Source organism: Castanea sativa, chromosome 4 (genome assembly GCF_040712315.1).
Source record: "Castanea sativa cultivar Marrone di Chiusa Pesio chromosome 4, ASM4071231v1".
In the NCBI taxonomy this organism is placed as follows: domain Eukaryota; kingdom Viridiplantae; phylum Streptophyta; class Magnoliopsida; order Fagales; family Fagaceae; genus Castanea; species Castanea sativa.
Window position 1 is genome coordinate 26079976 of NC_134016.1, and position 72089 is coordinate 26152064.

The following is a 72089-nucleotide window of genomic DNA, read 5'->3' on the forward strand; positions in this document are numbered from 1 at the left end:
TACAGCAAGAGATGCAACATTGATCAATTTGCCTTAAGCCAATCAAACTTGAACTTCCAAGATTTAAAAGTGAAGACCCTTCTTTGTTGGGTGTATAGGGCATATCAGTTCCCTAATTTCTACAATATACCAACCCATTATAGAATGCTTACTGCATCCCATCATAACAGTAAAGAAGCCTTGTTCTGGTTTCAAGATGCTGAGGAGGCAAGCTTGTTCACAATTAGGAAGGCTATAAGGAACACACTTAGGGTTAGTGTTTCTTGATGAGTGATTCCGGTTCTTGATGATTGGTTGCTAGAATTTTGTGTTTAGTTTGGAATTTCATGCATGACCTTAGGATTAGAGTTTCGAGGTGTTTGATGATGCTTCTTGATGAGAGATGAAACTAGAGTTGATGGTAGTTTGGATTAATTAATGAAGGTGTAATTAAGGGATTTGAGGTGAGAACATGACTGAAAGAAAGCCAAGACAATGTTGATGATGTCATATTTGACAATGCTCAAATATTCTTGATAGAAGAAGCCAGGAACATTGTCTAGCACAGGAGCTCTGTTGGCCCCAAGCTAAAACACAGTAGATTCAAACTCTTCCCTATTGACCTCTCTCTCAGGAGTATTCTTTGGTGATGGTCCAATTTAGGGATAGGGAGAAAATGGAGCTCTTTGGGGATGTCCTAGAATTTATTAGGTTGGTTCGCTTCATATAGTTACTTGAAATATCTTCCAAACTCAGCCTCAATTTCTTCCAGTTTATCGGTAGTATTTCCTTCAGTTTTTTTTGTTGTAGTTTGTTTCTGGCTCTACTTTACTTTACAACAGTCTGAATATGCTTAAAAGTGTTTCTATCACCATAAATGACCCAATCACTTCTAGCCTTTTGAGCCCAAAGTATTTCCCTTCTGTAGTAAAGAGTCTAACTTCTTTTCTAACCCTCCTCCAATGACAAATATCCTCCGTTGTTTTGATGGAGTCTTGAATATACTGAAGTTCATGGTGTTTCACACTCCACTTTGCCAAAGACCGTTCTGTTCCATAATCTAAATTCTTTTTTTCTTTTTCTTTTTTTTTACATTGATAAGCTTGCATTTAAGCCTATAGGCTCTGGATCCACTAGAATTAAGACTCCAAGCATGCTGGGCAACTTCTATGCAATTGGGGTGGAGTAACCACATTTTTTCAAACCTGAACGCTCTTCTAAATGCTTGTTGCATTTCCCAATCAAGAACAACGGGTCCATGATACGATCTCAGAACTGGTAGATTCTTTAGAGCATAAAGCGAATATGAATTGACCCAATTTACATTAGCAAAAGCTCTATCCAAGCTTTCCATGACGAAATCCTCTCCATCTCTCTTGTTCATCCATGTATATCTCTAACCCTTGGTTGGGAGGTTCTAACTCTGAGATAAGATCTTATAATTTCTCAACCCCAATAATTCTCCCCTTGTTGAAAGAAAATTTTCCATTGTCTAAAGTGATTTGGTTGAAATCTCCAATGCATAGTCCATTAGGATGGGAGGTAGACAATTGTCTTAGCATGTTCCAAACATCATTCCTCTTTGAATGATCTGGCTGTCCATATACAAAGGTAATAGTAAGTGTTACCCTTATTGTCCACCAGATCAGTATCCACTATGTGTTTGGAGTTGTACTTGATTTGCATTCTTTGTCTTGGATTTCATCTAAGTAAAAGACCGTCCCTAAGCCTCTCCCTGGGAAATTCCCAACCTTCTATAAATCCACACTAATCCAAAATTCCATCATTTATCCTTTGCTAATCGAGTCTCCATAAAAAAGATTAGATCGAGTTTGGACTTGAGGACTTTTTTTTAACATTGACGAATTACAGAGGGTTTGCCCAACCCTATACAGTTCTAGCAAAAAATCCTTATGGCCCTTGTGGAAGTTGTTGAGGGCTAACTTCTAGGTGCCCATACACGGTATCCACGTGTTTTGCCCAGTTGTTGCTGGGTTGTTTCTCCAGTTGAAGCACTCCTGAACAATCTCTTCACTAACTTGATCTTCTCATGTAGATTCTTTGGTGAAAATATCACAGAAGAGTCTTTGTCTAATGTGCCTGCCCAATTTTCCTCACCTTTTGAATCAGTTTCCTTGTATTTGACTTTTTGGCAAGCATTGGAAAACATCTCTTCACCCTTTTTAAGTAGTGTAATTCTACAAAGCAGGTGCAGTTATTAAGTAAAGGGGACAATAAAAATTAAAGTGATGCTGGTGATTCCATCCATGGAAGACTTTTATGGTGGGTTGTAATGCTTTGTCAATGTAGACAATTTTAAGTGAGATAAAGGAGGAAGATTGTAATCATGGAGTGATCCTACCAGATTATTGACTCGTTTACTCTCCGTTTAAATAGCTTCAATCTAATTCAGGCTACTCATATGAAGCCATTTCACTATCATTGGCCAGAATGAAATTTTTGGCAGGGACAACTTTTGCCACTTCTAAAGTAGCCGATTGTGAGTGTAAAAAAAATGATGGGTTTATATGAAAATGATTGTCCACCACTCACATTTGATTACTTAAGCATAATATGGCAAAAGTTGTGGCTATAGAAAAATTGCTTCTGACGATTGTCATGAGAGTTGAGACAGCCTACAACTTGGATTATCGTTGTGTACTGCAATAAAATTCCCTCCCTTACCATCTTGCCTCTCTCTCTCTCTCTCTCTCTCTCTCTCTCTCCTTTTATATATATACATATATATATATATATATATATATATATATATATATATATATATATATATATATATAGTTAGGAGAGTGGGATTTGAACTTTGGAGTCTCCATTGGAAACATCAAGAAATAGTACTGTAGACGACTAAATTCTTAGTTCGAAATAAATCAAACAGGTAAAATAGTTTCACAAATGCGAATTTGTATTGATGAATATGTGGTACAATTCTCTATAATTACAAAAGAGTGATCATCGGATTCGATCTCCTTGAAAGATTTGTTAATTAAAATTGTGGTAATATAATTTTGATTTGAACACAAGATATCCTTCAATTTGGCTGAGGAATGGACTGAAGATCTTTAAAACGGAATTACAATGAATCTCTGGCTATGAGCTTGTTAGAAATTCTTTGTTCTTCTCGTTCTTCATGCTCTTTGTGTTCTTCGTGTGTTCTTCTTTTCTGAAGATTTGTGATGAAAGTTCTTCAGGGCTTTAGAGGCTAGAATCCTTAGAGCTTCACTGATTTGTAATTTGTTGAGGTTTCTAGAGGCTTTTGAGCTTGATTCTAGTGACCTTTGAGATCTAGACAAGTAGTTTAGATGATTTTACTTCGAATGTTGTTTGTATTCAAGGTTGAAGTTTTTGAAGTTCCTAGAGGCTTCGGGGTTTGATTCCGGCAGAGTTTCTGGAATTCTGAACTCACGATATCTTTTCCTGTGTATCTCTCAAATGTCTTAGGAAGGCTTCTATTTATAGGAGTTTGGGAGTGGGTGAGCGACACGTGACGAAGTCTAATTGGTGACACATGTCATAGCCTAATTGGTCCGCTTGTGTCATCGCTTACACATGCAGGGCTGCTTGTGGCATCGCTTACGCATGCTGATGCGTTTTATGCCTCTATTTCAATGACACTTGGCAAATTTCTATTGATTTCTGAATAATGATAGCAAAACCTAGCAGCAATACGTGGCGCTTTGTGATTTGTTGTATTTTGTAGACTTGGTATTATGATGTGTCAGCTTATGATAGATCGGGAATTTTCCCTCTCTACAAGTATATCACCCATAGTTCTAGCACACTAACATATCATGTTGAATTGTTAATAATGTCAAAATGCACATGATTTCTGCACAAAAACGCAGAGATAGTATATCCTGGACTAAAGAAACAATTAGTAGTTCCAGGCTTCCAGCTTTAAGACATAACCATATAAATGACGAAAACACCTTTAACAAGGGAAATCTAGATAATCAGCAAACATTTACAGCCACCCATCTACATTGAGTCTCTGGCACGAAACATATGTTCCCTAATTTATTTACAGACATAAACAGGATAATACAGCATATACAAAAATGCTAGGCAGCTGCTGTTACAAGTAAGATGCAAGGATTTAATAATAATAATAATAATAAAAAGATGTAGCAACAAACAATATCTGGCAATGGTTGTCAAACTCCTTACTCAACCACCTTGGTGTCAAAGATTCTGTAGTGTCTACTTCCCCAAACTTCAGTTTTAGAGAGGCAATAAGATTTTAGGCAAAACTGCACCCATGGTGGATTTCTTGAAGCATTGTTTATTTGCTTGCCATTATCACTTACAGTTAGTCCAAGTAATTTGTTTAGCTTCCGTGTCAATGCATCCACGGAGGGATAACCACCAAAAAATTTCTCCTATTATAAATGAAGATTACAAAATCAACAAGAATACAAAGATGTAAAAAGGAGCATAGATGAAGGATAGCAGTATATAAAACTGGTTGGTTTCAATGCATTGATGAGATCTAAACAAATTCAGCAACCATATGAACAAGGAGTCCCAGGAGAAGATTTTGGATATATGACTTTTATCACCCAAAATTGTGAAATTTCAGTCTTGTTAACTGTCACTATTTCTATCTATGGGCTTTACAAGGGAAGAAACTAACGACTGAACCTCAATGTATATAGGAAAGATAGTTTTCAGTAAACACAGTTCTGTTGGTACAAAGACATTTTAAGGTGCAATCTAGGTTCCAATATATCTAAGTTACATTAAAAGTCGATTTGAAACTCACCCTTCTAAAAAGGTAGAAATTAGTTGGTATGTTAGAGAGAGACATCAACCTCATGTAAAAGCAAAAAAGCAAGGAAGTCGGAAGTTCAATTGTTATGAAAACATTTCTTTTCACTTGAATCACAAGAAAATATTACAAAGTTCCTCAAATTTACTACTTTGCAATTCAAATGAACATCTATGTATTCTTTCAATCACATGACCTATTTAATAGTAATGCGACTTATTTAGATAACTCAATTGGTCATTCTATTAAAATATGTATGGATAGTCATTCGCAACATCATGAGTTAGAAGAGATCCCTAAATCGGTTTGCAGTAAAACATTGTCCCACAAAATATATGATTAGAAAGGTCTCTTGGAACTCTTTAGTATCAATCACTTAATTTGCATTCATTATTTTTTGGAATCTCTTCCTTTTGAGCTTTCCCTTTTATTAATAAAGTTATTTATTACTTATAAACTTGTGAATACATACATGTTAAAAACAATAGGGACATCTTATAAGGAAATTTTTTATCAATATGAAAAGATTTGAGATGCATTCTTACCCCATCTTCGCCATACAAAAGAGCATGGATTCTGGCAGTTGGATCCTCTAGGGTCAACCTGATCCTGTAAGTCCCAAGTGGAGTGCGGAAGTCCTCAGCCTGCCATGGAAGTGCTGCTACAACTCGGGCTACACACTTGAATTTCACTGTTACCTGAGAGATGCAAAATTCATCAAGCACTAAGATAAAGCTTGTATGGCCCCTGCATAATTTATAACCTCTACTTTATGTGGAAATTAGCCTCCTCCAAACATCCATTTTGAGAGAGAGAGAGAGAGAGAGAGACAGCGGCCCGGGGGGGGGGGGGGGGGGGGGGGGTGGTTGGAGAGAAAGAAGACACATTGTTTTATTTCTTCCCCAGACAATTTCCAGGTCAAAGCATCACAATTGCCTCTTACCTTCCCTCCCAAACCCTAGTTATTTCCCTACCCAAAGAACACAGACAGTTACCAAATTTATCCTACATTACTTTCCCACTTTCCCTCAGAATTTTAGATTTTAACCATCAAGATCAGTTTGAGACTTGGTGACCACACAAAATGAATTGATCAATAAGTTCTACAATTTTTGTTTGGAGGAGATGGGGGAAAGGGAGAGGAACATACCCCTCTATTGATCTATTACTTCCTCTTTAGTGACAGTTATGGCCAATTATGTTAATTAGTACATTCTAGCCACCTTACTCTCTCCTCTACCCCCATCTCCCTCTATTCCAAAAATACCCTCTCTTTGATATTTTATGGCTTCTCTATTGGCACTTTTTTTTTTTTTTTTTGATGATGCGGAACCTAGGACACTAGAACCTATCCCACCCTCTAGGGAAACTCCTAGTGGGAATCAAATCTAAGATGTCTAGGTCTACAACTCATCCCAAGCCTCCAACCACTAGGCTGCAACCTGACGGGAAGCTTATCTATGGGCACTTATATAGGAAACAATGTATATCTTTGTAGGGCTTTAGGATTCAAATTCAAAACAGCAAAGCATTAATCCAATAAATTTGGGGCCAGCTATTGATCCTCAACAGATTAGATTGGGTTGGCCACATGAATTCTTTTACTCCATTTTATTTTATTTGAAGTCATGTTACTTACCTAATTGACACGTCTTTTTTATTACTTCTAATATTATTTTTGGCCTTCCTCTACGTTTGTTCGTTCCCTCAACTTGGATCAACTTACTCTTTCTTACCAGTATATTACTCACTATCCTCTGAACATGACCAAACCATCTCAAACTACTCTCATCATCAATAGGGCTACCACTGTATTTAGACGGATTTCCTCATTTCCATTTAACAAAATAAATGAGAATTGATACAAGGTCTTGACTCTCAAGGCTATGTAATGTAGACTATTTAAATAAAAAATAAATAAAACCCATTTCTCAGCATTTCCATTTAACAAAAGCATCAATAAGAAGCAACACCTCTAGATTTCATGGTTCTGATTCAATTGAATTTTAAGCAAATGCTAAAAAAATGTATAATTGGATCTTAAATAGATGTCCTTGAATATGAAAAGAATGTCAATGTAAAAAGAATTTCACCCAGGATCATGTCAAGCCATCAATAAATAAATAAAAAAGGTTCAAAGTACACTTTGTGTAACTTTTAATTAATGTTACACAATCCAATATCTTTTTTATCGTCCAAGTATTTCAGAAAACCTGCCTTAGATAATATTTTTTCCTCATACCCATACTTGTCCAATATCAAGATGATCGAAAATTAGAACTATCTCATCTATAAATTGTTTGAGATTTTAGTTTTTGTACTTTTTAAAATAGAATAAATACATACATTTATGATTTGAATAGTAAAATGACATTTGATTGATTAAAGTTTGACGTACATGGTAAGCATAGAGATAAGAAGTGTAGTTACCAGAGGAAAATAAAAAATATTAATTCAATTTACTAAGTGGTGTCACTTTACCAAGGTGTAACTTAAAATCTATATATATGTAGGACTGATACTAATTCATAAGATTATGTTTACGATAACATGTAGAACAAATAGAGTTAGTAGAATTCCCATGTGATGCCCAAACAACCGTTAAAAAATGGACAATTCTAGAACAGTTACGACTTCCTAGAATTTTTATATTACAACCTTCCCAACTAATGCACAAATTCTTCTTACATGAGAATTACTTGCCCATAAGAAGTGCTTATAAAAAAACTACATGCGAATCCGTAGATGATAAGTGATTGAAAGTCCCAGAATTGCAGGGAAGCATAGGTGTGGTTCTTTGTTGATATGAACAAAATTTGATGCTCCAGAATTAAAAAGTTGGGAAGAAGACATTATCATTATAATGATCATGCACATCAAAATAAAAAGAATTTACATGTTACATTTAGATGCATCAAAAGCAAAAGAGTTATCCAGGGAACAGATATGGTACCTCTGAATAGGTGAGAACATCCCTTAATGTAACAAATGGCACATTGTCATAATCTACCTCTGCACGTTTGTTGGGGAGAGGGGGTGGGGAGAAGATATCATTATAAAACTTCCACAACATGAAATCAATATTATTTATGACCTTTAATCAGAGAATTAATGAATGCGAAACCTGTAATATTTGAAGGCCACGGAAAGCTCGAGTATGGGATCCGTCCCCATTTCAGTGATAACCGCTCATTATATAACCTAACAAAAACAATTATATTGCTACATTTTCTTAGCAAAATATTGATGCCATATCCACTCTTTCATTTTATGATAAATAAATACACTTAAAATTTTAAAAAATAGAGAAAATAGATGTTATATTATTATTAATCTACTGAAGTGTCAATCAAAGATTCAAAAGCAACAATAACCTTTGCCATGCTGATACAAGATGGTCCTCATTTGGCGTATATTGAAGCTTTGTGAAAGGCGTCAAGACACCACGCCATAATCCTGAATGCACTTCGCAAAGTATGTTCAAAAATTTTACCCATTTTCCAGTATGTAGAAAGTGGAGGAGATGCTTCTGCATGCCTTGGTCAAAGATCACCCTTAAGACGGTTCCAACGGTAGGAAACGTACATAATACATCTCTTGGCAGGGGCACAGGTTCCAATTGTAAAGGAACAGGATTATTCAGTTCATCATCTAGCCTGTCATTCATAGTAAAAAATTTGAGATCTTATATACAACCAGAAATTTAAAACCACATATCCAAACATATATATATATAGTTCACGCCTAAAATATGTTGTCAAATAACCAAATTTTGCTTTCTAGAGCTTCAAGATCACTTGTAAATCAAATATCTGAAGAATAAATCTTCTTCTGGCCAGATTGGTCAAGCTTATCACCTTTTTTTTTAATTTTAAAATTTGATAGTTACAATGTGAGAGAGAGAGAGAATTTAAACCTTAGATGTCTCCATTGGAAACACCAAAAGGTGCCAATTGAGCTATACAAGGCTCTTGGTGTCAAGTTGATCACCTTAAATATGAGATAAATGAGTAAATTCAACAAAAATTTCAAGCTAGAATTACTCCACTAGGCAATCAAGAATGGACATGACAATTCTTAAAAAACTTAGACATGACACAGTAGAGACATGCAAATAAATTAAGTAACTAGTCGGTAACCCATGCAATGCATGAAAAAGTTTTAATATAATATAATAGACAGGATGACTGCTAATGGGCCAAGACCATAGCCAATGGGCCAAGATGAGTGCTGAAACCAGCGGTGATGAGATTTGCCAGAGTGCAGATGGAGGAAAATAGCAACCAAATTAAGAGAGAGCGACGATGGGTTGAAACCACCATCGACCAGGTTGAAAACCCTTTTGTTTTTTTCATCACTGTGTCACGACCATGTCCTACTAGCCTTGTCTTGGTCAAGTCCAAAATAATGAACAATTTTTTTTTCTCCTGCAGGACACCACATTAACACACTGAGCTTTTTGTTGTCTGTGCTTCCTGGCCATGAAGCATGAAAAGGTAAGGTGATGCTTCTACATCACACTTTTTCACATATAGATTATATTTAACAGGTCAGGCAAAATTAAACCCATTCAACTGTTGTGGGTAAAGATATATTAAACACTATATGTATTGCAATTACCATTCTGTTTTGTCTTTAAACTGTGAAAAGTTACAGTACCATATACACTTATAGTGAATAAGAAGTTCAATTGCAATTCATCTGCCTTACAATTAGAAAAATCGAGTATAACTCGAGATGAAATACTAATCAACTCACTTTGTAGGAAGACTAATTGGTGGAGCATCAGTTCCATCCCAAAGAAATGCCATCCACTCATCTTTAGCAACCTCACAGATATGAACTATCTTAAGGCACAATACATTGAAAATATGAAAACTGATCAGTACTATAGGATACAGAAAAAGGATAATAACTTGATCAGGTCAGCCACTATATAATCTTCAAGCACAACCAAGAAAAAAAGAAGAAAAATTACATTTTTAAATTACCATTAACCCATATAAAACTGCAAACACAACACCATTCCACTTAAATGGGCTGGGGTTTAATTTGTTTCTTTTTAAAACCTCAACATTTAATTTTTTTACTTTGAAACTATTACACTTAAAATGTAATTCCCCCCCCCCCCCCCAAAAAAAAAAAAAAAGAATATACTGCATTAGTCTTTATGGTTAACTAATGTACAAAAAATTTGTTGAATTACCTTGCATATCAAATTAACGCGTTCTTCTTGTTTGATTTCTCTCAAAAACAAGAACTTAGTCAGCCCTACAAAGCAAATGCATAGTTCCAAGCGCATCAAGATGAAATGCACAGTTCAATTCCAGCATTGTAACAGGAAGGAAATGAAAAAGTTGCGAGACATGTTAAGAGTGTTTCAGGAAGACAAAATTAACCAGGACTGTAAGAAGATAGTATAAATATGAAAGAGTTGAAATCGCTGTTTAGTGACATCAACGTATTCTTAAAGAGTACCTTCATCAAGCTGAAAATCAACCAACCATTTACGCAGGCCTTTTATAAAAGTCTTGTCAAGGTCTCTTGGGCGAAATTTTGAAGAAACTTGATAAGGAAAACAGTCTTCAACATCGTTCCCTTCATATAAAGCAAAAGAAGAAAACCTCTTATTGAAAACAGCATTCACTTCCCCACAATGAGTTTTCATCTGCAGAAGAAGAACATGCCCCAACTTTTAGCATGCATAAGACAATATAGTTGCATTAAAAATAAGTAAAATGACTCCCACAAAAAAGCATAAGGTGGAATAGAGGACAAAGCCAGTTTTAAAATTAAATCAGCTGATACCTGTACCATCTGCCTCCATTCCTTTCAGAGGGAAGTTTTTCAACTGAACTATTATAGGTGTAAGATTATATTATCCAAAGCTAATTTGAAGACACATTAAAAAATCTACATCATGCTTCATAATAAGATATCCATTAACAAATTTAAAGGCCTTAACTCCTTAAAAATTTTCACACATCAACCATATGGTACAACCCCAACGGGTAGCACAATCAGCTGAGGACCACACCTTATGAAGCAAGGGTCACTGCTTCAAATCTCACATTCCCTCTCCCCCTTGGGGCAAACATTTACTTATAAAATTTAAAATATATATATATATATATATATATGGAATAAGCAAAACATTTTGAAGACTAGTGCAGGCCAAAATTCATTTATTACCTTAGACAAAATGATGTAAGCTAGATATATTGAGCTCTCCACTTTTTCTAATTACTCATTTCCTTCTTCCTCTCCTTTTCAATATGTTGTTTATCCATTAAAAGAATATATGACCTAGTTGGAGATTGCTGGTGTTTCCTTTTTTTCTTTTCTTTTTTTCTTTTTTTTAAAAAGTAAAATTTACACAGTTCGTATTCCAATGTTTCCCGAGCCATCATACACATACAACACCAACCAATAATAATGACACCTCTTTCTGAGATTATCAATTGTGAGAATTTACCCTAAAACCGCTGTCCAAAGAAAGAAAGCTGCCTTGGTTTGGACCTTAATTTTCCATATGCTCCTCCAGAGAAAATATGAGCAAGTTGGAGGGTTGGTTCAACACAGATTATAATAGGATTTAACAGCCAAGGCTTCTAAGAAGATGATATCCAACACCTTAAATCTTCCCTATTTTGCCTATGCTCGGAATATAGGATATTTATGAATATTAGTACTGTTTCTAGTTCCTAATCTTTGTCTGATCTCACAAAGTAATGCCCCAATGGTAATTTTTCCCAAGTGATCGACCTGCCATTGAAACTTCCTTATCACAAGCAACAGTAGAGTTCAAGGAAACACTCCGTCAGTTGTTACCCTCCACACCAAGAATCATGCCACTGTACGCGAGGACCATCATCCACCTTACAGCTAGTGAAACAAAGAAAGCTATCCCAGCCTTTCCTTATATTCTTCCATAAACTCACCTCATACGAGCCTGTGACCCTATTAAGCACCACCCACCCACATGCTACCATATTTATCGTCCACGACCCTTCTCCACAAAGCCCCCTCTCAATTGCATTCCTCCATTTACCTACTAAAGCTTGATTGAACACAACTAGGTTCTTCATGGCTAACCCTCCACTTTGAGTTGATTCACAAATTTTCATACTTTTTTTTCTCCTTTTCGATAGGTAAAAATAATATTATTGAAACAAGACTACTTGAAAATAATCATGAAGTAGCCTAAAGAATTACAATTGGAGAAATATCTACATATGACTCTAAGAAGGAGTGAATATAGTTACTATCAGTAAGACCCAATACAAAAAACCACTCATAAAGAGAACTAATGAAGGAAGCTTGCAATTGAGAAGACGTGCACTCCACATTTTCAAAAGTATCAAAAGTGCACCGATTTCATTCCCTCCATATCAGTGGCAGAGCCATGTTGAGACCAAGGGGGCCTACGGCCCCTCCAAATTTTTCCAAATTTTCCAGATATATAACAGTTCAAAAAAATTTCAAAGTAATGCTACCACAACATTTTCATAATAAATTTCATAATAAAATTTAGGTGATAATTTGTTATTAGCTCTTATTTGAGCCCACCGGTGACATCGCTTTCTACCTACCACTAACAGTTTACACCTACGCTCAAAATTTTTTATAAAATTATTATGAAAATGTTGTGATCCTAACATTTTTTTTAATAACTTTATGTCTGGTAAACAGTGACACTTCTTGGAACTCTAAAACATTTATTGCTTGAATTGAATTTCTTACTTTTTAATATTGACTATTTTATAATTAAAAAAAAAAACTAGTATTAAAGTTTAAGTTCAATTGCAAGACTCCAAGTATTTGTATACAGAATAAACTAAATTACAAAATAAATAAATAAGGCTAAAATGCAAAACTGACCCTCTAAGTTCCTTCAAATTTCATTTCAGTCCTCTAACTTTACTTTTATTCATTTCAATCCTCTAAGTTTTAGATTTATTCAATTAAGGCATTTCCGTTAACTTTTATTAAAATTTTTTGAAAAAAAAATCTGGAATATATTTTTCAATCAATCATTAATTGAATTTTTTTTAATTAAAAAAATTTGAAGAAAATTTTTTAAAATTGAAATATTAACCATAATATATAACAAAAGTTGATGAAAAAGCCTTAATTGAATAAACTTGAAAGTTAGAGGACTGAAATGAACAAAAGCAAAGTTAGAGGACTGAAATGAAATCTGAATAAACTTAGAGGGTCAGTTTTGCATTTTACCCAATAAATAATAAAACCCTTTAAATATGGATGATAATTGACATGATAAAAATGGATAATTAACATAATTTTTAACTATTAAAGTTTCAAGTTTGCAAGTTTTTAGATTTAAAATACAATCTCCTAACACTACACACTTTGACGTTGATCAATTTACAGTAAGACCAATTTTTAAAAACCAATGAGTATCTAGCTAAAAATTTGATAAATTAGAGTTATATCTTACCATTTCTTTGGGTACTTTCAAAACCAAATCGCATCTATAAATAATGCAAAAAAATATTAAACATATTTACATTTTCATTTTCATGGAATCTAATTTGATGGACATAATGTATCATATAAAAATAACATGGTTATAAGTATTGTGTATTAAATTGCATTGATACTTGATAGTACTATTTGGCCCCCCAATGACAAATTGCTGGCTTTGCCATTGCTCCATATGGTCCGCATCAAAGATAATGGAATAAGATTCTAGGGGCACATTTGGTAGAGGAGTTTGAGTAATATCGTTTGGGTGTTTTTAATATACGTGTGGGTGAAAAAATGTGCAGAAATGTGTGTAATGTTGTTTAAAATATGAAAATGTGTGTTAGAACTTACTTGCCAAACAGGGCCTAGATATCTGAATATGGTCCTCGACATAGCCACCCACATAATATATCAAGAACCTTCTCTAGTAAAACCCATTGAACCCCAAACATCCTAAATATAAAGCTCCACAACTTGAAAGCCACACTACAGTGAATCAAGAGATAATCCACAGTCTCCCTGCTACAACGACACATACAACACCAACTCACCATTGAATAACCTCTCTTGATGAGATTCTCACAAGTGAGAATTTCCCTCAAGCAACTGTCCACAAAGAAAGAAACTCTCCAAGGGGCCTTGGCCCTCCATATGGCCTTCCAAGGAAAAGGCATAGGGGGTGAGCCCCGCAATGTCTCACAAAAAGATTGTATAGTGAACTCCCACCCTATTACTTTTTGACTTTCATCTCATCCTATCATTCCCCTCATTAAGGGGATTGTGAGAGTTCAACAAATGGAAAAATAAAGTAACCTCATCAATCTCTCGCTTATGAATTCCAAACACCAATTCCTACTTTGCCCCTCCACCAATCTCTCCAATAATGATTCCACATAAGCATTCTTATACACGGAAATTTCAAATAATACAGAAAACGTCAGTTTTAAAGACTAATCCCCACATCAAATATCATGCTAGGATCAAACTCAACTACCAAAACCTACATCAAAACAAATGCACTGTAAGAAATGATCTCCTGTCATTCTAATGCTCCTCCAAAACCCACAGCCACGAATGCCTCAAATAGGTTTCGATAACCATCCACCCCATTCCTCGATCTCCCGTCATTCTAATGCTTCTCCAAAACCCACAGCCATGAATGCCTCAAATAGGTTTCGATAACCATCCACCCCATTCCTCCCCATATTTCACAGTAACTAATTGTCTCCACAATTTGTTTTTCTCCAACCCAAACCTCCATATCCACTTTCCTGACTAAGATTGATTGAAAGTGGTAAGTTTTCAAATCCTCAACCCCCCCCCCTCCCCCACATTAGCCAAACGTGTGCACACCTTATCACACCAAGTGGTGCTTGTACTCCTCTGTAACCTCTCTATTCTATTCACCACATTGGAGGGAATGGTGAATAAAGATAAATAATAGTTAGGCAAGCCTAAAAGCGTGCTCTTCAATAACGTTAACCTTCCCCCTTTAGATAAGTACGTCCTCTTCCAACCAGCTAAACGACATTGAAATTTCTCCAAAATGGGATTCCAAATTCCTGTTGATTTAAAAGAGGCCCCTAATGGCATTCCAAAATAAGTCATAAGAAAAGACCTCACCTTACAATACAAAAGATTAACCAGTTCATACAAATTCTCCACCTCACCCACCTACACCATCTCACTTTTTCCCAAATTAACTCACAACCGAGTCACTGCCTCAAAACAAGTTAGTAACAATCAAATGTACAAAAGCTCTTCCGTGCTTGCATCAAAAAATATAATAGTCTCATCAACAAATAGAAGATGTGAGATAGACATCCACCAACATTTCCCACCTCAAAACCTTTAATAAGTCTTTCCTCCTCCATCTTCTATAGCATTCTATTGACAACTTCCATGACAAGGATGAAATGCAAAGGAGATAAAGGATCCCCCTGCCACAGCCACCTAGATGAGCAAAAAAAAAACCACGAGACCAATTAACCAAAACAAAAAACTGTACCGTGGTGATACATGTACGAATCCACCCTCTCCACTTTTCACCAAACCCCATCCTCTCCAATAAATAAAGAAGAAGCTCCCAATAAACACGGTCAAAAGCCTTTTCTATATCCAGCTTATAGATAATGCCAGGAATGTGACTTTTGATTTTGCTATCCATACACTCATTGGCAATGACTAGTGAAACCAAAAATTTTCTTTCACCTACACATGCATTTTGTGATGCAAAAATAAGTTTATCCAGCACTGCTTTCAATCTATTTACCAACACCTTAGCCACAATTTTAAAACGCCTCCAGTCAAACTGATAGGTCTAAAATCCCTAACATTAATAGCATTGGGTTTTAGGATTAATGCTATAAATGAGGAATTAAGTGATTTTTCAAACTTACAGTATTTATGAAATTCCTCAAAAACAGCAAACACATCTGCTGCAACCACCCTCCAACACTGCTGGAAAAAACCCATGGTGAAAACTTAAACTCATCACCAATTCCACCCCACAAGAAATCCTTTTGCAACTTTTCGATAGAAAGAGCAACCCCCATAGGATTAGGGAATAAAAATAGGTAGCATTGGTTGGTTGGATAATGTGCTATTAATTAAATTGACTCGGCCTCCCTTACAAAAATACATCCTTTTCCATCCAGGTAGTTGTTTCTCCATTCTTTCCACAACAAAGTTCCAAAATACCTTCTGGTTAAAAGTTGCCCCTAAAAGAAGGCCCAAGTATTTCAATGGGAGCATCGCCACTTTACATCCCAATTGTCAGCTAGATCTACAACATTCTGCACATGTCCTACCAATACCAATTCTGAATTCCCTAAATATATCTTTAAACTTGACACAGCATGGAACCACACAATTACACATTTCAAATACCATATTTGCTCTGGGTCAACCCCACAGAAAATTAATGTATCATCTGCAAATAGTAGATTTGAAACCATTAAAGTTGAATCAGTTGAACCCCCTACCCTGAAGCATAAAAAACATCTCCCTTCAACAGCCTTCTCCATTAACCTACTCAAAGCCTCCATAACAATTATAAATAATAAAGGAGATAATGGATTGGCCTGTCTCAACCCTCAAGAGCTTTGGAAGAAACCACACAAGCTACCATTCACTAAAACACAAAAGCGGACGGTGGAGATGCAAGAAACAATCAAGTAATCCAACTTCACATTTCACCAAAACCATAGCCTTGCAACAAATAAATGAGGAAATTCCAGTTAACATGAACATATATGTTTTCCAAATCTGGCTGCACAACACCCCTGGCATGCCCGTCTTCAGTTTGTTGTCTTAACATTCATTGGCAATAAAAACAAGCAATCTCCCTCTAACAAAAGCATTCCAGGACTCAAACACCACCACCAGCACCGTCTTCAACCTATTAGCATTGGCCCATTTCACTTCCCACCAGCCATCTAGGCCATGCTCCACTTCCAATTTTAAAATTAGTCCAATACATGTGTTGATGATCCAACCCAATCCCCTCACTCAAATCACACCCACGCAAAGCCACTTGGCTCCCTCTCCCCCAAGTACAACATTGCTAATGTGATTCTTCTTTCATTAGATTATACGTAATCCATTAATCAAAAATAAAATAAAAATTTATCCACATTTTTATGATGACTTCAAATGTTTTCTATTATACATAAAAGAAACGTCGTCCTTCCCATCCTTCTTTGCTGAATCTTATTACTTTGGCCGCGGTTGTCGTTTAAGGTAGTCAGTGGTTTATGGGGTGATTAGTGGCCTTTTTTTTTATGGCTTTTTGTTATCTCATTTCTGATAATGAAATATGAACTGATCAAAAATATAAATATTTAAAATAAAAACCCTGGGAAGATCCAATAATTTACTAAACCAGAGAACTTGAAAGAAAAAGAAATTGACAAATTGCCTGTATCTTAAAAATTTATCACCTAGAAAAGCATAGGGAAAATCATATTTTGGAGGAATTTACAATTAGGATATACCACAACATGAGAGAGCTGAATTATATCCCCAGCTGACGCAACATGGGGTAGCATTTCCATACTTTCAGCAAAAAAATTAACTGAAATCCCAGGTTTCGGGCGTGATTCATCAATTATCTTTAGTGTGCAAAAGCAATCTGCAAACAAATCATAATACTTGCTAAGAGTACTAAAAGTGCAAGAATATTCATAGTAACAACTTGAAGGCTGAAGTTCACTTATCAAAAATGGTTTTAAAAAAGGTTTTGCATAAGGAATTAGGAAATTACGATTATAAAAGCACACGAGGAAAACTAAAATCATTGGATCTCAACTAAAGTAGAAATAGAAAGTTAAATTTTCAGATAACTATTTAGTATTTACCATGTGACTTTTATATACTATTTACCGAGTGGCTTGATTATGAAAATTAACATATGTTATATGTGCAAACTTTGACTTTAGAATTTACTAGGAAATGTTCAGAACCACCCAAGATTCCCAAGATTATCTAATGCAATGTTCAAGAATGCATTTTTTTTCTCCCAAAATAATAATTTTCATCTAACTTCAAAAGCTGGAGAAGATTTCTTTGTTTCAAGATTTGCATAGAGATCTAAAGCAAAATATGCCATCCACAACAATGAGATGATTCTAAGATACTCATGGTCAATCCACAACTCTCACTAGTCCTTTTGTAATATTGAGAAGAAATTGATTCAGCCATGGAAGAAAAGTCAAGTTGCTGCCTTTAGAGTAATTTTCAGCTTTTGGCAACTTACAAGCTTTTCATGTATATAGCCATCATGCAACATCTGACCCAACTTAGGGTTGTTTTCAGAATCATATTTGGTATTATTTTAGGATTTCCAATAGCATCCAATAGCATTAGTAGCTGTATTGGGTTTTCTTAGTCCTTCAGTTTACGAGTCAAATTATAAGTCTTAATTCAAATGTGATTAGGAAGAATCAACGAGTGTGTGTATATGAGACCTCAGTGGCAGATTACTAGAAATTTTCTAATGGCAACATCCACTGGGGACATTGGGTTATGCCAAAGTCAGTTGTGGGACGCGTAGCTTGTTGGCAAGGGCAGTTGGATTGCCATCGGAATAGTCATATATGGATAATTGTTCCCCATTGTCTAATGTGGTGTTTTGAAGATAACGAGAGATCCATATCAAACCTCAAGTTATTTTTCTTTAGAACCTTGGTAGATTGACTGTTAGGTTTGCGAAACCAATCATTCTCTTCCTTTTTGAATTTCTTGATTTATGTAATTTTTGTACTTGATTTGTTTGACCCCTAGTACACAGAAGGATCCCTTTTTTTTAAATCAATAAATCTTATTACTCTATCATCGTCTTCGCATGGTTTTAGGAGAGATCATCTCAGCTCCTCAGAATGCCTTTGTTCTTAATAGGCAGATCCTTGATTCTGTTCTTATTGCCAATGAAAGTCTTGATAGTAGATTAAAGTCTGGTCAGCCAGGGTTGTTATGTAAACTGGACATAGAAAAAGCCTTCGATCATGTGAATTGGAGATTCCTTTATTACTTGCTTGAGCGTTGCGGTTTTTCAGATAAGTGGAGACGTTGGATTTCCTTCTGTGTATCAACGGTTCGTTTCTCTATCCTCATTAATGGTACTCCTCATGGGTTTTTTGGAAGCTCAAGGGGGTTGCGGCAAGGTGATCCTTTGTCCCCCTTGTTATTTGTTTTGGTTATGGAAGCCATTAGTAGAATGTTGGATAAGGCTGCCCTTGAAGGCCGTTTATCTGGCTTTAGAGTTGGTGTTTCTGATGGTAGACCTTTGATGGTTTCCCATCTCCTTTTCGCTGATGATACTCTTATTTTTTGTGATGCTAACATTGATCAGCTGCTGACTCTCCGTATGGTGCTCATTTGGTTTGAAGCTGTGTCGGGTCTAAAGGTTAATTTGGGTAAGTCTGAGCTGGTGGCTGTGGGGTCAGTGCAAGATATGGATCTTTTAGTGGCTGTCTTAGGTTGCAATCATGGGTCCCTCCCTATGAAATACTTGGGTCTTCCTTTGGGGGCAAAATTTAAGGACAAGTCTATTTGGATTCCTATTCTTGAAAGGATGGAAAGAAAATTAGCAGGTTGGAAAAAATTATATTTATCCAAGGGAGGTAGAGTCACTTTAATTAAAAGCACTCTCTCCAATCTTCCTACTTATTTCCTTTCCTTATTCCCTATTCCTGCTTCTGTGGCCAACCGAATTGCTAGACTTCAACGTGACTTTCTTTGGGGTGGTCTAGGAGATGAGCCCAAATTTCATCTAGTTGATTGGTCTTCGGTGTGTTCTCCCCTCTCTTCAGGTGGGCTGGGGATTAGGAATCTGAGAACCTTCAATATTGCCTTATTAGGGAAGTGGTTATGGAGATTTGGGCAAGAAAGGGATGCTCTTTGGCGTCAAGTGATTGCGGTGAAGTATGGTTGTGATTGGGGTGGCTGGTGTTCTACCTCTTTCTGCGGTCCTTATGGTGTCGCCTTTGTGGAAAAACATTAGACGGGGGTGGCACTCCTTATCTCGTTTAATTATGTTTGATATTGGAGATGGATCAAAGGTCTTTGTTCGGCTAGATCATTGGTGTGGTACTTCTTCTCTTTGCCGTTCGCTATCCGGAATTCCTTAGGATTTGTTGTAGCAAAGCGGCTACTGTGGCGTATGTTTTGAGGTACACCAATGGAGTCCTCCATTGGGAGTTTCGGCTTTGTAGAGATGTGCATAATCGTGAATTGGAAGCTTTCGGGAGCTTCATCAATTCCATTTATAGCACTCCGTAAGGGGGATTGGGGAGGACAAGTCCTGTTGGCTGCCCCGTGGAAGAGTAAGGGGTTCACGGTTAGTTCTTACTACCATCTTCTTGTTGGCCATAAGGAGCAAATTTTCCCTTGGAAAAGCATTTGGAAGCAGTAATATCCCCTCTAGAGTAGCTTTCCTTGTTTGGACCGCTTTGGGAAAATGTCTGACTGTAGACAATTTAAGAAAAAGAAAGATTTGCATCATGGATTGGTGTTATATGTGCAAGTGCAATTGTGAAAGTGTTGACCATCTCTTTCTTCACTGCCCGGTTGCCATGGAATTGTGGGACATGGTCTTCGGTTTATTTGGAGTTTACTGGGTTATGCCAAGGTCTGTTGTGGGGCTTTTGGCTTGCTGGCAAGGTCGTTTTGGTCGCCATCGTAATGGAGATATTTGGAAGGCCGTTCCTCATTGCTTGTTGTGGTGTATTTGGAAGGAGAGAAATAGTAGATGTTTTGAAGACATCGAGAGTTCCATGCCTGTTCTTAAGTCTCTTTTTTTCCGAACCTTACTTGATTGGTTCTCCGTGTGGAGAAACCTTCCTTTTCTTTCTATTTTGGATTTCCTTGTTTTTTGTAATGTTCGTCTTTGATTTGTTCTCCCTTGTATACTTCCTGTGTACTTGGGTGACTCTCTTTTTTCAATAAATTTCTTTATTACTTATCAAAAAAAAATAAATAAATAAATCTTATTACTTATCCAAAAAAAAAAACATCCATTGGGGACATTATTGCCTTTGTTAAAATAGTGCAAGATTGGGAATTAGAGTCCCTAGCATCTTTCATGGATTTAATTACTTAATATACTCTAACAAAGTGGGGTGAAGACATATTATGCTGGAACCCATCAAAATGTAGACTTTTTTTTTTTTGGAGTTAATAAAATCACATATCATTTGTTTCTCATCATAAATAGAGAGAGAGAGAGAGAGAGAGAAGAGAGAGAATGTACCCAAAAAACAAAAAGTGAAAAAGATATTAAAAAAGATGTTGTAAATTGGCAAAAACATTATTAGATTATATGAGAGAGAGAGAGAGAAGTGGCTCAGAACAAACACCTTATTGCAGTTTTCATCAGTCTACTACCAAACCAACTAAAAAACTGGTAGCAGCAGTAAGTCCGGCCTTTGTGTCATCATCGCCCAGCAATAAATTACCATTTTCATTCAACAAATGCAATAACATAGAAATGAAATGCATATTAGAGAGACAGAGAGAGAAAGATACCAGTGCCCTTGGTTTGCTTAGGGAAACCGACCTCGAAAATGACGCCAATGAGGTTCACCTTCTGGTTTATGGAAGTAATGGCATCCCTTATTTGAAGGAACTTGTAGTCATCATCCACCATCTCTCTCTCTCTCTCCTCCAAAACCCTATCTCTCTCTCTCTCTCTCTCTCCAAAACCCTCTTTCTTTCTTTCTTTTAAATGAGCGACTCTTAACTCTTTCGCTATTTAAAGTAAGTTTAAACTTTACTTTTCAAAAAAAAAAAACTTTAAACTTTAAACCAACAGCCGTATCTGCTGCCGGCGTTTAATACTGTGGTAACCTGCTACTCTACCATTCCACTAGAACACACGGAGCACTGCGGTCACGTGCTAAAATAAATATATAAAATAAAAACTGTTCCTTTCTCTTTTTTCTTAAATTAAATTTAAAATAAATTTCTTGTTAAAAAAAATTCTATAACTCATTTTACACCTTGGAATTTGGTTTTTTGCAAACATTATCCTTAAAAATTTAGAGGGTCTGAATCTGAATTAACGTAATGTAAGATTCTTCTAAAGAATTTTACATTACTACATATTATGATAATTACCTTATTAAAAATAATAATCTTATATTATCTGTTTATGAAAATGAGATAATTTTTCAATAGATAAAATTGCACATACCATCCGTGGCTGTTTAAGGAATTTTATATGGTAGTATATAAAAAAGTTAAATTATACAAAAATTAATTTAAAAAAAAGAACTTCCTTCTCAAAATAATAATAATAATAATAATAAAGAACTTAAGTATTAAAGAAATTGATGCAGAAGAGTGTGCCTTAGTGACATGTTGTTGTTGAAGGCCAAAAAAATAATTTAATTATGAATTCAAATTCAAATTAGTAACAACTTCTTACTTAAAATTTATTGTGAAAGTGTTACAAAAATATTATAAACATAACATTTCTCTTTGTTTTATTGTTCTTTTGCTTTTGACATTGACATGCAATGAATGTAAAGAATGTCATATAGATACACCCAAACCAAGTGGGACCTTTCTTTGTCGGCTTTTCTTTATGGAAAGTTATACTTCAATTTTATTGGACTTATATAGATACGTTGTGAGTGTGATTTGAGAGGGAAAGGAAATAACAATAATGTCAACCACAAAAATACATTATGGGGTGTGAACATCTCATCAAAAGAAAAGTCCTCTTACTAGAAATAATGCAACAATTTCCCTTGATCATTTTTAATAACTTCATCAAAAATGTATATTTAAATACCCCCATCACATTCTAAAATCCTTGCAAACCAAGCCTCTTAAGTCTTAACTCATTTCGCTCTTACAATTCCAATCATTTTCTTTCTTCATCAATATCAAACCATGTATTTTTGGAGGAAAAACATTTTTAGCATTGCCACAGTCATTATGCTTTTGTCTTTGATTTTCCTTGCTAAGCCAAATGAAGTCATTGGGTGTTACAAAGCCAAAATATGGGGTAAAAATAATGTCATTTTCACCGTAAAGGAGAATTCCAAATAACTCATCACTAAATTAAACTTATTAAATTTAAAAAAAATTAATTCTAACACAATCTTTTTAAGAACAACTATGTGCATTGAAAACTCTATTTTTTTTTAGTAAGCAAAACTCAATAGTATTGATATAAGCTAATTACATATATCTCTATGTATTAAGAGAATTCAGAAAGTTAGTTAATTCTATGTCTATTGACTAAAATACTTCTAATACCTCATATTATCATTACACTTAAAAAAAAATGGGGCATATAAGGAAATTCAATAGCTAAATTCAAAATTAATTTTTTGAAAAAACAAAAATCCCATGTACAACCCCACTACCAAGCAATTACACAACCTTTTAGCAAATTTTTAGGGTTTTATTTTTAAAACCCATCTAGAATGTAGACATTAAAAAAAACACTCTTAGCGCGTGGAACTAAATTGTTTTCTCTTTGCAAAAATTTCGGATTCTATTATCTTTTCTTAAAAAATATATATATAAAAAAATTCTCTTAAACCATTTTACTACTCTCCCACAAGTCCATAATCTCACGTTTTCTTTCTGTACGGGGTGCGGCCATAGGCCTACTTGGCTCCAGCCCAGGCCTAAATGAACCTAGATATTACCCCACCCAAACCCAACCCCATGGTCAGGGGTGTGCGCGGTTCGGTAATGGCGGTTTTTTTCCAAATTTATTACCGAACCGATAAAGATCAGTTTTTTCATAATTGGAACCGATGCATACCGCCTAAGGTCGGTTTTCCGACCTATAGCGGTGCGGTTTTTTGCGGTGCGGTTTGAAATATTAAAAAAAAAACCATTTTTTTAATAATAAAAAAATTGGGCTTTCAAGCCCAATATCAATATATCAACCTGTTCAAGAAAAACATATTCCAAAACCTGTGCAAAAAATCTGTTCACATAATGATCCAAATTTTCTCATTTAATTCACCATGCAAAAATATTTTAAAATTGCCTCAATAAGAGTTCAACTCCCAAAATACTATCATGTAGCATATAATATCATTAGTGTCACTTTGTGTGTCAGTATCAATAACAATAAGCGTTAATGTATCCACTTAATAACGTATTACAGAACCATTTATCACTGTCCACAAATGCCAAAAGAAAGATATACAAATTAAATTAGCATTTAGGCAAAAGAATGTTAATTGCTTGTATCTCCAATAATAATCCCACCCATGAATACCTAAATAACTACCATTAGTGAAAAGTCCACTACCAATAACATGTACATATATAATTAACATATAGGCAAAAGAATGCTAATTCTTGTAAGTCCTTTGTCCAGTAAGTCTGTGCACTATGCATCATTCTAGAACTCCTACAAAATACTAAACAAATCAAAATAAACATGTGTTAATAACAATAAAACGTTTATGAACAATATAATATTTATAATTAACACAAACAAATGTATACTTACATAATACTAACTACTAACTAACTCCAAGCAAAGAGTAGCACATCACTCATCATCATCCAACACAACGGTGCTTGGATCCTCCTCCATAGGCATTGGGCAAACCAATGCAATTTCTACAATCCCATTCAAAATAAAATGATTCGTAAGCATTGAACAATTAAATAAACAATTGATATATACAACAAACAAAATGAACATATATTTACCAATGTCAATCTCAAAACCATCCATATCCTCCACATTATCCATGCACTCCCGAAGCTTTATTGGTCTTTTTTTATTTACACCCTTCAACCAATTTTGTGTACAAATAAGGGCTTCAACTATATTAGGAGATAGTGAACTACGGAACGAATCCAAAACACGCCCTTCTGTACTAAAAGCAGACTCGGATGCAACTATAGAGACAGGAATAGCCAACACATCACGGGCAATTTGGGAAAGGACTCGATATCTAGACGAATTCATTTTCCACCACATCAAGATGTCAAAATCTTCCACATCAGGGTCCTCAGAAGATTCCAACAAATACCTATCCAACTCAAATTTGCTTTCCACACTGTCCTCGTCCGCCAAGTGTTGCTTAAACCTATTATTATAACTTTTAATGCGATCAGACAATGAAGCATTACCAACACTTGGCATGGAGTCCCTAGACAATGAAGCACCACTACCACTAGTACTCAAAGCTCCATTTTGACCCACTCTCTCCACATACAACCTCTTCAATGCATCCCAAACCTTAGAGCTCATCTCATCCCCCTTGTCCTTTCCATACCACTTCCTAAACCAAAACTTTACATACTTCAATCTATACCTTAGGTCAAGAACAACAGCAACAAAAAGCATCAAATTGATATTATCCATACTTCCCCAATACTTATCATACTTTTTTTTTCATTTCTACCGTCATACTCTTCAAAAGTGGATCTCCATCAACACTACACAACTGTTGCAATTGATCTTCAATGCTAATTAGCTCATGGAAGTATGTATTAGAAGTGACAAACAAAGACCCAGAAAATCTAAGTGTCGCCTCATAAAATATGCCAAGAAATTTCACAAAAGTCTTAACATTTTTCCGATCAAGATAGTTAGGAGGACCAATGGGCTTTTTCCCATTCCCATCCAATTCATAAAAATAAAGTTTGTAATGCTCATCCTCCTCTTCTAACCTATCAAATGCTCTCACAAATTTCAAAGTACAATCTAACATGAGATAAGTGGAATTCCACCTTGTTGGCACATTAAGGGACAACAAATATTTGGTTTTGATTTTCTCATTTTCAACACATTCTTGAAACTTCTCAAACCTTGCAGGAGAGGCTCTCACATATCGCACCGCATTTCGAACTTTGGCAATTGATTCATGAATGGACTTCAACCCACTTTGCACTATCAAATTCAAGATATGCGCACAACAACGCATATGCATGAACTCACCACCCAATATGCTACTATCTCTTTCTTTTGTTTTCTTTTTTACATAATCAATTGCCACATCATTAGAACTAGCATTGTTCGCGGTAATTATAAACAACCGGTCTATACCCCACTTCAACAAACATGACTCAACCGCTCTACCTATGGTGTCCCCTTTGTGATTAGCTATAAGGCAAAAGTTTAAGATTTTCTTTTGGTAATTCCAATCCCCATCAATGAAGTGTGCGGTAACTACCATGTAGTTCAAGTTTTGTATGAATGTCCAAGTATCCGTTGTCACACAAACCCGTTGCCCAACAAAAGCTCCTCTCAAAATATCCACCTCACTAGAATAAATCTTCATACAAGCCCTTGCAATGATAGTGCGATGGGGAATAGGAAACCTAGGCTCAACTATTTCCATAAATTCTTGAAAGCCTTGTCGCTCCACAAATTTAAAAGGCAATTCATCAATGATGATCATCCTTGCCAATGCCAACCTTATCTTCTCTTCACTATAGTTTGCAACCACTAACACATTTGAACCACTTTCCCTTTCTCTCTTTGCTTGGAAAGACAAAGTTTTTTGCTTATCATCACGGGGAAAAGGCCACTTCTTACACGCCTTCATGTGTTGCAACATGCCTGAAGTACCATTTTTCTTACCATGACATTTATATTGATTTTTACAATACTTGCATTGAGACCTAAGATTATTGGGATCAAAACCAGCGAACTTAATGAAGTGCTGCCATACTATAGATGGGTCTTTACCACCTTGTTTAGGTGATAGTGGGGGAAGTGATGCACCAAGTCCAATTGGTGCTGCAAGGTCAGGTGGGTTAGGGTTAGCACTACCAGGACTAGGAGGAGGTGGGTTATGGTCCCCAGGTATACCAAATCCAGGTGGAGCATCGACATCCATCTAATAAAAAAAATTTCAACCAACAAAAAATCAAAGTTTCCACAACAATATTAGATTATAATTTTTCCAACAAATGCAGTATCAAATAACTCACTCTCAAATCTCAATCAATGAATGCCACAACCAGATTCAATAATAGCAATAACTAATCAATTTAGTTACAAAAATGCAACAATAAGAGACTAACAATCATTAATCATTACTCAACAATTCATGTCACTAATATTAACAACAATTCACAATTAAATAAATATAAAATAAAAGCTAATTTTATATATAATTATATATAAACTTAAAGCAGTTGTTACTATGTACTAAAAATTTAAAATCATAATGTTGAATATAGTGAGTGTTTAATGATTACCTCTCGGTGAAGGATTGAAAGCGTGAACTCTCTCAATCTCGTCTCCCTCAAAAATTAAAATGCTGAAGAATGAAGAAAAAAAACGTTAGTGCTTACTACTTACTACTTAGTAGACTATGACAAATAAATGCTAAAAAATTGATAACAACTAAACTGACAAGTGACAAGCATTATAACTGACAAGCATTAACTATATATTTACTAGGTATAAATTAACTAAATTGACTAAATAAATAAATAACTAAAAACTAACTAAATAAATTAACTAAAAATAACGAAATAAATTAACTAATGAAATTAACTAATAAATTAACGAATGAATGGTTGTTGAATTAATGATAGCAGTGGACAAATTAAAGTTAAGAAAAGCTTTCACCAATCCTACCTCTAAGCATGAAAGTAATGAAATATATAGAAGCTTATAAAGTTATAATAGAATATGAAAAAGCAAAACAGTCCACTGTCAAGTGTCAACCCAATAAATTAACTTAATGCGTTTTGTACTTATGTTATGTGTGTCCAATGTCCAAGTGTCCAGCCGGCAGCCAAGCCCAAGAGGCAAGAGGAATCATATAAAAGACAAACACTCTCCAATAAATATCATATAAGACATAAGAGTCCCCACCACTAGCCACTCCCCACTTCTTACTTCTTAGTTTTTATCTAGAGTTCCAAAAGACAAAGACTCTCTACCGTCTACTCTCTAGTATCTTCTCAGAGTCAGAATCTCAAAGCACAAACACGTTAATGGCAGATGGCTTTTGAGTCCCCACCACTAGCCACTCCCCACTTCTTACTTCTTAGTTCTTATCCAGAGTTCCAAAAGACAAACACTCTCTACAGTCTACTCTCTAGTATCTTCTCAGAGTCAGAATCTCAAAGCACAAACACGTTAATGGCAGATGACTTTTGTCCAGTCTTAGTACGTACAAGGCTACAACTACAAACATAATCTCTCTCACTCCATTTCCATTAAAACCAAAAAAGAGGGGCTGATGGCTTACTGTGGTGAGCTGCTGCTGCTGCTGTTGCGAGGCGTGACTCAGGCCGGCGAGACCGCTAGAGGCGACTGACGAGGTGAGAGTGAGAGAGAGAGTTAAGGGTCCCAGGTGCGAAAGAGTGAATTTATAGTAGGGTAAGTCTGAAAACCTACATAAAAGATAAAACAGTGTCGTTTGTGTCTATGTGTGTTTTTTTTTTTTTTAATTTTATAATAACCCAATACGACGACGTTTTAGTAAAAAAATTTAAAACAAATTCACACCTAAACATGCCGTATCCTTGATCTGAAAAATATTTCTCTATTTCTATTTTTTCAGTTCGGTTCGGCTCTACTCGGTGCTTGCTTTACATCTCCGATGTCCTCACCGCACCGGCATCGGAGCTCCGTTCGTGTTCCAATCGCCGGCATCGGCTCCATCGGTCGGTGCCAATGGCGGTGCGGGAGGGTCGGTGCCGGTCGGTGTTGTCGGCTTCGGTCATGGTTTGCACACTCCTACCCATGACTAGCCCATTATCCCTCAGGTCGGTATAAGGCGGTCAGTGATTGTCCTCACCTTGTTTAGTAATACCTCCGCAGCACGAGAATGCCCTGGGGAATTACGATGCCAAAAAGTATTTGGAGATTAGTACCAATTCCAACGATTTCAATTCCATCTCCGATGGAGCATATTCCTTGTCAGGAATAATCAATTTGGGCCCCTCCCACACAAGTGGGATTAGGGGGTAATGATGGTCTTCCCATTATCTTAAAACTATAAATAGAAGGGAGGACGACAGAAGTGGGGTTAGAGAATTTTGGGGTGAAAGAAGAGAGAGAAAGAGAAAGCACACAGATAAACTAAAGCATAGGAAGAGTTGTTCGGCTGAGAGTTCATTCTTGAGACTCGCCTAAGAGCTATCAATAGTAAGAAACCTAGATACCCACGTTACAAGTAAATTGTGAATCCAAATAAGCAACCCAGTTAGAAGGGTTGAGGTTTGGGTACACACAATTGGCGCCATCTGTGGGTATCTCCTACACAGCTATAGTTCTGCCAAGGTTCAAGCAGTAACAATGTTCGACCATCATTCAAGGAGTTTCACTACAAATGGGTCTAGAGGATCTTCTCAGAGTTCTAGTTGGCGCGAAAGGAGGTACAAGAGGGACGAGGATCGTAGATGGAACAAGATGAGGTGTATTCTGGCTCTGTGGAGGGATCATCCCAGACATATCGATCAGTATCCGATGTTTTTGAACATGGACATCGTGATAGGAGGGATCAGGAATTGGAATGTTTACGTAGGTTGGTGAGGGACTTGGAGTTAGAAGCACAAGGTAGACGCCGACAAAGGAACCATGATGAGCGGGCCAAAGGATCTGTAAGTGTGGGGGGAAGTCATGGGAAGGCATCCCATCAGTCTAGTTCTCATCGGTCTAGGGATCGGTTCTGAGGTTACAACAACCAAGATTCGGATTTACCTGAGAGACGAAGGCCACAAAATGTTACGATGGACGCCATGATTTGATCATTACGCAAAGCAACTCGATCTCCATTCTTGGAAGAAATAGAGTGAGCACCGATGCCGAGTAGGTTTACCCGACCCCCTTTCATCTCCTATGATAGGAAGACAAACTTGGTTGAACATGTAAGCCATTATATTCAAATGATGTCTCTGCATAGTCAGAATGATGGGTTGATGTGTAAAGTGTTTCCCTCTAGTCTTGGGCTCACGGCTCTAAGATGGTTTAATGGATTAAGTATGGGGTCGATCCGTAATTTCAAAGAGTTGATTCAGGAGTTCGGGGTCCGGTTTATGACATGTAGCCAAGTACCGCAGCCAGTGGACGCATTATTATCTATGAAGATGGGGGCTAAGGAAACTCTTCAGAGCTACGCCAATCGGTTTTAGGAATTATACAATGAGATTAAAGGGGGTAATGAGAAGATCGCTGCAAGTACTTTTAGGTTGGGCCTGCCCGAGGATTCTGAGTTGCAAGAGTCTTTGACGATGAGGCCACCGAGGATATGAGGCAGCTCATGAGGCGTATAGAGAAGTATAAAAGGTTGGAGGATGACCAGCAACAGAGTAAGGGGAAGGCGCCGGCCACAATGCCATATTCGAAGGAGTCTCGACAAGGAGGTTTTCAACTGAGATCTAGAGGGGGTATGAGGATTCAAGAGCTCGGTGATTGAGCGGAGGAAATAAATGTGATGTTTAAGGAGCCTGTGCATAAGATATTAGAGCAGATAAAGAATGAGTTGTACTTCCAGTGGCCAAGCAAGATGGGGGCGGTTCGTCCAAAAGAATTCAAAATTTGTATTGTACCTACCATCGGGATAAAGGGCACACCACCGAGCAGTGTAGGATTTTGAAGGACCATTTGGAGCAGTTGGTGAGGTAGGGGCATTTGAAGGAGTTCGTCGTGGAGCCCAGAGTTGGTGAAACTGGGCAAACTACAAGACCTCGAGGTAATACTCTCCTGCCTCTGTTGGGTGTGATAGAGGTCATTCATGTTGCTTTGATAGGCACTTCGGTGACTCCAAGAAAGGGGTGTTGACCATGGTGCCAGTAGAAAGTCACCGAGAAGAACAACCCTCAGGGAAGAGGATAAGGTGTGTTCGGGAACTGATTATGTTCGACAATGAAGATTTGGAGGGAACATCTCAGCTTCATGATGACGCTCTGGCAGTTATCACTCAGATAAATGATTTTATAGTGAAAAGAGTGTTAGTGGATCAAGGAAGTGAAGCCGAGGTAAAGTATCCCTTTGTAACAATTACAGGAGCCCTAAGAGGAAAATGGGGCTGGTAGTGATAAGGATTTGATCAGAGTAAGTATATTACCAGACGAGAACAAAAGTTTCCAGATAGGAGTAAGTATGTCGTAGGACGAAGAAAAGAACTGGCAAAAATTGAGATTGCTGAAGCCTTCTCAAAGATGAAAAAATTGAGATTGCTTAAAATTGGTAATGTGCAAGCCCCACAAGGCCTCATTAGAGGTAATGTGCAACTACTACAAGGCCAAATTAAAGGTAATGTGCAACTTCCACAAGGACTCAATCACCTCCCTAATGAGTTACGCATTATAGAATGACATGGATATCCTTTAACATCTATGCCAACAAGTTTCGAACCAAACAAACTTGTTGAATTCACAATGCATTGCAGCAACATCAAACAACTGTGGAAAGGAACTATGGTAAGATTTTCATTTATGCAAATGTGTATTCTCTTCCTTTTCATTAAGGCTTGAGTTTATCTAATTAAACATTTGTTTAAAGCAAAATTTAGATGGGTTAAAACTCATAGACTCGAGTGACTCTCAAAACTTGATTGAAACCCCGAATCTTAGTGGAGTCCCAAATCTTAAGCAACTAATTCTTCGACATTGCACAAGATTGTATAAGATTCATGAATCTCTTAGAAATCTTAAATTGCTTATTCGATTGGATTTGAATGGTTGCAAATGCCTTGAAAGCTTTCCACGCAAGATCAACTTGGAATCTCTTGAAATTTTTGTTCTTTCTGGTCGTTCAAGATTGAAGAAGTTTCCTTAGATTGTGGGAAATTTGTCACGTTTGTCAGAGCTTTATTTGAACAAGACTGCTATCAAAGATCTACCATTATTTGTGGAGCATTTAACTAGGCTTAATAAATTGGATTTCGGATATTGCAAAAACCTTTCAAGTCTTCCTGATGCCATTTATAGTTTGACGTCTCTAAAAACTCTCAGTTTATCTGGCTGCTCAAAACTGTACAAGTTACCAAAGAACTTGGGGAATCTTGAAGGTTTGGAGGAGCTTGATCTAAGTGAAACTGTTGTAAGAGAGCTACCTTCCTTAAATTATCTAAAAGTACTATATCTCCATGGATGTAAAGAGTTATCACCGAAATCATCAAATAAGTTCCTCAGTTTTTCTTTAATGCACGGAAGAAGAAGTCCAAATCCCATGGCTATGTTAGAGCATTCTTTATCAAGCTTATGGTCTTTGACCAATCTGGACCTAAGTTATTGCAATCTTCAGGCAATTCCTTATATTCTTGGCTCCATGTCATCTTTAGAAAAATTAAATCTAAGAGGAAATAATTTTGTTTGCCTTCCTAAAAGCATCATTGAACTATCTAAACTGCAAAGACTTTATTTGAGCGGTTGTACGAGTCTTCAATCATTGCCCAAGCTTCCATTAAGTATTAAAGAAATTGATGCAACAGAGTGTACCTCATTGGAAACATTATCATTAAGACCAGAAGATGATTTTCATCCAGATTTTTGTCTTCTCAATTGTGTCAAATTGATTGAGAGTCAATGCTACAATGACATGTTGTTAACAATGCCAAGACATTATTTCATCAAGGTCTCTCTCTCTCTCTCTCTCTCTCTCTCTCTCTCTCTCTCTCTCTCTCTCTCTCTCTCTCTCTCATGTAAAGTTCTAAGTATCATGATTTGTTTGTTTCAGAAACACTAAGAGTCATGTGGTCTCCAAATTCTTGGAAGTGAAATTCCAAAATGGTTTGGTCATCAAAGTGTGGGGGAATCAGTAAATGCACAAGTGCCATCAGATTTGTGTAATAAATTGATGGGAATCGCTATATGTGTTGTTTTTATGTTCCAAGAGCATCATCCAGTTAACCAACCTGATTGGAGATATTCCAAAATTACACACGAGCTTGTGTGTTCCATTAGAGCCAACGAATATGAATGTACCATATTGAACTTTCCTTTATGGGATGAATTTTGTAAGATTAAATTGCATCACCTTTGGTTGCAATATTTTCCCTCTCTATTTTTCTATAAGGGCTGGAAACAAGCATTGAATTGAGTTGATGCTAATGGATTCAGTCAGATTGAGATCATATTTGAAACGGATGGTCTAGGCTTAAAGATTACAAAATGTGGTGCCCATTTGGTATTTGAGCAAGATGTTGAAGATCCCAAACAAAATATGGTTAGGCCTAGCAGCTGTAGCATCACTCATTATGAGGATGATTTAGAAGATTTAGAAGATTCAACAACATATACTAAAATTAAGCGAAGTCATGATGACTTTGGTGGGAATGAGGCTAGACCTAGTGGAGAAGGCACCTCTAACTCTAATGATGTAAACATAGGATTCGACTCTCTAATCTAATTGAAAGATTCATTTCAAGTGTGGGAAATTTGTTTGGAAAGTTAAGCACACAATTACAAGAAAAATCTGATTGTGAGGAAGAAAAATTCCCGTGAAAGTGGCAGCTTTGATGAATTTGCAGGGTTCTTTTTTCCTGATTTTTGGTGAGTCACAATCTCTCTCTTTCTTTATGGAACTTGTTTGTAGCTGTATTTTTTCTTTTTCTTTTTAATTCATTGGCAATTTGGCATATACTTTTTTTTTTTTTTTAATTTGTGTCATGGGCCATTGTAGTTCAGTAATTTGTGATTCTTATTTTTGCTACTTGCCAGATTTTGGATACGATGAAATTATTGGACTTTTTTTGGCAAGGAGATATTATCACATTGCTAGCAGGCGAGAAGATGTGTGCAATTTCCTTCGAAACCAAAGTGATAGAAGATATGTGCAATTGATTGTGTGCTCATCATTTTTGTTCAATTTTGTTAGAGGGTCGGCACTTTTGTTGCTCTATTTATGGTATTTACTATAATTTTCCATAGGAGATTACAATTGATGCATGCCACTTCAATGTGTAATCAAATGGAAAAAAGAAAATTTGTGCCCTTTTTCCCAAAGTTGACCTTCTCTTTAGATTATTTTCAAAACAAGTTGGATAGTAATTTCGGAAAACATATTAGATCAATTTATTCTAACTAGTAAGTTTTCCGTGCGATGCACGGATACTGTTGTAATGTTTTATGTAAATTTGTTTTTGGAAAATATTAGACATATATTATAGCATATTTATTATAAAACTTTGTTAGTAATAAGTTCATCATAAAAAGTAACAATTATAAATTGCTCACATATATCTATTATAATTATTTTGTTCAAGTAATGAGCAATAATTAAAACCACTTGGAGTAATATAGTATAATAAAAGTTGATAAAAGCATATTAATTCATTCTATATTATTGATTTTTATTATATGATGTAATAAAAAGCTTCATTACAAAATCTTTTTTTTTTTTTTTCTTCAATCTTTGTTATTAAGGTATGGTGATGCTTGTTTTTATCATTAGTTTCTCTATCTTCAACGTTTGAAGTTTAGTCCGTCCATATTTGTTCAATTTTTGAGCTTTCATCATTTTTTTTTCTTTTTGTTGCATCATTTGTGTTAATCACTAATGAATTGGCATTGAGAGATTCTTAATTGAATCTTACAAAGTTTGGACTTTGTCGCTAAAATTTTCATAGTATTTGCATTTATATTAAATTTCAATGAGGTTACAGTTTTTTGTAAATATTTTTATTTTTTATTTTTGTTAATTTTGGAATAGTGCAGCAAAAAGAATTAATATAGCATATTGAATTGTGTATTTTTTTTTTTCTTCAATACCTTTTTATCATTTGAAGGTGCATCAAAAATCTTAGCAACTATGTAATTTTCAAAACCACCCTTTAGATTGAATTCATTCAAATGAAGTAGAGAAATCCATTTTTTTTCTATTTTTTTTTTAAAATCACGTGGAATTCGTTCTCCAATATCAATATTTTTACAATAATTTAAATAAGTTGTATCTCAGTTTATTTTTCAGCAAAATATCTTGTAGATTCAATTAGAATTTTCTCGGCATCTCAATCAAATATCACAAAATTTGTTTTGATAGTTGCATCAAAAACTTCAATTTAAATCATGTACCTGAAGTAGTTTGCAATTGTATATATATAGTAGTTATAGTGAGATAAATATATTATAAATATTTGGAGGGTATGTAGTTAATGTGAGTGCCTCTAACTTTGGGATAGAAAGATTTATTTTTGTTTCACATGTTGCATACCAAAATGATTTTGCTTGTGGTTTGACATTCCTTTCACAAAGTACGCATAAAATGTAATTCCAACCTATTGTTGTATTAATATTACTTATTATTGCAATACCCTAGCAGTTTGCATCTTGTAATGAACTTTGAAATTAATATGTATTATTTTTTTAATGTAAATAATATGATGTATGATTTTTTTTTTTTAACGTAAATGATGAGTATAAATTGAAATGATTAACAAACTTGTTTCGTAGGATCTCATTCAATACATTTTATATTTACTATTGTCTTCATAATATTTAAAAATAAATCCTCCTATGAAATTTTTTTGCATGTATTTTTGGTATTTCTTGTATAGGATCATGTTTTTTACCATCCGTATCATTGATTTTTTAAAAGAAAATATTAAGTTAATGGCATTTTTTGAGATAGTATATGATATTTATTAGACTTTTTTTGTTATTAAAAATTTTAGAAATATGCACTTGTCAATTATTTCAACAATCTCAAGGATCTTAAGATTTATATATATTTTTGTTGCACTGGTCGATGACAGAGAATTTGTCCGCATAAATTGCATAGATCATTATTAATAGACAAACGCATATTGAATTGAAATTGGGGAAAAATGAAGACATAATTTCATGAGGATGAGATTTTCTAGAAGAATCACCTATACATGAGGAGGAAGAAGAGAGTTTGTAAGAGGGTAAGAGTTTTTGCTTTGATTTACACGTGGTAAGGGTCAAACTTGGGTCATAATATGTAAGGTAAGAACTGGCTTGAGTTTTTCATAAGATTTGGTCTACTTTTAAAATGTAGTTTATTTTATAGTAAATTAATTTTGGTCTAATGGGTCTAATTGTCAAGAACAGCCCATATTTTATATAATAGTAAAAAGAAGTTATTATGATCTATTGGGTAACAGTAAAAAAAACTTAATAAAAAAAGGTAAAAAACGCTAAATTTATATAATAGTAAAAATAAGTTATTATGATGTATTGGGTAACGGTTAAAAAAAACTTAATGAAAAAAGGTAAAAAATGTTAAATGCAATATTAGAATGCCATGTGGCAGGACAGTAAAAAGAAGTTACTATAATCTATTGGGTAACAGTAAAAAAAACATAATAAAAAGAGGTAAAAAATGCTAAATTTATATAATAGTAAAAATGAGTTACTATGATCTATTGGGTAACGGTTAAAAAAACTTAATGAAAAAAGGTAAAAAATGTTAAACGTAGTAATAGAGTGCCACGTGGCAGGACCTCATGCACTTTCACATGAGATCTTTACTTTTTTATATATATATATATATATATATATATATATATATATATATATATATATATTGATGTGTGATATAGTGCTAACTACAACGTTAGTATATACATAAATACTCACACCTTATTCTAATTCATGAGAATCCTATCAAAAAAAAAAATTCATGAGAAAAACTACAAGGAAATCAACTCAATTATTCATGGAAATAAGATAGAATTTATCATATATATTATTCTCACATGCAATTAATCTCATACCCGTTAATTTACATGCATGTTATCATACATTTCCAAGTATATTCATTAAATCTCAAATACACATGTTTATATTCACCATTTCATGGAATAAGGAGACTAGCTACATGCTTAAATTACTATGGATTGATTTATATATTACCAAGATTACTTAAGCATGTCAATCAAAGAAATATTGCAAGTTTTATTCAAGAGATGGAAAATGGGTAAGTATGGGTTAGCATGAGATCTTACATGAAAACCATAATTTAACATGCGTAGATCTAATCATGTAAATCAAGTAATCAACAAGTTGATTATAAATACTAGCCTCATAACATGGACTTTGCACATGTGATGAGGCTTTTTATTTTTTATTTTTTGAGTTTATACATTTTACTCAAGACAGTTTTATTTTATTTTTTATTTTAAGAAAAAGTTATATTAGTACTTAACTACAAATGAGAGAGAGAAATGTGGAGGTTTGAAAAAAAAACAGTTTAGTGATAAAAAAAAAATGGTATGTATATGGGGAAAAAAAGCAGTTTTATTTTTATTTTTATTTTTTCAAAAAGAAGAAGTTGTAGTAGTATTTGACAACTAACATGAGAGAAAAATGTGGAGATGGGACAAAAAACTGTTTTTTTTTGTTTTTAATTTAGATAAAAATTAGGAGTTTTTAAATTACTAATTTTACATGTCTAACCCTATGATTTAAGCCTTAGAAACTGATGAATTTGAGAGTATTTTAGGCATCTAAATTAAAGATCCTAAACAGGGGAAACCTCTTAAATAGTAGTATAGATAAATAAAGTCATAGATATAATAAATATCATAAAGAAAAAGAATTCAACATTTTCAATACAATCAATTATGTTTTTTGAGATATGTCTTATCCTAAAGTTTAAAGTTTAAACAATATATTGATAAATTTAAATAATCGAAATCATAAATTAAGAAATAACATACATCCCCTTCATCCAATCACGCATAGGCTCTCAATCTTTTTCCTAAATTAACAGCTTTCTGGTAAAAATTCGGACATCCACCCCTAATAACTATTTGAATATCGTATATAGACACTGATTTGAATAGCAAATAGTGATGTTGAATTAAGAGTTTGGCTTACCTTCAGTACATATTTAATTGCACATGTCATTTTGTTTTAAATATACAATAACAAGTGGTAGCGGTTTTAACCCCCACTTTTTATTTAGTCAGTGGGTAATGTGGCAATCTCTTATTAAAGCAAATTGAGATTTCATTTTAAAAAGTATTGGAGATGAGCTAAACTCTTGAATTAAAGAAATTAAAAATAAATAAATAAATCCCAACACAATGCTTATGTGGATTTGGCTACAATAAGTCAATAACCATATGGCACATGTGAAATTTAGCTCTTAGACTTGGCTAGCCTTGTGCCATGTCACAATACCATATTCCCATCATCCATATATTGCATTAAATTGCATTAGACTCTTCATCATCGAGGACTTATATGACCAAGAGCTTCAACTTTTGAAGCAACATGTGTTTTGGCTAAACTGATTTATATTGTCCTAATAGGATTATTATGAATCATGATTTTTTTTTTTTTTCTTTTTTGATAATTGGATAGTTACCACAACGAGGGAAGGGAGATTAAAACCCCAAATCTCCTCATAACAGAAAACAAGTAATGTCACCAAGCTACATGCTCTTGGCTGTTAAAACTCATACAGTCCTGCATATATTTGGTAGACAAAAGATTGGAAAAATTGAAACTATATTTTTTTATTAAATTTTCCAATATATAAGAGTCAATTTCAGATATGAAAACACGAGGGAGTTATAAGGAAAAAATTGATACCACAAGGATCAATTTGCAATGGACCTAAACCTCATGGGTGTTTTTTGCATTTTGACCATAATTCTTTTCTTATTTAGTTAATTACTCTTTGATTCTCGGAAATTCAACTGCCATGAATGTTAACGCCTTTAAACTACCTTAGCCAATGCTCCTTGTTTCTGCAGCCCAAATATTGACAGAAACTTTGGGAGCCTAAACCTAAATCTTCTAAATATTCTTTTTAACGCACATTTTCTTCCAATCACTCATGCTTTATTATTTCATTTTATTTGATAATTCAAAAGTGAGGGGAGGTAGATTTTAAGCATAGACGTCTCTGTTGTAAAAACTAAGTGATCACTCATGCACTATTAAATCAGATTATTTGTGAATACTGATCATGTTTAGTGAAAGCATAGAGCCTTAACAGTATGAAAACAACAGGAATCTACAGACACAATGCTTACTTCCATTTGCAAGCTATACATTACTCAAGTAACCTGACAACCACCAAATCCTTCCTATCAATGAATTTCTCAGAATTGGGGAAACATCAAAACTAACAGAATGGTAAGAGACCAAAATCAAGTAGTTGTGGAAGCCCGAAATACATCATAATAAACAGAGCTTGATGAGAGACGAGCAGTTTCTGCTTAATTGTGCTCTCTTTTGGTCACCAATATTTTCAGCTTAATTTTGCACTCTTTAGTCACCAACCTGATATTATGAGCATCCAAGGTCATGTCTTGGGCAAAATACACAAAAACCAAGTCTTTTGACCTTTTGATAAAAACCACTAGTGAGGCCGCCTCCATAACTGCTCCTCATACTCAGAAGCTGCTGCAGCTTCCTTGGGGCGTTCGCAATTACACTTCAGGCATACCATGTTCTTTCTGTAATTCAAGAAATCACATCTACAGAAAGCAACCCATGTGTCAAAAAATTCTTCAGTCAATATTGAAATTCAATACGAGCTGTCTGTGTGTGTGCATGTGTGCATGTGTGTGTGTGTGTGTGAGAGAGAGAGAGAGAGAGAGAGAGAGAAACTCACGAGGGGCATTCCCATTCTCCAGGGTTTAACTGTCTTTTAGGACGTGCCACACGGCAGCGTAAACAGTTCCTATTACTAGCAAAGTTCATAAAACCACACCTACAGAAAGAAGCTAATTCATGAGGATAGAACTAATTCACAAAGAAACAATATATTAGCCTAACAGAAACAGTGATGACCAAAAGTAGAGGGATCATAATCCTCATAAAAAATGTTAAATCCTATGACTGGATTATTCTCAGTCCTCCTCTTATCACTTCTTTTTTTGATAAGTAATAAAGAAATTTATTGAAAAAAGAGAGTCACCCAAGTACACAGGAAGTATACAAGGGAAAACAAATCAAAGACGAACATTACAAAAATCAAGGAAATCCAAAATAGAAAGAAAAGAAAGGCTTCTCCACACAGAGAACCAATCAAGTAAGGTTCGGAAAAAAAGAGACTTAAGAACAGGCATGGAACTCTCGATGTCTTCAAAACATCTACTATTTCTCTCCTTCCAAATACACCACAACAAGCAATGAGGAACGGCCTTCCAAATATCTCCATTACGATGGCGACCAAAACGACCTTGCCAGCAAGCCAAAAGCCCCACAACAGACCTTTGGCATAACCCGTAAAACTCCAAATAAACCGAAGACCATGTCCCACAATTCCATGGCAACCGGGCAGTGAAGAAAGAGATGGTCAACACTTTCACAATTGCACTTGCACATATAACACCAATCCAGGATGCAAATCTTTCTTTTTCTTAAATTGTCTACAGTCAGACATTTCCCCAAAGCCGCGGTCCATACAAGGAAAGCTACTCTAGAGGAGATCTTCTGCTTCCAAATGCTTTTCCAAGGGAAAATTTGCTCCTTATGGCCAACAAGAAGATGGTAGTAAGAACTAACCGTGAACCCCTTACTCTTACAAAAGGCAGCCAACAGTGACTTGTCCTCCCCAATCCCCCTTACGGAGTGCTATAAATGGAATTGATGAAGCTCCCGAAAGCTTCCAATTCACGATTATGCACATCCCTACAAAACTCGAAACTCCCAATGGAGGACTCCATTGGTGTACCTCAAAAGATCCGCTACGCAGCCTCTTTTCTACGACAAATCCTAAATAATTCCGGATAGCGAACGGCAAGAGAAGAAGAACCACACCAATGATCTAGCCGTAATGAAGACCTTTGATCCATCTCCAATATCAAACATAATAAAACGAGATAAAAAGTGCCACCCCCGTCTAATGTTTTTCCACAAACCGACACCATAAGGACCAGAAAGAGGTAGAACACCAAACACCCCAATCACAACCATACTTCACCGCAATCACTTGACGCCAAAGAGCATCCCTTTCTTGCCCAAATCTCCATAACCACTTCCCTAATAAGGCAATATTGAAGGTTCTCGCATTCCCGATCCCCAACCCACCTCGAAGAGAAAGGAGAACACACCGAAGACCAATCAACCAGATGAAATTTGGGCTCATCTCCTAGACCACCCCAAAGAAAGTCACGTTGAAGTCTAGCAATTCGGTTGGCCACGTGTTGAATAGGGAATAAGGAAAGGAAATAAGTAGGAAGATTGGAGAGAGTGCTTTTAATTAAAGTGACTCTACCTCCCTTGGATAAATATAATTTTTTCCAACCCGCTAATTTTCTTTTCCATCCTTTCAAGAATAGGAATCCAAATTGACTTGTCCTTAAATTTTGCCCCCAAAGGAAGACCCAAGTATTTCATAGGGAGGGACCCATGATTGCAACCTAAGACAGCCACTAAAAGATCCATATCTTGCACCGACCCCATCGCCACCAAAATTTCGACTTACCCAAATTAACCTTCGTACCCGACACAAGCCTTCAAACCAAATGAGCACCATACGAGAGTCGCAGCCGATCAATGTTAGCATCACAAAAATAAGAGTATCATCGCCGAAAAAGGAGATGGGAAACCATCAAAGGTCTACCATCGTAAACACCAACTCTAAAGCGATAAACGGCCTTCAAGGGCAGCCTTTATCCAACATTCTACTAATGGCTTCCATAACCAAAACAAATAACAAGGGGGACAAAGGATCACCTTGCCGCAACCCCCTCGAGCTTCCAAAAAACCCACGAGGAGTACCATTAATAAGGATAGAGAAACGAACCGTTGATACGAAGGAAATCCAACGTCTCCACTTATCCGAAAACCGCAACGCTCAAGCAAGTAATTAAGGAATCTCCAATTCACATGATCAAAGGCTTTTTCTATGTCCAAGCTTTACATAACAACCCCGTCGACGGCATCTTAATCTACTATCAAGACATTCATTGGCAATAAGAACAGAATCAAGGATCTGCCTATTTAGAACAAAGGCATTCTGAGGAGCTGAGATGATCTCTCCTAGAACCATGCGAAGACGATTAGCCAAAGCTTTGGCAAGAATTTTATAAATCCCCCCAACAAGGCTAATAGGACGGAAGTCCTTAACTTCCACTGCTGCAACTTTTTTAGGAATGAGAGCAATGAAAGTTGCATTCAAGCTTTTTTCAAATTGGCTAGTATCATGGAAATGGTGGAACACTGCCATGATGTCTGATTTGAGAATCCCCCAGCAAGATTGAAAGAAAGCCATCGAAAAACCGTCAGGCCCAGGAGATTTATCCCCATTAAACTCCATGATGACATCAAAAATCTCAGAATCCTCGAAAGGTCTCTCTAACCAATCCACATTATCCCTAGAAATCCTAGGAAAATCCAAAACATCTGGGCAAGGGTGCTGCTCTTGTCGCTCCGAGTAAAGGTTCAAATAGAATTGTTCAATATGGTCAAGAATTCTATCCCTCGTTGGAAGACAAAACCCCATCGATGATAAGGTTTTCAATACAATTACTTCTTCTATTAGAATTCGCCATCCTATGAAAAACCTCGTATTGGAATCTCCCTCCTTTAAAAACAACACTTTGGACTTTTGCCTCCGCCTAATCTCCTCTAACAAGGCTGCCTTCTCAAGATCGACACGAAGGGAAGCTTTTTCCAACATTTCTTGATCCGAAAGAGGCCGAGTGTCCGCTTTTGACATCAAGAGCATTCAACTTGCTCCATAACAACCGTTTCTTAACTCGAGATATTGCCAAAATCTGATTCATTCCACTCGTTTAAGGTCGATTTTAGGCGCTCAATTTCTTGGCAAGAATGAAACTAGGGGACCCTTGAAAATGGTAATTATCCCACCAAGACTGCACCTTATCAAGAAACCCATCCGCCTTCAACCACATATTCTCAAAACGAAAGGGGGTTCGCCCTCTACGAAGATTCCCACTCTCCAAAAGAATAGGAAAATGATCGGATAACACTCTAGGAAGCCTTTTTTGAGAGAAATGAGAGAAGTGATCTGCCCAAGCCGGAGAAAAGAGGAACCGATCAATTCTAGAGGCCGAGGTAGAGTTGGACCATGTGAAAAGGCCTCCCTCCAAAGGGTTATCCATTAGCCCATGAAGAGAAATAAAATCAAAAAAATCAGTCATGCAGCGGGTGAATCTTCCCACCCCTAACCTCTCCGAAGGAAAGCGGGTGACATTGAAATCCCCTCCCAAACACCAAGGTAAATTCCACCAACTAATCAAGCCTGCCAATTCCTCCCACAAATATTGACGCTCTCTATAAAAATTAGGGCCATAGGTACCTATGAAGGCCCACTTAAAGTGGTCACTAACGTTTTTAAACCTACACGAAATTGAGAAACACCCCACTACTTCTTCAATTTTTTCAACCACCCTTCTATCCCACAAGAGCAGAATACCACCAGAAGCTCCCTCAGAACCCAAGTAAAGCCAATCTATGAAAGGACAACTCCAGATACTTCTAACAAGGCCTCTTGTAATCCATTCCAGTTTAGTCTCTTGCAAACAAACAATATCAGCCTTCCAAGAGCGTAAAAGATTACGAACCTTGAGTCGTTTTTCCTTGCCATTCAGACCTCTGACATTCCAAGATATAATCTTCAGATTCATTGAGAAATAAAAAGAGCCCTGTCCTTACCATTATCACTGCGCCTATAAGAGGCTGGACCATAATTGACAGAGCTAAACAAACCCCTCAATTCCCTAATCCCTTTCCTCCCTGAGCTCTTCAATGCTTTATCAGAATGAACCTTAAAATCCCTTTGCCGTAACTCTACCTTCAACACCAATGGAATTTGGTAGCCGGCTCTTCCAAACCTTTCGAGGGATGTCCCAAGAAAATCATCAAAGCCACCGAATTTTTCTCGAAACCACACCGAGAACTTGTCCTTTCCCAAAATTATCCACCAAAGTTGTTGACCCTTCAGAATATCCCCGACACCCGTAGGTAAGGAGACGGCCAGGGGTTCAACATTGAGAGGAGCCGAAAAATCGCAGAACTCGGAAACATCCTCTCGAACCAACATTCGAAACCCAATCCTCCACACTAACCTCAACCCCTTTATCCAGACGACTTAATCTCCCTAGGTTCCATGACTCCTTCCGGGAACCAACACCAACTGGTTCGACTCATTCGTTCCAACAACCGCAGCATCCGATGGCAAAGAAATAAGAATCGGGACAGCCACTCTCTTACCGTCTCGTAATTCAAGAACCCACTGCTCAGAATTACCCCATTTCCTGATGGCTTTGTCAGTGTGCTCATGGATGATCCGTTGGATGTCACGATGCAAGGCCACTTCAGAATCCGAGCACAGGGACTCATCCAAAACATTATCGGAGCACAGGGACCCATCCACTTCATTATCGGAACACAGGGACTCACCCACTTCATTATCGGAGCACAGGGACTCACCCACTTCATTATCGGAGCACAGGGACACCTCCACCGAGGCATCGGAGCAGTGGGACTCGGGCCACGAGGCTTCGAAGATATCGGCACCGAGAGAGACTTCTTGGTGCACATTGGTTCCAAGCGCGACAGGCTCCGAGAAGAGACAGCACGCCGAGGCTTAGCGCAACCCGTATCTACCGTCGCCGACGAAATAAGGGCGGGAGCAGGGGCTTGCGAGGAGAAGACAACATGGCTGTCCGAGACTTTTTTTTGATAAGTAATAAAGAAATTTATTGAAAAAAGAGAGTCACCCAAGTACACAGGAAGTATACAAGGGAAAACAAATCAAAGACGAACATTACAAAAATCAAGGAAATCCAAAGTAGAAAGAAAAGGAAGGCTTCTCCACACTGAGAACCAATCAAGTAAGGTTCGGAAAAAAGAGACTTAAGAACATGCATGGAACTCTCGATGTCTTCAAAACATCTACTATTTCTCTCCTTCCAAATACACCACAACAAGCAACGAGGAACGGCCTTCCAAATATCTCCATTACGATGGCGACCAAAACGACCTTGCTACAAGCCAAAAGCCCCACAACAACTTTGGCATAACCCGTAAAACTCCAAATAAACCGAAGACCATGTCCCACAATTCCATGGCAACCGGCAACCTGAAGAAAGAGATGGTCAACACTTTCACAATTGCACTTGCACATATAACACCAATCCAGATGCAAATCTTTCTTTTTCTTAAATTGTCTACCGACATTTCCCCAAAGCCGCGGTCCATACAAGGAAAGCTACTCTGTAGGGATCTTCTCGTTTCCAAATGCTTTTCCAAGGGAAAATTTGCTCCTTATGGCCAACAAGAAGATGGTAGTAAGAACTAACCGTGAACCCCTTACTCTTAGGCAAACAGGACTTGTCCTCCCCAATCCCCTTACGCAGTGCTATAAATGGAATTGATGAAGCTCCGAAAGCTTCCAATTCACGATTATGCACATCCCTACAAAACCGAAACTCCCAATTGAGGACTCCATTGGTGTACCTCAAAAGATCCGCCACGTAGCCTCTTTTCTACGACAAATCCTAAATAATTCCGAATAGCGAATCGGCAAGAGAAGAAGAACCACACCAATGATCTAGCCGTAACAAAGCACCTTTGATCCATCTCCAATATCAAACATAATAAAACGAGATAAAAAGTGCCACCCCGTCTAATGTTTTTCCACAAACCGACACCATAAGGACCCGCAGAAAGAGGTAGAACACCACCACCCCAATCACAACCATACTTCACCGCAATCACTCGACGCCAAAGAGCATCCCTTTCTTGCCCAAATCTCCATAACCACTTCCCTAATAAGGCAATATTGAAGGTTCTCGCATTCCCCGATCCCCAACCCACTCCGAAGAGAGAGAACACACCGAAGACCAATCAACCAGCATGAAATTTGGGCTCCTCTCCTAGACCACCCCAAAGAAAGTCACGTTGAAGTCTAGCAATTCGTTGGCCACGTAAGGTGAATAGGGAATAAGGAAAGGAAATAAGTAGGAAGATTGGAGAGAGTGCTTTTAATTAAAGTGACTCTACCTCCCTTGGATAAATATAATTTTTTCCAACCTCGCTAATTTTCTTTCCATCCTTTCAAGAATAGGAATCCAAATTGACTTGTCCTTAAATTTTGCCCCCAAAGGAAGACCCAAGTCTTTCAGAGGGAGGGAACCATGAGTGCAACCTAAGACAACCCACTAAAAGATCCATATCTTGCACCGACCCCACCGCCACCACGACTTACCCAAATTAACCTTCGACCCGACACAATAGCCTTCAAACCAAATGAGCACCATACGCAGTCAAGATCAATGTTAGCATCACAAAAAATAAGAGTATCATCGCCGAAAGGAGATGGGAAACCATCAAAGGTCTACCATCGAAACACCAACTCTAAAGCGATAAACGGCCTTCAAGGGCAAAAATTTTATCCAACATTCTACTAATGGCTTCCATAACCAAAACAAATAACAAGGGGGACAGAGGATCACCTTGTCGCAACCCCCTTGAGCTTCCAAAAAACCCATGAGGAGTACCATTAATAAGGATAGAGAAACGAACCGTTGATACACAGAAGGAAATCCAATGTCTCCACTTATCTGAAAAACCGCAACGCTCAAGCAAGTAATTAAGGAATCTCCAATTCACATGATCAAAGGCTTTTTCTATGTCCAGTTTACATAACAACCCTGGCTGACCAGACTTCAATCTACTATCAAGACATTCATTGGCAATAAGAACAGAATCAAGGATCTGCCTATTTAGAACAAAGGCATTCTGAGGAGCTGAGATGATCTCTCCTAGAACACAGGGGGCTGGGAAGGTTTGGGTTTCCACTTAAAGGCAGTTTTCAGTTTGGGTTTGGAGTGTTTTGGGTTTGGGTTTGGAGTTAGGCCCACGGGTTTGGGTTTGGAGTTAGGCTGGGAAGGATGTGTTTTGGGTTTGGAGTAAGGCCCACGGGTAGGACAGGATTGCAGGGGGTTTGGGTTAGGAATGGGCTTTGGGTTAGAGGTTTGAGATGGTAATGGGTTTGGAAAATGGTTAAACAGGGGGAGGCAGTTGGGCTTAAAAGAAATGGTGGGCTTGAAGTTAGAAGCTAGGCCCATAGAAGGAACCACCTCATTGAAATTGGACCAGCAGATCTCCCACTTACCACTGGGCCCACGGACCAACTTAAAAGAGAGTTCCAAACTCATCCCATCATCACTTTCAGCTGAAAAGATCTTCTCTCTGTCAGGAGAATCCACCTTCCCAAGACTGTTCCTGCGAGAATCCTGGGTCTGAGAATTCATATTTGCAAAGTTGGACTTTCGAGGGTCCAACATTAAATGAGTTGGATTCGCAGCTCCGCGGGGATCCTGGGACAATGAGGATTCGCCGCCACGACCTGCCTGAAAGTAAGGGGTTCTTTACAACGGCCTTGCTCCACAGCTGCCGCAAAGGATTTGGAGGCTAAGAATTCAGACCCAGGTAAGAACTTGGGGCGCTGGTTAAAGGCAGGAGAATCAGGAGCTATTGCCTTTCTCAAGTGACAACCAAAACCTCTCCAACCACAGCCCAGTTTACCTTCCGGCACTACAATGAAGCCTTTACGCCGGCCATGAAGGAGTTCAGAGATCATAAGGAAAGAGCCATGTGCATTGAGACCCAGTTGAAGAATAAAAACTGTCTCTCCATCTCTAACAGTTTTAGCAAAGTGTCCAGGGGGTTTGGAGTAAATAAAGTCTTCCAACAAAGATAACAGTCTCTTAGCAGACTCTTTGCCCATGAAAACAGACTGAAGAGAACCTCTGCCTCTCTCGAAAATACGAAGAAGGAAGAAAGAACCCCCTTCTTCCACAGAAAATTCAAAGGATTTTGACTCAACAAAGAAAAATAAAGAGCCACCCATGACCGAAAGAAAGAAAACCTTTCTTGGCAGACTCTAACTGAAAGATCAAACTCAAGATTTTTTACTTGGACAGCAGTAACCAAGGTAGAGACTGGCCTGATATTTTTTGTTATTATTATTTATCATTCATTGCACCAAAAAAAATGAAGTATAATATAATTACTTAAATAAATAAATAAAAGATGTGAAGCAGAATATGCTCACAAGAGCAGTCTACAACAAATACTTTTATAAATGATGAATTGAGGACATACTATAAGCAGGTTTGGTAAACCAGGACTTTTCTCAAGAGCGACTAAAGGTATCTCTCTAACATCTTGTAGCATCTATTATTCAAACTTGATGTTTCACATGCATGCACAAAGAAATGTGTTCGAGCAGGACCATCACATATACATGCATAACTCTTTTAATTTGGCTTGAAGCATATTTTGTTGGAACACTTTGCAGCAAAATAAATCCAAATCCCCAGGTCCCCCACGCACAAACAAAAAAAAAAAAAAAAAAAAGGAAGAAAAGCACCCATATGAGGAAAATACAGAACTGTAAACACCAAATATGACACAAAAAGCTATTAACAGCTTTAAGAGAGTAGAGCTACGCTAAGTAGTGATAGAGGTTTATATCATTTTTTTATTGATAAGTTACATGCATCCGGTGGGTCTTGCACCCACAACCTCACCCTCCACCTAACACTTGAAAGGGGAGGAGGTGCCAGGTTAGCTGGAGCTCATTCTCCAGAGAAGTAAAAGTTTATTTTGATTGGCCAGAAAAGAAATATAGGAAACATACTGCTCGCAGTTCCAATCTCCTTTTTTCATTTCAACCTCGTCTGCACTAACCCTCTTTGGCCCCTCTGCTTTGCACTTAAGGCAACGTATGTTCCTAGAAAAATTCATGAAATTGCATCTGTAACAAATCCCAATGGCATCAGTCAGCTCACCAAGAAAAGTATGTGACGCGTTAAAGTCAAGCAACTGATGACAGCATAGTTTAGAGAAAGAAAACCAGGGGACGGGACAGGAGAGAAGTTATCATCAGCATGACTGGTAGTAGTATATCAAACATGAAAAATAAATTTCCACTAATTGCCAAACCATATTAGATAACTATCTTGTCAAAAAAAATAAAATTAGATAACTAAACATTATATGTTATACCATGTATTTATAGGTCAAACTGTAAAAGCAAAAATTTATGAGGTGTTATATTATACTGCATCTGCTAACATCCATTGGCATATGATAGAGTGAGAAAATCATTGACTGACAAGTAAAAGTGGAAGCATTAAAGCATGGTGCTAAGCCTGATTGAAACTATTGTCAAACCAATAATTTATGAAAAGTTATCAACAAGAAATTAAATAATGAAAGTACAAAAATTCATAATTGCTTTAACGAATGAGAAGAGAAGACCAAAAACCAGTCAAAAGCTATAAATTACAATAAAACTAAAGTCTTATAAAAACCATCCAATCAACAGTTAGTACCTGATAGTCAACAGACTACCTTTGCCTGACATACATATATTTATATGTAGGAAATTTTTATTTGAAAAAGGGTGAATCCTAAGTTACAATGGCCGTATGCAAAAGTTTATTAATCAAATCTACAATAGATAGAATAGGAATACCTTCAAAAGCAAGTATCCACTCACACAAATATCTTTAAAAGAAAGATTTAAATTCCATTATCATCATCTCAATCTCATTGAATGTGCAATAGTTCCTCTCTCTCCAAATAGTTGAGATAGGGCAAACAGAGCTGCATTCCAAATGAAACTATCACAATCTCAACCAAACATTCCTCTCCACAAAGGCAGAACTCAAGAATCCTTTTGGCATTACCTATCATATCCCAAATGTGGGAAGATAAAAGGCCATAGCTCTCTAGCAATGGTGCAATGAATCAGTAGATGATCAATTGTATTATTGGCTATTACATATGAAACACCAATCCACCAAAATGATACTCCTCGTGATTATCAACTGTTTAGATTTTTCCCAAAGCAGCTCTAAACAAAAACTGCAACTCCTATCAGAATTTGCAATGCCGTCTATCTTCCATGGAAACAATTGTTGTTGGATCCTCTCAAAATGTCATAGTAGAATTGGACAATGAATTTTACCATTCTAACCACCAAAACATTTCTCTTATTGATAAGATTTTCCCAAAGCAGCTGTCAAAACAAAAACAAAAAATGTAACTCTTCTCAAAACTTCACTACACCATTTACCATTGCATTGATGCTGTTCACCATTGGATCCTCTCAACATGGTAGAATTACACATAAAACTTACCATCCTAAAATAGTATAGACCTATGTAAGAGAAATAAGTCCAAAAAAAAGTCCCACAACATTATGAAATCAATATAATAACTTCTCCCAACCAACAATTGGATACCATACTCCTGTTGAAATGACTTCAAATTTCTACTTTTTTAAGCATCTATTTCCAGAATTACAATATACCCAACTCTTATTTATTTCAACAGTGCAGAAGGCAAGTCATAATTTTTGGTAATAACAACCTGGTTCCAAATATCACTTTCTGCATGAATCTTTCTTCAAGCTGCATCTACATTCACCCAAATGCCAGAAGGCAAATGAAACATTGAATATAGAACATTCACAAAGGTACAAAAGAAAAGCCTGGCTTCTATGATAGTATTTATGAAAGACGTCATGTGACACCTCACATCCCCATTGAAATATGAACATTGAATCCACGCCACTAAATCTTTTTTTGAATAGGTAAAATAATGATCAGCACCACTAAATCATAATAAGGCAATGACAATAACAACCTGCTTGAGAATGATCTCAGGCAAATATTTCACACAGTTCAAGGCATTTTCAGCAGCATCAACTAAACAATTCCAAAAATTAGAAAATCATGACATTAAAGTTAGTCCTACATATAGAACAGCATATAGCATCATTAGGTGATTGTCAACAAACAATAGTTGGAAAAGTGAGCTCAACAACTGCCAAGAGCTTTGCGCCTCAATGGCATTGCCAAATTCTTCACATGAGGAGAACTTGGGTTCAAATCCTCCCACCCCCACTTGTTGTAAGGAAAATAAAAAGTAAATTCAACTCCTTGTTAAGGATTTATCAGTAATTATGATACACTGCTGATAACACACAAGGGGACTTACTGAGAACAGGTCCAATCTCCTTTTTTCATTTCAACATCACCCATACCAACTTTTTTAGGGCCATCTTCATTGCATTCTCGGCACTGTTTATTCCTGGAGAAGTTCATAAAATTGCATCTGCAACAAGATAGCAAGGGAATCAGTTGATGGACAAGTAAAATCATACATGAAAATTTTGGAAAGCAAGGAATGAGTCATTACAAGCACAGTGGGAAGAAAGGAAATGCAATGTAAAAAATTTTGACATCATAGCAAAGCAAATTTCCAATAAACAGGCCCAATTCTCAAAGGCATTAAATTTTCCCATCATTTTAAAGCTCATTCTACAGTGATCTCATCACACGGACAAATTTCAAAGTTAAAAAATAAAAAATAAAAATAAAAATGTTGTATCTAGGTCACAAAACTCCCACTTTTGTGGGGTCTATGGGAGAGTCAAGGAAGGCAACCTTATCCCCAACATTTTTTTGGCGAGGCTAATTCATGGACTCAAACATGCGACCTATCACTTTCTATGGAAGGCAATTGTCATACGAATAACAAAGTAAATTAAACAATAAAAAAACCATCTTGCATGTTCTCTACACTACTTACATCCATTATATATTAAGTAGACAAAATTACTAATGATCTCGACCAACTTCAGTTTACCAATGCAAATAGACTAATATCTACTCTCTTTTTTAAAGTAAATAAACTGATATCTAGTAACAGAAGTAACAACACATATTGAAATATCATCAAAATAATGTCCATGTGACCCATCAAAAATCAGCTTTAGCGATGAAAGGAATAGGTTGAAGAGATGTTTTTTTTATAATAAATGTAGGAAAGGGGGATTAAAAAAGGCTCAGTGCTGTTAACAGTCTTTGAACAAGACCAATCCAAAACCAAGCCAAGGACCCTCCAGGTATTTCTATTTTCATCAATGAAAGTCATATTTACAAATGAAATGGTAGGAAATGCACTGTGTGTCTAATAATATCAGTCAGCTGCCTTCATGATGTTAGACAGATTTAGAGAATCTTTGTGCTTTAGTGGGCCTAGAGTTTGGTAGATTAGTGGGCCAATGGCTCAGAATTGTATAAGGATGTGCTAGATTTAATGAATTGAATATGACTTGGAAAATGTTGGATTCAACAGGTGAAAGGTGCTGAAACAAAGAATAAAGACTGAAAAAATTATGGGGCAGTAGTAAGGGTTTGCTTCTTCAGTTAGCTGATTGTTATGATAATCTTTTATTTCTCTATGTCATGCTTAATATAGTATTAAGTCTTTCACGTTTTAAAACTAAAAGGTCATGCAACTAGCATCTGATTTTTAATGAATTTAGCATTTGACTTTTATTTTGTATTTATTTGACTTTTCTTATCTACCTCATGAGCTTTCATATACAAATAATTCTTGAGCTCTTTGAGCCTAGACATTGATATTTAATTGTTCCATCCTCAATCCAATTATCGTTTCTTTGCTTTAATCTTATTTGTTTTTGGAGTTTTTTCTTAAACTCAACTTCACTATACCTAAGTTCCCCCCACCACATCAAGTAGTATCAAAGAAAGAGATGCTAGATCTACAAAATTTAGATTTGTGTCAAAAATTGCAACTTTAAGGGTTGCCACAGAGGTCATGGGGTAGAGGAAATCAAGACCTAGAAACAAAGATGGCTGAGATGACGCATATGATTGAAGATTTATTTGCAAGTTGTACAAGTTCTTTAGCAACACAAACCAGCTAAAGCCCGTATGGAGATTTTGATAGGCAAAGGAGAATGAGGATATAGAAGAAGAAAACTGTTAGGAATTTAACCCAATTTTAAACCTGTGAGAGACCAAAAAATAGAGAAAAATTGCACAAAGAGAAAACAATCACACAACACAATATTTACATGGCTCGGCAATTTGTCTACATCCACAAAGTTGCTGCATTTTTAATATGCCAGGGAGAAACATACAAGGGCAGCCATACAATACAGTTTTTCAATACAACAGTAAGTCTAATTTGAAGCAACAGAAATATACCCTAAAAAAATGGGGTCAAAAAAGGGCCCTTGGGCCTATTGGCCCAACTTTCTACTCCATGGACTAAGCCTCTAAAAATCACCCATTTAAAATCGTCATGTGTCCAAGTAGAATTGGGTCACAAACCGATTCAAACACCAACCAGACTCCACATAGCCCAACAAAATCCTCTTCCACAATGTTATACCTGTAAAACATGTGGCACAAGGTGGATAGGAGGATTAGTTGGTACATCTGCTTGAATGAATGATGGGGGAATCAAAATAGAAGTTGCTGATGTTTTTTTTGGAAAGATGCATTTAGAGGATCAAGTAGACTAAAAAGCTAGCTGAGAGACGTATTTTGACTGGAAGCCCGTGAGTAAAGATAGAAAGGTGCTATTTGTGATGCTTCAATTGAAGGGTAGTAGGGTACTGTGCTTCAATGGTGGAAAAAAATTGAAGAGCAACGTGCTCGACAGGGCAAGCCAAAAATTAGCACATAGGAACACATGAAGAGAAGCTACAAAACCATTTTCTGTAATGGATTATGCAATGAAATTGTATGAAAGATTCCATTCATTGACAGTGTCATGATCCGTCACATTAGAGACAATACTTACTCAATCTGAAGGGTAATAAAAACTATACTCTGCATCCTTTCATGGAATAAGTCACTATATTCACTTAGGCTTCATTTGGTTGGAGGATGGAAAAGTAGGGGAATAGAAAATGGTGGAGGATGGAAAAGTGAGGGGATAGAAAAGAATTAGTTTTCCCTCATTTATGTTTGGCTAGGGGGTGGTCTGAGTGGAAAAGTGTAAGGATGAAAAACTCTTTTGTTTGATTGAAAAGAAAAATGAGAGAATAGAAAATGAAGTTTGTATAAATTTACTCTCATGCCCTATTACATTTAAATATATAATAATAATAATAATAATAATAATAATATTATTATTATTATTATTATTATTATTATTATTATTATTATTATTATAAAAAAAAAAAAAGGAAACTAATGTGGAGGGAACAGAAAGGCAGATGTGTAAATTCCCATCTAAGCCCCTCTTTCTCCCCCATTTTCTAACCAATTTGGGAAGAAAACAAAATCAGACCCCCAACCAAACAACGGCACTATTTCCCCCTTTTGCATCCCCCCATAATCACCCCACCCAAACGGGACCTCAATACAACAAGGCTAATGGCTTCTTGACTGCTACAAAGTTTGAAGCTGAGTGTTAAGATATGGGAGTAAATAAGTAATGTCTGCCTTGATTTGCAAAGTTGGGAAGGAAGTACAACTTTTGGAGTTTGATGATTGTGCCCTTAAGGTTCAACAGCTCTTAGCAGACTTTAAGGAGCTAGCTAGTGATGAATTACCACAAGGTTTGCCACCAATGAGAAGCATTCAACATGCTATTGATTAGTACCAAGGGAAGATCTGCTAAATCTACCTGCTTATAGAATGCCATATCTACAACAAGAAGACGAATACATAGATTGATCGAGGAGTTGATTGCCAAAGGTTTAGTGCATGAAAGCAAAGGCCCTTGTACTATCCCCACCTTGCCTACATTTAAGAAGGATGACTATGGAGGGTGTGTATAAATCGTAGGGTCATTAAAAGAACACAATCAAGTATTGATTTCGAATTCCTCAATTGGAAAATAATCTCAATAAGTTAATTGGATCCTAGGTGCTCTCCAAAATAGATTTGGGGGTTACCATCAAATTAGAATGAGTGGTGATAAATGGAAAGCTGCATTCAAGACACTGGGTGGACTTTACAATTGGCTAGTAATGCCATTTGGACTCTTTAATGCACCAAGCACTTTCATGCACAGGCTATGACAAAGGTACTGTACTCAAAACTTTCTTGAGTTTGTTCGTAGTTGTTTATGTTGATGATTAATTAATATGTGGTCAAACTAGAGAAAAGCATTTAAATATATCAAAACAGTGATGACAAAAGCTCCAATTCTTGCGCAACTAGATTTTGGGAAGCAATTGTCACATAACATTGTCGAGGAATTTTAATAATATCCAAGGCTACTATTAGTTTTTTTTCTCCCCAAACCTTCTTCTGCCAGTTCAATTGAACCAATAATAGAGGAATGGCAATATCATAGTTGGCACAGCGCCAACAAGCAATCTCATGGTCTCCTCATATTAAGGAACCAAGTCAGTCATATGTCAATTTGTCGACACAAAAAGAAATCCTCCTTTGACATTTTCTTGCACACAGAACAGACTCCTGAGTTTTCAGTAGGTAATACCATACATTCAGCACTGACTATATAGGTACAAAATTATTGGGCTTCTAAATTAAACCCAACATGTTACAATATGGACAAATAGAAGCACCAAATATGATTAAAAGAAACAAAAGGGATCTACTATTTGTGATGCAGATAAGAAAAAAAAATAAATAAATAAAAACCCTGATCACATGATGCCCTACATATCTAGTTGGGTGGAGGTATAGACAAGGCCTCTCCTAGTTTATTGCAACATAGAATGTGAAGCTTAGGGTGACCATGAGTAATTAAATGCAGAGAAATTAGTTTTCTCCCTTTTATTTGTTCTTTTTGGAAATAGACAAATGTGATAGTTGTTCCTATCCTTCAGTCCATTCAATTCCATTTTAAGGTGGAGTTCATCCTAGTTCTCTAGGAAATATTTGATACATGCAAGTAGTTCTACTCGTGCATATTGTCTCCGGGTCTCCGCTTTTTGCAATCTCTTAAAGTGGCTTCTAAGCTAAGATGGGGGGCAGCACTTAAAATGTCTTTGAGAGAACCCGATCAGAAAAGTCTTTGAGAGAGAGAGCATCATTTGATATCAATATCTTTTCTTCATTTTAACTGTCACAGGCTGTTAAGATTCCTAGTTTCTCATTAAGACTCATTTACTTCAACTCCCTAACATGCAGAGGAGATATCCTCCTCTTCTCAAACAACCAAGCAAAAAGCAGAGAATCAAGTTTAACTGGTCACACACAAGCATAATTAAGAAACTTTATGTAACTTACTTCGGACACATCCAATCCCCTCTCTTCATTTCAACATCTTGTGACGGTACATCATCCATGAAATCCAAAGAGTCATCCTTTCGTTTCAAAGCTTTAACAGCAGGCTTTGGAAGTGCAGGATCAGGGGATGTTTCACTCAGTTCAATCAACTCAGAAAGCAACTTCCTTGCAGAAGATTCAATTGTCTCTCGACCAGGAGGTTTCTCTCCTCCTGAAAGAACAAGTGAATCTAGGGCATAGAACAACAATATACGCACTATATCCACAGTTCGGGCATCTGCTTCAGTTTCCTTCAAAATCACATAAGCTCTATCACAAGATCCCCGCAGACTGCAAGTACTACAGACCTGAACATAAGTAAACACGTCAGATACATAGGCAATGAAATGTTTAAACAATAGAATTGAAATCATAAATAAAGAAATAACATACATCCCCTTCATCCAATCGCACGTATGCTCTCAATCTTTTTCCTGAATTAACAGCTTTCCGGTAAAGATTAGGACATCCGCACTCAACAACTTTTTGAATATCGTCTATAGACAATGATCTGCATAACAAGAAGGGATGGTCAAATTAAAGATTTATTTAAAATAATAAAACCTAGCTCAATGCTTATGTGGATTTAGCTTCAATAACCACATGGCACACGTAAAATTTAGCCCTTAGACTTGGCTGGCCTTGAGCCATGTCACCACGCCACATTATCAAAATCCATATATTGCATTAGACTCCTGCATCATTGAAGACTTATATGACTAAGAGCTTCACTTTCGAAGCAACACATGTTTTGCCTAACCTATGTTAATATTGTCCTACTAGAGTTTCCCGATAGAAGTATTATTACAAGTCATGAAATATTTTAATAGTTACAACAATGGGGGAGAAGGGATTCGAACCCTAGTTCTCCTCGTAACAAAGAACAGGTAATGTCACCAAGCTACAAAGTTATTTGCTATTAAAAAGTCATGAAATCCTTCAACATATATATTCAGTAGACAAACTTAACTTCGTTTCCTTTATTTTAAATAAAGTCCTTCAACAACCAGTAATTGCTAATTGTTTTGCTCTATTCACACATGCATGTTATGTAATTAGTCATTGTTTTGGGGATGAAATGCGAAGAGAAAAATGAAGAGTAAAGTTTTACTTGAAGACATCGTATCGGTCACGAGCGAAGCTAAGGCAAGCGTCTCTCACGACTCCCATGTCCCTGTAAACGCTATCGGTTGGAGAGGATTCAGTGAAGTAACCCTTGGACTTCAAGCGGTCCACGAAGGTCACCCATTCGGGCCACGGGTGGGGGTCGGGGGAGCATAGAGTTTCTGTGCTGTCGGCGGCGGCGACGGCGACGGCAGCGGAAGAGGAGGTGGAACAGTAGCGGTGGTGGAACTGTAGGGCTTTTGGGAAGAGACGTGGGAGTGGGGAGAGAGGTAAGCGGGTATGGAGGGAGAGAGCGGTTCCCAAGTGTAAGAATTTTGAGACTGACATTTCTCTTTCTTATCAGCGGCCGGGGTTTTGTGAGAGTGAAGGGTGAGGGTTTTACCAAAAAGGCAGGGCTTTACAAAATATATTACAGCCTCCTGCCTTCCCACCACCATTTGGAAGTTAATTTTAAAGATTATTTTTCTTTTTCATTTTGGATAATAGGAGATGGGTTCTTGGCAAAAATATTAACGCGTAAATACATTTTTAGTCCCTATATTTTGAAATTTTTATATTTTAGTTCCTACATTTTAATTTTACCACATTTAATCCCTAATACAATTAACGCATTCTATTTTGGTCCTTTCCGTTAGTCAACCGACGAAAATTGCTGAGGTGACTGCCGGAAGAATTAAAATATTATAAAAAATGTCACATTACCCTGACACATCAGCATGTAAATTTAAAAAAATTAATTTACTAATTTTAACTAAATAATAAAATTAAAATTAAAATAAAATTTACAAAATCATCTCAAACTCAAATTGTGTTCTCTAATCTCAACCAACCCAAACAAAAATTTATCATCAGATCATTTTGACTTTAAGTGTATTTACTATTTCCCTTTCAAGAAAAAAAAAACCTTTCAAAAAAGTGTATTACTTTTCTTTAAGGTAGCTCTCTCTAAAATCGTGATCTGATGAGAGCTCTACCAAAAAAAAAAAAAAAGAGTTTAGGGAGAGAGAGAGAGAGAGAGAGAGGGAGAGAATGAGATGAGATGAGATAAGGTTTGGAGCAGATCTAGAGGAAGGGGGCTGGCGGTGGTTTAGAGATAATGGAACTCGATCTAAGCCTCCGTCCTGGTCTTGGCCTCCATCTCAGCGTGGGTCTTAGCCTCCATCTCGGTCTCCGTCCTGGTCTTGGCCTCCGTCCGTTCATAATCGAGTTTTGTTTGGTAGGGGAGACAACAATGGAGCTCGCTGGTCTCGACCTTTTCCCGGTCTTGGCCACAATGGAGCTTGCCGATCTCAATCACCATCTTGGCGTGGGTTTGTTGACTGATCAATGGGGTGTGATGTGCATTGATAATAACTTAATTTTGCATATTTATATCATTGTTAGAAAGCATTGTCATACTTATTTTGAGGTAATTCATGCATTTTATATTTGGTTTTGGAATAATGGTGAATAATCAATTTTGTGCTTAATTAAATCTTATTGGGTGAATTTATCTTTTGTAGGAGAATGGAATTAAATAAGTGGATTTGTGCAAAGAAGAAAGCTAATGGACTTTACTTTTACAAGGGTCATGATGAAGTTAAAGAAGACCAACCCAATTAAATTTAAGTCCAATTGGAGCAGGGAATCAAAGGAAATTTGCATCAAATCCAAGTTCAATTCGGATTAGGATTTCAGCCTGCACATCAGTTAGTATTTTTGGCATAACTTTCGGCTCAGATGTCCAATCGAGATGATTCAGGTTGGGCTGGAAATTTAACTTAAAGGGCTACAACTTTGTAGTTTACCAAAAGTCCGAATTCTGACGTTAAATGGGCCAAAATTGTCGGTTAAGTGAAGCCTAAAAATATGGAATTTTCCCCAAACGAGAATTCAACTTGTAATATGATTCATTGACCTATTTAAAGGCTCTTTAGGGCAAAATTCAAGGGGGCTAGTGCTAGGGTTGGGGGCTGAACATAGAGAGTGCGGCTACTTCTTTGGTTTGCTTCCATGACAGTTAATTTTATTTTATTTGTCTAGTTTAATATTTAATATTTTATTCTTGTGTTTTATTTTAATTACTATGAGTAGCTAAATTTATAATTAGGGTTGAAGATGAAACCTTGTTAAAGATTATTAGTAATATTTATGTGATTTGATTTTTCCCACAATAGTTGTTCTTTAATGATTTAAATTGTTCTTGCTTCATATCAATTGACTAAGATGAGATTCTAGATATGAGTTCAATAATGTTTTTCTCATGATTTAGGATTTGTCTTAATTAATTGAATGCTTGGTTTATTATTAACTCTTGATTATAAAATTGGATATCGCTTGTGATTTATCTGTCAATAAATACAATTTATGATTTGATTTTTAGAATTAGATATATCTTGTGATTTGTTTGGCTATAGATACAATTGATGATTTGATTTTATACTTAAGAAGCGAAGAAGAATATGCTTTTGATTTTTAAAATAAAGAATTTAATGAGAATATTTTCCATGATAGCAAGATTGATTTCTAAATTATCATGTAGCGAGTTGAGAAAAATTAATGATCATAAATATATGCTGATATGACTTACAAGACGAATTCCAAAACCTTAATTCATTTCCCTTGATTGTTTACATCTTTTTATTGTTTTATATCTTTTGCTTAATTTAACTATTTGCTTAATTTTATTATTTGCTTAGTTTATTTACTTTCAAAACAACCAATTTTTATTAAACTAGATTAGGATTACTTTGGTTAAGATTTAATTAATTTTTCTACATTCATTCAAGTCCATGTGGGTTCGACCTCGTTCTTGTCAAACTATACTTCGGTACGATTCGTACACTTGCGAGTATTTTAAAATTTCACAACAGGGTGGTGGTGGCTTGATTGTGTCGGTCATTGGTGGTGGGATCTGGGTTTGATTGTGTCGATTTGGGTTTGATTGTGTTGATCTGGGTTTGTTGTGATTGGTTTCTTGAACTAGGTTTATGGGTTTATGGGTTTGATTTGCTGAGAATTTGGTGTTGATTGTGTTAGATTTTGGGGAAGAATATGAAGAATTCGATGATCTTGATTTGTGGTATATTTGATGGTGCTGGGTTTGATGATACTGGGTTTGGTGATCTCTGAGGGGTTGAATTGGGTTTTTTCTTATTGTTTTCATTTATGTCCTAGTGATCTGGGTTTGAGTTCTAGGGTTTCTGGGATTGTGTTCTTGTGATGGGTTTGAGTTTTTGGTTGCTAGGTTTGATGTGGGAAGAATACCAAAAACAAGTTGTAAAATGAAGAACAATTTGAAGAACAATCTTAATTAATGTGATTTTAGTTTTTAATTCTGTTTTTATTTTTATTATTTAGTTAAAATTAATAAATTAATTTTTTAAATTTATATGCTGACGTGTCAGGGTGATGTGGCATTTTTTATAATATTTTAATTCTTCCGGCTGCCACCTCAGCAATTTTCGTCGAATGACTGACGGAAATGACCAAAATGGAACGCGTTAATTGGATTAGGGACTAAAAGTGGTAAAATTAAAATGTATGGACTAAAATGAAAAAACGTCAAAATGTAAGGACTAAAAGTGCATTTACGCCAAATATTAAATTACAAATTGCACTTTAAGGGCTTATTTTTTTCCCTAAAGTCTTTAATTTTGGACTTATACCCTTAATTTTAAATTTTTTTTAAACCCTCTTATAGTCTTATCTATAGTCAAGTTTGCTAAAAAAAAAATGCTAGTTCAGCGCATCAAAATACCACTTTGCTATTTTAACAAACCATTTCATACTTCACTCTAGATCTCATCTCATACTTTTAGCGTATTACCTATTAAAGTAACCTACAATTACTCTTACTACTTAAAAAAAAAAATTTAAGAAAACCTCATTGCATCAATAATAGCCACCAATCCCACAACCCATTGACCACCATCACGCCCTTCTCTAGTGGTAGATATTGTGATTCTCTCTCTCTCTCTCTCTCTTTCTCTCCCTAGCTAGCCTACCTTCAACACGTTGCCGATCAACCTAGCCTATAACCCTCCATGACCACTACACATATCAAAACCCACCACAAACACACACACACAAACACTAGTACCACCAATACCATACCTCTAAATTTTCATTGAATCCAACATCGATGCGACTAGCCACCATAAAACCAACACATCTATTTTCCTTGGTCCTTTTTAGCGCCATGACCACCAAAATGCACCAAGCCGACATCATAAAGCAAATTTCATTAACCTCGAGCATATTTTGTTCAACTTGCAATTTGAGTGAGAGAGAGAGATTATAAAAAAAATAGTAGTTAATGCTATAAGAGTATTCACATCTAGAATGGTAAAAATCGATTGATGTTTTGGTTTAATGATAAAGAGCTATTATCAGGAGCAAACGTCATAAGTTGAAACTCTCTAAAAAAAATGCTAAAACTCCAAATTTGCTATTTTAGCAACACAAACACACAAAAAAACACCTTATATTCAGGTTGCCAAAGCTAAAAAAATTTAGCAACTTCCTACTAGTAGCAACTTGCTACTTCTTTTTATTCTTTTTTATTCTCTCTCTCCCTCTCTCTTCTCTCTCTCTCTCTCTCTTTCTCTCTCTCTCTCTCTCTCTCTCTCTCTCTCTCATAGTGAAATTATTTTTTTTATTGTGTTGCTTATATATTTTTTTTTGGGTTGTTTATCTATACTATCTATAACAAGATTTCCCTCCTTAATATGGACTTATATGAAGGCTAAAAATACCTCATCTAGTAAGCAACAACTTCTCTTACAAATAATTTAGGAATAGGTCAATAACGTCATAGGATTCCCAATAAAATTCTATTTTTTGAATTGGATTTTTATGTGACTCAAAAATACACTTGCACTCTAAATTTAAGCAAGGACAAAACTTAGGGACAAATACGTAAAATAAAATCCACTAATCCCACTACACCAATTTCAAGTACACATTCAAAAAAAAAAAATGCACAATTTAAAAATTAAAAAAAAAAACACCCTTCACCTCACAATCCATTCAAATTCAATGTCTGTGTTTTATTTGAATTCAAATACTAGGCCTTAGCCACATACAATTACTGCTTCTTTACAAAAATAAATATTTATCCTTAATCTATTATTTTCTCTACATCACTTTTATCATTACTACAAAGAGATAAATTTATGAATTCTTTTTTATTATTATAGAGAGATATATCTATAAATTATTCTTGCAACAAGGACAATTCAAGGCATAATCTTTGAGAATAACTCCCTTGCTATCAAGGCATAATCTTTGAGTATTTTCAGCTGATTTTCATTGGATGGAGACAACAATGCTTCCTTGATGGGTTGGTCCAGCAGTTGATTGAAATATTCTTCCCTAACACTTTATGACTAGGACATGTTTCTTTATGATAGTGGCATTTGTAGTTGTTCCCTCAAAGCTAATTCTAAATCTCAAATTGGCCAGAGCATCGTCAAAGCGATTGTCAAACCTTAGAGAGTGTTCACTGTTCAATGTCAAATTCTTCGAAGGAGTCTTCCAACATTTGAGCTATGGCTCTATATGAAGCCAACGATGGTTCCTTGAGTGCAAAATTTCCCTTGACTTGGGAAACAACCAGATTTAAATCTCCTATTACCTAAAGATGTTTGATCCCCATTTCACATGCTACAGCTAGACCTATGAGATAGGATTCATACTCTACCATGTTGTAGGTGCATGGAAAATCGAGCTTGAAGGACATAGCTGCTATTTACCCTATTCCTTTAGAAATAATAATAATAATAATTCAAGCTCCCTTTTCAGTGTTGTTAAAGGACCTATCAAATTGCAAAACCCACCTTATTATTCATTTTCTCTTGTATTTGGGAAGAAAAAAAAATCACCCCATCCCCCCACAAAATGTTTCAATTATCATTTTCTCTTGTATTTTCCCTCTTCATTTTCCCATGCCCCAAAATCACATCCAACTAAATGGTGCAAGTGGGGTCCAAAATTATCTCAATTGGTAAAGTTTATTATCATCAAATAAGAGATTTAGGGTTTGATTGCTCCCTTTTATGGCTAGTTAATTCTAATGCAGCTTACCACTTTAACCAAAAAAAAGAAAAGAAAAATAGACTCCTTACTTTTTAAAGAGAAAATATGTTTACTGCTTTAATACACATAATAAAAAGAAATTATCTTATTTGATGGGGGATAAACTCCAATAATCGTCCATGGAGGTCGTCCAGGGCAAGATCAAGCAATCGAAGGCTGTAAGAACCTCGTCCATGAAGCTCGTCCATACAAGAGGATGTTTGGATGAGGTTTTGCATGGTCAAGTTTCACAAGAACCTCGCCATGTCGTCCAGGGTCGTCATGAACCTCGTCCATGGAAAGGGTCGTCCATAAAGGAAGGACCTCCCTTAGATGCGAGGTACGCTTGGCTGGAAGTCCTCAGGACGAGGACCCTTGGACGAACCCTATACACTTAGGAAAATTCCAAAGTGCGTAGTACAACTCTTACACGCATAACTTCCAATAACAATTAGGGGAGAAATATGTAACTCCTAAACAGTTGTAAAAGTTATCTCTGAATCCTCACACCTCCTCAAATCCAGGGGAGGTTACAAGTTTGATAACTGTTCTTAGGACACTATATAAACATTCATTCAGACAAAACAAAGGTACGTTTTGACATTTTCCAAAAAAGTTGGAACTCCAAAATTATAGAAAGAAAACTAATTTTGCCATGGGAGGGTTCTTAGCCGGCAACCCCGGTCACCTTTGATCGCTTTTCTTTCGTTTTCAGGCCATCGAGAGAGCAAGTAGTCCTAGCAAGTCTGAAGCATCCAGCCTACTGATTTTCTTCGCATCATCAGTTGGCGCTGTCTGTGGGGAAAGTGTGTTCTTTTCGTTCGATTATCTGTTCTGTTTTCAACGATTAGCCTTTCCTAAACAAAAGGCTGAATAGTTCGAACAAGGTCAAGGGCTACTAGCCTAGGCTACCAGGAGAGTAGGGATGATTCTAGTAATCCCCTCCGCAATCGTCAATCAGCGTCTGTCATGCAACTGCCCTCTATTCAACATATACAGTCCATGGCTGCCACTATGGCGGAGTTGACCCGTCAGAATCAGGAGTTGAACAGGGAGATCAATCTAAGGAGGCAGCGCCATGATGGGCACACAGAAGGACAAGCCCAGAGTCAGGAAGGTAGAGGAGAAAATGTTGAGTTCGAAAATCAGACAAGGGGTACTGCTTCAAGAAGAGTGCCACACTTGGAGAAGGAGATGGACCAAATGAGAAAAGTCATGGATGAAATGAACGAGAACATGAGGTGGGTGAACCCCGTGGAGGATTTAGTTCACCGAGCGGACTCCCCTTTCACGGCTTCCATCAACAGTCACCCCTACCTCCGAAATTCAAAATGCCTTCCTTGGATTCGTATGATGGAAATCGTGATCCGCGTTATCACATTGCAACTTTCAAGACGACCATGCACCTTCAAGGGATCTCAGACAAGATTATGTGCAGAGCTTTCCCTACCACACTTAAGGGACCAGCACGGGTGTGGTTCAGCAAAATACCCCCAAACTCCGTGGGCTCATTCAAGGAGTTGAGTAAGTTGTTTGTCAATAATTTCATTGGAGGGCAACGCCATAAGCGTTCCTCTTCTAGTTTGCTAACTATAGAACAAGGGAAAAACGAAAGTTTGCGGTCTTTCATTACCCGATTCAATAGAGAAGCCTTGACAGTGGATGAAATGGACGACAAATTGTTATTGGCCGCCTTTCACAATGGGGTCAACTCTGACTTGGTCATTCATAAGCTCTACAAGCAGGAACCACAGACTATGGCCGAACTCATCCATTCGGCCTAGAATTTCATGAATGCTGAGGACGCTATTATAGCTGAGAAGAGAAAGAGATTAGAACGCTCGAAAGTAGGTCACCAGCGTTACCCAGACCAGGGTCCTCGTCCGAAGAAGGCTCGAGTAGAAGATAAAAAAGAGAAAGATGGTAAGAAGGCGAGTTCTTCAGCGAGAAATCAGCAATACACGCCCCTGAATATGCCGCTAGAGTAGGTACTTATGCAGATCAAGGATGATCCGTCCTTTAAGTAGCCAGATAAAATGAATGGAGATCCTAACAAGCGCAATAGGAACAAGTATTGCCGCTTTCACAGAGACACTGGCATGACAGGGACGAGTGCTTTAATTTAAAGCAGCAGATAGAGAATCTTATCAGACAAGGAAAGTTGAGGAATTTCCTTGGACGAGACCAGAGACGAGAAACTGAAGGCTAAGGCGAAAGAATCATCACGACCCCCACTTGGAGAAATAAGAATAATTATCGGAAGAACCTCGACAGCACAGTCGTTCAAATTGAGGAAAACATACCTGAAGGTGGTGCAAAACGTCCAGCTGTCTGGACGACCTCCCAGGACGAGGGAAGCAGACGAGAAAGCCATTACGTTCACAAACGAGGACGCTGGATGGGTTCACCATCCACACGATGGCGCGATAGTCATCACCCTACTCATTGCTGATTACACAACCAGGAGGGTGTTGGTAGACAATGGCAGTTCGGCGGACATTTTGTATTACCCCGTCTTCTAGCAAATGAGGCTAGGACGAGATCAACTTCGACTAGTAAATTCTCCATTGGTGGGATTTGGAGGAATGAAGGTGCAGCCTGTAAGCACCATCACATTGCCAGTGAGCACCATCACATTGCCAGTGGTGGTTGGAGCGTATCCCCAGCAAATAACCAAAGAGGTAAACTTCCTTGTTGTTGATCATGCATCGTCATATAATGCTGTTATTGGAAGGCCAACTTTGAATAGTTGGAAGGCGGTAACCTCTACCTATCATTTATCTGTCAAATTTTCGACCGAGCACGGGGTGGGCCAAGTATAAGGAGATCAGTTAGCCGCTAGAGAGTGCTACCTAGCCATGTTGGCAATGGACGAACATGTATAGACAATGAGCATAGACGAGAGAAGGGTCACAGCCAAACCCACTGAGGTGTTAGAAGACGTCCCTTTGGACGAGAGTAGGCCCGAGAAGTTCACTAGAATTGGGGCGAGCATGGAAGAAAAGGCAAAGCATGCTTTGGTCCAGTTTTTGAAGAAAAGCCTTGATGTCTTTGCATGGAGTCATAAGGACATGCTTGGTATTGATCCAAGTGTTATTACTCACAGCCTGAATGTGTGTCCCTATTCCAAGCCAGTGCGTCAGAAGAATAGGGTTTTTGCTCCTGAGCGAGACAATGCCATCAAAGAAGAAGTCCAGAAGTTGATTACTGCGGAGTTCATCCAAGAAGTTTATTATCTAGATTGGTTGGCGAACGTTGTCATGGTAAAGAAAGTCAACGGCAAGTGACGGATGTGCGTGGACTTTACTGACTTAAACAAGGCTTGCCCCAAGGATAGTTACCCATTGCCACGCATTGACCAGCTGGTGGACTCGACGGTAGGTCATAGGTTGCTGAGCTTCATGGACGCCTTCTCAGGCTACAACCAGATAAAAATGGACGAAGCGGATCAAGAAAAGACCTCATTCATTACTAGCCAAGGGTTGTTTTGCTACAAGGTAATGCCCTTCGGTTTGAAGAACGCATGGGCGACTTACCAAAGACTGGTTAACCATATGTTCCATCCTCAAATCGGGCGAAATGTGGAGGTTTATGTGGATGATATGCTGGTAAAGAGCCTGGACAAAGGAAATCATCTAGACGACCTTCAAGAGATTTTTGATATACTTCGGCGGTATAACATGAAATTAAATCCAAGCAAGTGTGTTTTCGGAGTTTCGTCAGGGAAGTTTTTGGGCTTCATGGTTTTGCATAGAGGAATTGAAGCAAATCCAGACAAAATCCAAGCGATACTGAATATGGAACCACCGAAAAATATCAAGGAAGTCTAGTCTCTTACCGAACGAGTTGCCGCCCCTAACAGGTTTGTGTCGAAAGCTACTGAAAAGTGTTTGCCATTCTTTAAAGTCCTCAGGAAGGCATTTGAGTGGACGGACGAGTGTCAAAAGGCCTTCCAAGACTTGAAGACTTACCTCATGACAGCACCATTGCTAAGTCCATCTATACCTGGAGAAGAGCTATATTTATATTTGGCAGTGTCCCCACACGCAGCAAGCTTGGCGTTGGTCAGAGAAGAAGGGAGAATTCAGAAACCAGTTTATTACACAAGCCGTGCGTTGAGAGGAGCGGAAGGACGATACCTGATGATGGAGAAGCTAGCTTTTGCCTTGATTATGGCTTCCAGGAAGCTGAGGCATTATTTCCAAGCTCATATTATCAACGTTCTAACGGATCATCCCGTAAAGAAGGCAATGAACAAGTTGGAAGCTACTGGACGATTAATACAGTAAGCTGTGGAACTTAGCGAGTTTGTCGACAAATACCTTCCAAGGAGTGTGATAAAGGCACAGGTATTAGCAGATTTCATTGCAGAGTTCACCCCTAGCCAGGTCGAGCTGGACAAAGACGAGGGAGTTGAAAGGTGGGTTATCAATGTAGACGGATCGTCCACACTATATGCAGGAGGGATTGGAGTCATACTCAAGTCCCCCAAGGGTGATAAGCTAGAGTACGTGGCCTGTCTACAGTACCAAACCATCAATAATGAGGCTGAGTAAGAAGCTCTACTCAAAGGGCTGGAATTGACTAAGTCTCTGGGGGCGGAGTCGATATTAGTCAAAGGAGATTCTCAGCTAGTCATCAACCAAGTAGATGGAATGTGTGATGCCAAGGAAGATCGGATGAAGAAATACCTCAGCAAAGTGAAACGACTTGCACGAAAATTTTCAGAAGTAAGTCTTGTTCAACTCTCTAGGGAGGAAAATATGGAAGCAGATGCCTTGGCGAAAGCAGCTTCGGTAGGAGGAGTTACAGACGAGTATGGCAAAGTCCAATACATGCCAAGCATAGACCTTCCGGACACACAGCGAATAGGAGGGGGAGAAAATTGGATGAGTCCAATAGTGATTTATCTTAAAGATGGAAGGCTTCTAGAAGACAAGGATGAAGCTAGGAAGTTGAGGGTTAGAGCAGCCAAATACGTCCTCATAAACGAAGTACTGTACAAGCGAGGCTTTTTCCAACCTTACCTAAGGTGCTTGGCTCCGGACGAGTCAAACTATGTTTTGAGGGAAGTTCATGAAGGAACATGCGGGAATCATTCAAGAGCAAGATTGCTTGTCCATAAGGTCGTCCGTGCAGGCTACCACTGGCCTACAATTCAGGCAGATGCTAAGGCCTATGTCAAGGTATGTGACTAGTGTCAGCGCTATAGCAACGTCTCTAGGCAGCCGTCGGAGTACCAGACCCCAATGATGGCCCCGTGGCCCTTTGCGCAATAGGGACTAGATATCCTAGGTCCCTTCCCCACAGGAACCAGACAAATGAAGTTTTTGGTAGTAGGGATTGATTACTTTACCAAGTGGGTGGAGGCCGAACCTCTTGCAAAATCACTCAGCAAAATGTCAAGAATTTCATTTGGAGGAATATTCTATGTAGGTTCGGAGTACCCAGGGTACTAGTATCGGATAACGGACGTCAGTTAAACAACACACCCTTCAGGGACTTTTGCGAACAATTTAGAATCAAGAATCACTATTCCTCACCCTCCAACCCACAAGCAAATGGACAAGCAGAAGTAGCGAACCGATCCCTGCTAAAAATCATCAAGACTCGGCTCGAAGGGGCAAAGGGGATATGGCCAAATGAGTTACCAGGTGTTCTTTGGGCCTACAGAACGACTGTGAGAACCCCGACAGGAGAAACCCCCTTCAAGCTAGCCTATGGAAGTGAAGCCATTATACCGACAGAAGTTCATATAGCTAACCATCGAGTGATGAAGTATCAGGAGAGAGAAAATGAGGAACAACTTCGTCTTGACCTCGATCTCATTGATGAGGTAAGGATGGATGCGGGGCAAAGGACAGCAAGATACAAGAATCTTATGGTAGGTAGCATGATGCCATGGTAAAACCCAGGCGTTTCAACGTCGGGGACCTCTTTCTTAAAAGGGTTTCCTTAGTAACAAGGAACCCAGCTCATGAAAAATTGGGAAGGACCCTATAGGGTAATCAACTGCAAAAGGCAGAGGTCTTACTACTTGGAAGCTCTGGACGGACGGAAATTAGAGCATCCTTGGAACGTGGAGCACCTGAGGAGGTACTATCAGTAATGAGCGGGGACGAGGGGAAGCAAGGACGAGGTTACGGCTATAGACGAAGTTACAACAATGATCTACGTGTTCACTCATATTTACTGTTGTGTTTTTATTACTACTATAGTGTGTATTAAGAATAAAAAGTGCACTAGTTCTTAAACTTTTGCACCGTCTACAGACCAGTTTGTGAAAGACGAGGTTATGTGTTTTCTTAAGTATTTTAATAAGGCGCTAGCTTATAAGCATGTGCCATATTTGTGGACAATGTTCATATAATAATATGGTTTGGATTTCTAATGTATTTAATGCATAAATCTAATTTCCATAATAATACCCACAAGGGGGGGCAAAAGCCTAAGATGAATGAAAATCTCTGGACGCAGGGATGTAACGTTCATAAGCTTTCCTTGAGACGAGGATAAAGCAAATGGAAATAAGTTAAGGCATGCTCGTCTGAAAGTCAATGGATGAGAAAAGGGCATACAGTGAAACTTGTCCATGGACGAGCATATGGCCAAGACGCCCAGGTGCTCTAGGACAAGGTGAACACCATAAACGTCTAGACGAAAGACGAATGCCAACTGTTTAGCCATGGACAAGAAAAAGGACGTAGGATCATCGTTGCCATTTCTGAGACGAGTCATACTTAGAAAAATTAAAATGGCTAACAAAGACGTCCATGCATATGTAGGTCGTCCATAAGAAAAATGCATGGATGACCATACAACACTTAGAATGCTCATTGTTTAAAAGCCAATAACATCTAATGGTGAAAACAGAGCATAAACTCGTCCAAACAATAAAGTTCAATACTGGATAAAGGTATGCATTCATCAAGTTTAAAATAAGGGTAGACGACCGTCGTCCAAAACCCCCTACAAAGTAAGCCATAAAAGGCAATTGTTAATAAACTCGTCCAGAAAACTCTGGACGAGAGGATTGTATTCAAATACATCTTAAAAAAGGTCCTAAAACAATGGACCAAAATAAAGACAAACAAAACAAACACTTTAAATAATTAATCAAAAATCTCGTCTTCAAGTAGGAGGAGCATCAACATTAGGGTCGTCTTGAGCTGGTTTTGTAGAGGCATCGTCCTTATTATTCACGTCCTCTAAACTCGTCTGGAGGAGGGAACTTGAAGCAGCTCCACCAAGGTTAAGCTTAACAAGGCTGAAGTCAATTTCAGGGAACTTCTCCACAGCTTCCACCCTGAAATCTTCAAACCCAGCTGCGTAGTTGGAGTCTAATAAATCAATAAATTGTTTGGACCCCTGGAACTCTGCAACTGCGTCTTCCTTAGCTTCTGCAAGGAGGGCACTCAATTCATCATTTTTCTTTTGAAGAATCTCAAGATGAGCGCCTTTTTCTTTGACATCCGTTTTCAACCCCTCGACGTTGCTCTTCAGCTTCCTTGCATCCTCCTTGGCTTTGGCAGCCACTTTAGCCCACTTCTTAGACTCGACCTTCCCCTTTTGGACTGTCCTCTCTAGCAGAACCCTTGTCTTATCTAGTTCAGTTGCTTGCCTAGACGCGGCGATAAACTTTGACATTGCCTGCACAAATTAAAATCTTGTTATAATGTGTATATATGTAATTGACAAGACGAGGCACATACGAGGAAAAGGCATACCTTGAAGAGGTCATGAACGCCAGAACGTTCGAAATCCTTCAAGGACATGTCATAGTATGCCATCACGTCCTCGTCTGTTACTGCTTTCTCAAACCTTTCCTAGGCGAGATCCTTGTCCCTGAGAAGGTTCTGGGGCACCTGTTGAGAAGGTTGAGATGAGGCAGGGGCAGCGACCTTGGACGGGATTTGCACAGACAAGGGGTCCTTGGCTTCAGAGTCAACATCTACTATCTTGACGGAGTGATCCTGGGGGACGAGGACGGGGTCTATTTGATCATCTTTGGTTTGGGCGTTTTTAGCCTTGGACGACCTATGCTTAGCCCTTTTTTCCTTGCGTCTACTTGGAAGGTTCTCCAAGTCCACCCCAAGGGACAAGCTTTTCCTTTTGTCCCTAGTGGAGGGACGAAGTTGAGACTCCTCTAGGACAGGACGAGGAGACTCACCAAGGGCAGGACGAGGTTGAGGCTGAACCTCAGGCCCCACATCCTCGTCTGTAGCCTCCTTCCCTTTATTCTCCTTCATGGTAGTCATTCTTGCAGAGAAGTTTGTTAGAATCACTCCTAGAAATGACAAAGGATTAATCAAAGTAAGAACTTACGCCTCCGGACTGTACACTCGTGGGCAATAGCTTGAAGGGAAGGCTCAGGACCAAGTCTCCAAGTAGCAAGGCGCTGATAAGTGACTAAAGAATGGAAGTCCCTTTCAGGGTGAAGACGAGCTTTCTGGACTCGTCCAAGGTAAAACCTACTCAACTGAGGCCGTCTAGCACCTACAAAAAAAAGGAGAGGAAAGTGGTTAGACTACTACAATCAAAAGTAACAAAAAATAAAGGTTTAGCCATAGACGTACCTTCAGGACGAAGGTTCCTTATCTCTCTGTGTAGGGAGGAAATAGATCCCTGTCAACCTCAATAGGGCGTCCAGCCCAAAAGCTAGAGTCGAAGAAAAACTCCGTCTTCCATTTCCTATCTGAGGTGACTAAGGACTTAATCAGCCTATAATCTCTCCCGCTAGCTGTGAACTGATAAAAGCCAAGGGATTGATCAATCTCGGGGGGCTTATAGCAGAAGAGGAACTCGTCCACGGTAAGAGGACGGTCCCCCTCAAACACTTCCCTCCATAAAACTTGCATGGCGACAATCAGCCTCCATGCGTTAGGGTTAAATTGACATATGCCTAAACCCATCCTAGAAAGCAGTTCCCTGGTGAAGGCATTAAGGGGCAACCTCAAACCCCCCAGGAGGTAAGCCTCATAAATACCAACACCAAAACGGGGTTGACAACACCACTCACCACGCACAGGTACCTTGGGATTCAAGTCCTCAGGAATTTGATACCAAGTCTTAAGAATATCTAACTTTCTCTCGTCTGTCTTAGAAGCAACCCCGACAGCACAACTATACACTACCTCTTCCTCGTCCTGAGCAGAAGATGAGGGGGCACTAGTCCCAGCCCTAGACCCGAACTCAGCCCTCGTCTTAAGGCTTTC

The 72089-nt window shown here is 37.4% G+C and overlaps 3 protein-coding genes and 1 non-coding gene across 7 annotated transcripts; all 4 read right to left on the reverse strand.

Moving 5' to 3' along the window:
* Positions 1–3927: 3927 nt before the first annotated feature.
* LOC142631681 (protection of telomeres protein 1b-like) lies at positions 3928–21480 on the reverse strand. Of its 4 annotated transcripts, none has more exons than XM_075805922.1 (11): positions 21281–21480; positions 21112–21178; positions 17251–17387; positions 10244–10433; positions 9972–10036; positions 9524–9612; positions 8140–8421; positions 7890–7966; positions 7719–7777; positions 5311–5463; positions 3928–4376 (listed from the first exon to the last, which is right to left on the reverse strand). In XM_075805922.1, exons 3-11 carry the CDS (start codon positions 17308–17310, stop codon positions 4161–4163), a joined length of 1191 nt encoding a protein of 396 aa, XP_075662037.1. In that variant the 5' UTR covers positions 17311–17387; positions 21112–21178; positions 21281–21480; the 3' UTR covers positions 3928–4160. The 4 variants fall into 4 exon arrangements, with proteins under 4 accessions (XP_075662037.1, XP_075662038.1, XP_075662036.1 ...); XM_075805923.1 differs by having other exon boundaries at positions 17238–17387; positions 21281–21416; XM_075805921.1 differs by lacking the exon at positions 21112–21178 and having other exon boundaries at positions 21281–21475.
* Positions 21094–21197, reverse strand: LOC142633203 (small nucleolar RNA snoR113). The gene has a single exon (XR_012843844.1). It is a non-coding gene; the product is annotated as a small nucleolar RNA snoR113 (small nucleolar RNA).
* Positions 21481–24281: 2801 nt separating the features above from the next.
* Positions 24282–25106, reverse strand: LOC142632640 (zinc finger BED domain-containing protein RICESLEEPER 1-like). The gene is made up of 2 exons (XM_075807010.1): positions 24446–25106; positions 24282–24352 (listed from the first exon to the last, which is right to left on the reverse strand). Exons 1-2 carry the CDS (start codon positions 25104–25106, stop codon positions 24282–24284), a joined length of 732 nt encoding a protein of 243 aa, XP_075663125.1.
* Positions 25107–38643: 13537 nt separating this feature from the next.
* On the reverse strand, positions 38644–57249 carry LOC142630301 (uncharacterized). The gene is made up of 7 exons (XM_075804279.1): positions 56804–57249; positions 56086–56203; positions 55654–56000; positions 50624–50740; positions 48255–48371; positions 39246–39344; positions 38644–39108 (listed from the first exon to the last, which is right to left on the reverse strand). The coding sequence occupies exons 1-7, from the start codon at positions 57142–57144 to the stop codon at positions 38991–38993; spliced, it is 1257 nt and encodes a 418-aa protein (XP_075660394.1). The 5' UTR covers positions 57145–57249; the 3' UTR covers positions 38644–38990.
* Positions 57250–72089: the final 14840 nt, after the last annotated feature.

Bases quoted from the DNA above. Each gene is read 5' to 3' on its own strand.
- LOC142631681 (XM_075805921.1), bottom strand. From the start codon at position 21,401: ATGGTGGATGATGACTACAAGTTCCTTCAAATAAGGGATGCCATTACT. The intron at 8,422-9,523 runs GTGAGTTGATTA...TATGAATGACAG, and splicing joins CCAATTAGTCTTCCTACAAA to GCTAGATGATGAACTGAATA. The intron at 7,778-7,889 runs GTTTCGCATTCA...ACAAACGTGCAG, and splicing joins GTGGCCTTCAAATATTACAG to AGGTAGATTATGACAATGTG.
- LOC142632640 (XM_075807010.1), bottom strand. From the start codon at position 25,106: ATGGATAATATCAATTTGATGCTTTTTGTTGCTGTTGTTCTTGACCTA. The intron at 24,353-24,445 runs GTAAATATATGT...ATGGGATTGTAG, and splicing joins TGGTTTTGAGATTGACATTG to AAATTGCATTGGTTTGCCCA.
- LOC142630301 (XM_075804279.1), bottom strand. From the start codon at position 57,144: ATGTCAGTCTCAAAATTCTTACACTTGGGAACCGCTCTCTCCCTCCAT. The intron at 48,372-50,623 runs GTAAGTCCCCTT...GATTTGTTACAG, and splicing joins GGAGATTGGACCTGTTCTCA to ATGCAATTTCATGAATTTTT. The intron at 39,345-48,254 runs GTATGTTTCCTA...TTCTTTCTGTAG, and splicing joins GGAGATTGGAACTGCGAGCA to GTGTGGTTTTATGAACTTTG.